Raw genomic sequence first — 60,948 nt, forward strand, 5'->3', positions numbered from 1 at the left:
GAATTTCGACTACTTACAGACAATATCCATGCGGCCCTCGCCCTGCACCGAGGAGAAGTTGGGCGCCTCCGCGGATACCTCGCAGCGGTAGAGGCCGGTGGAGTTGAGGGTGAGGCCTCGCAGCAGCACGCGACTGGCATCGGAGAGCTCCTCCTGTAATGGGCACAATCAGCCAGGACAAACATAATCTTTGGGTGTGATACTCACAATGACACGGACTCCATCCACGCGGTAGCTGGTTTTGGGGGGTCGTGCCTTGGGCACATAGCGATAGAATTCCTCGTTGTCCTTGTACCACTTGATGGCGTACAGGGCCTCGCCCTCCTCGGCCTGCTCCTCCTCATCCTCATCCTCCTCCTCGGCGCTGTCCCCGAAGCTATCCGCTCGGTCGAATTCTGGCATGTAGCCCATGGAGCCGCCGTTGGAACTGATGCTGCCGCCGCTGTGGGTGCTGGCACCGACATGAGCGCCCAGGTACCCGGAGGCGGCACTGCCGCGATAGACGCTGTGGCCATAGGGAGACTTCTCTGGGGGCGTCAGGGGCGGTGGGTTTCGGTACTGCCCCATGGCGATCGGCTCGCGGTCCCTTTGCCGCTGGCGCTGTCCATGCTGACGCTGGCCCTGGTGCATCCGACCACGATGCGGCGGCCGTTCATCGTCCACAGACTCCCCATCCGGGTAGTGAAAGTCTCCGGCGTGAGACGGGCGGTCGTGTTCGTGGTTGCGGCCGTAGTTGTGATCCGAGTGCGTCTGCAGTCCATGCCCGTCGAGGCTTAGGTGGTGGGTGCGGTTCAGCTCGTACTGGCACTCGAGGAAGGCGGACTCGCCCCGCAGCTTGTAGGCGGGAATGGAGACCTTGATCATGCGCAGGCCCACGGCCAGACCTGGGGACGGCAAGGATAAGCGGTGAATATTGAAATCAGTGCCCCGAAAATCAATAAGCTCCCAAGGCGCACAAGGATATGGGGACATACATATTTGCATAAGAAAAGGGCGCATCGGAGGCAAGCAAGCGAGTGCCAGCCGCCAGGGGGATTACGCTCGTCATAACAGAGGAGCAGAGGAAAATTAAAATATTTCCAACGTTGTTCGTGTCGTGTCGAGTTGAGTCTTTTTTCGTTGATGGCGCAGATTTTGCGCCTGTCTGCTGCATGAGATATTTGCATAATTGATTTGTCCTCTAGAAGAGGCCACAATATATAGTGGTCTGTCTCTATCTCTGGCCAGGACACACAATTATTGTTTTAATTAAAAAAGACCAACGGCTAGATCGTCAATTGCTTATTTATGAGAAGGAGCGAGGTGAAGGGGGCGCCACGACATGACACCACGCGACATGGCTATCTGTTATCCTGTGTCGAGCGGCTCGTAAATATTAATAAATGAGTGCGTAATCGGGCTTAATCCTTTGTAAAATTACAGCGCAACAGAGCAGCGGCGAGGCCACAAATTATGAGCTGCCATTCAGGGTAAGGACATCGGCCACCCACCACCGCCCACAGGATATTGGCTGTTGTCCGCATCCCTGCTGTCACTTGCCCTGCCACTGAATAAATACGTCGTTTTGTGGTCTATTTTGAGTAAACGCGGAGCTGTTCACTCAGCGTTAAATTAGAATTCTAGCTCCAGTCGTCATAAATATTTGAATATCTGGACAGAAATGGCTGACCATTAGGAGCAGAGCTGTCGGCTAATTGGCCATTGGCAGCTGTGGCTGAAACTGTAGCTGGGAGAGAAGTAGATTCAGAAGCCGCTTAAAGACATCAGCAATTGAATTGGATTAAACAGATTGACAGCCCCTGAGCTGGGTCTTTGCGAACAAAACTTTTCCATTGCAGCTGCACAACTTTTCCAAACTCCCTGGAGCCACTAGAAATGGATTGAAATGTCGAACGGATTGGCAGAATGATTGTGGTTCTGAGTGTCTGAGCGAGTCCTATAAACAATTTTGATTTATCCAACTTTCGGCAATCTGCAATCAATTTTGTGATTAAGAAACATTTAAATGCATTCCTGAATGCCAGCGTTTGCAGTCGAATTTCATCTCCTCTCAAAGTTCTATACATTCATTTGAAGTAATTACATTTGCCCATTAATTAGCAAAGAAATTTGGAACTCTGCGTGGGTCTTAATGGCGACACGCGTTATTTAATTGGCCAATTTTTATGACAGTCACAGCGCGACTTTGATGAACGAGTCAAGGTGCGTCGTCCAGGTGCGTGGGCGTGCCCTGACGGCCATCAGCGGTGATGTCAGTCAGCCCAAGGCACCAAATGGGACTCTTAATGAAATTAGGCAGCTTTCCTGCCTTGCGACTGCCTGGCTGCTACAACAAAGTCGAGCTCTGTCTCAGTCTGCAAATGCGATCGCCTTGATACGCGCCAAGACAAAGCTGGAGACGAGACAACAGAAGCTGCAGCAAACACATGTCATTTTGGCTACAGAACAAAGTATCTTAATGTTAATTAAAAAACAGCAAAGTCCCATCAGAGCAGCAGGAGCCAAATGGAGGCTGGCAGCAGCCCAGGAGGACAAAGCGAAACAAAGCGGTGCCAGGGCTCGGCCTGGTGGCAGTCGGCAGGCAGCAAGCAGCTCGTGGCATACACACACACACAATGGGTGAATGTTGCATGAGAGCTGATTAAAATTGCCTTTCGGGGCATGTGGGGGGGAATATTATCAAAGAATTTTAGCTTTACTCCCTCTCCCCTCAGCCAGCCATTCATTGCATTGATGGTAACTGGCTGACGAAGGCATACATTCAAATTCGAATTTAAATTACAGGGGAATGGGATCACAAATGGAATCCCAGTTGAAAGGATCTGTCAATGCTTTATGCCTTACCCAAATGCAGGTTTACTACAAGAAGCCTTAGATGGTATTCACTCAGATGGCTATGCAGAACGAAATGACTGACTAATTATCCTAAAAGTCACAGCAAATTTTAGGACTTACTCGAGAGCAAGTAAATAAAATATTCTGCCAAATTCCCCTCTCTCTTAGGAGTGCTGTGGGAAGTGAAAAGTTAAAAGCTCCTATTAAATTATTCCAGTAAAACAACTGCCTTTATCCACTGTGCACTGCCTGGAGCAGTGGAAACAAATGTTGGAGAACAAAAGTTCGAGCTATCTCCCTGTCTGCTTTTCTCCTGACTCCATTCCACTCCCGCCAGTGCCTTGAACTAAAATAAAGTTGCATGTTTAAATTATTATGTAAAGTATCCGCAAGGCAGCGCGGGGTACTTGATGTAAATTGAATATGCATAAGCCGGAGCTGAGGCGCGGGCAGGCCTTAGAATATCATTTCGTATGCATGATAATTTCGCTCATTAACGCATATTTGAACAGGCCTGGCCGTCGCTCCATCTATTTCCAATACTGCCACCCACTCGACCAGAGGTTACCTGGCAGCTTACCTTTAGGTTAAATAAGTTCTCGGCCACCGTTCGGGTTCTCGGTCGGACCCACCAACCATCAATATAGAGGGGGAGTGCTGCTTTGCATAATTCGATAAAATTGGCAAACAGAATGAAACGTAACGAAACGGAACCAAACGGAAGGGAAGGGAACGAAACGAAACGAAACGAAGGATGGGAAAGTGGACAGACAAACAAAGGCGGCGCTGGCAGCAGGGGGAGGGACATGGCTGAAGGAGTGCCCGTTGGGGATGGGGGCGATGGAAGAGCACTGACCCACAGCACGCTGCCAAATAGCGCATAATGAAGGCCGCCATTAGAAGATAAAGCAAGCAACAGAAATCGGTTGGGGCAGCTTAGTCGCTATCAATGATGGGAAATCTGAGCTGGCACAGGCACAGTGGGAGGGATCGGTTGAATGGCGCTTAACTTTACACCACTAATGAGTTTGCGCCTTCGCAGCAATTATGTGGCCCCACTTGAGGGCGTGGAAAGAGGCTGGCAAACTTTGCTATCTGGCAAATCATTCGACGTTCAAGTGTTGCCCAAAAACCTGTGTCCCCCCAGACACCAGACACTGCGAGATAGGATGCTAGGGCAAAGTTGCCGAAAAGTGTCAAAAAAGTAAGAGACACAACAAGGACGACGGTGCCTGGATAGTGAAATGCCAGCCACTCGGAGAGGCAGCTCATTAAGGTATACTTTTCTGTTCTTGTTCTTGTTTTTGTTTTTTGCTGTTGCCTCATTTGCATCGTCTAGACTTCATTAAAACTCTGACATTTGGTTATAGTCGCACCTTTTTCTTGCTCCTTGCTGGGGCCCGTGCCCGTATCCTTGATGAGTATTTATTGTTTCATTGACAGTTTAAATTCCGTTTAGCGTTGGCCTATTAATTGCGTTTAAAAAACACTCTTCGGGGCTCAACTCCTGCTGGGAGTCGGCAAAACTTCATAATGGCAGGCCATTTGGCCTTGCCCCAAATAAGTACGCAAACAATTATATTAAAAAATTCAGCAGTGGAAGTGAAAACAGAACAATCCCAGAGAGAAAAGCACCAGAAGGGGTTTGGGGAAAAATAGAACCAAGCGAAATTGTAATGAAAAAGCCTTTGGGATAGTTTTAGCTTAGTTTGTGCAGCAACCGAGCAACAACAAAGGGTATCCTTGCAACAGGCGCGCGGCATCATGGGCATGGGCAGCACAAGGCTGGGGCGGCAACAACAAGAACAATGCTTCAACAACAGAGGCTGTGGCAGCGGCAGCGGCTGCAGAGCAAAAAAACTATGCAACAGTTTTCAAAGGCAACACAGAGTCAGAGGGAGAAGGAGAAGGCGAAGGCGAAGGCGAAACACTCGTACGCCCCGTTGCCACTGCGCGATTGCGTGTGCATTTTTTGTTTGCAGCCACCACAACGCAACAACAAAAACAACAAAAGTTTGTGCAGCAGCACACCAACATGCAACAACGGGCAAATCTGTTCAAGCGCTTGTGATGTATTCAAGTTGACACAAATCTGGCACAAATCCTCACACAGAGGCAAAACGACAGCGCAACGCTAAGAGACCCTGACAGGCATGTGTAGGAGTGTCTGTGTACGTATCTGGGCTTAGAGTTGCCAGTGTGTTGGTGTTCCGAGATAGCGAACAAAACATTTATGAATAAAATAGGAACAACAAGAGCAACGGCAACGGCTACACCAAGAGCGACAAGCAACTGACGAGCGAGAAACGAGCAAATTAAAATCAAAATAACCGCAGGTGATGTGTCAGCCGGGACACGCATACGCAGACGGACAGAAAAAGGCAGAATGCAGACCAAGAGAGAGAGAGCAGCAGTGGCGTGTAATTGAAAATAGGGATAACAATAGCTGTGCCACAGACAAAGAGGAAGCCAAGCAGCATGTAAACTGTCGCCGCACACTCACGGCGTATGGATAATATTTGGACGGACGATTCATTTGCAGCCACTTAAAGTTGAATGAAAACACACAAGTACACGCGCAAGTTCCAGGGAGGTGCAAGTCGACGGCGAAGAGACTGAAGTGGAGTGCGGCACGTTCAACAAACAATTTACCAATGCAGCCAAAGTTTTCTTTTATTGTTTCTCCAACGTGGGAGTTGCATGGAGAATGGGTGGATGGTTGGTTTGCCCTTCGGAAATCGATGTGGCATTGTGTCTTGTGTGCTCCAGCCACTGCCAGTGCTACTGCACTTTGGGTGCGATTACATATTTGCAAAATGAAATGGAATTTATGCAGCCATCCCACGGCTACGCCTGCCTGCGCCATGCCCCCTCCCTCGCAGTGCTCGTGCGTCAATGGCATTTAATACGAGCGAGTGATTTCCTTGGAGAGGTTGCTGAATGGATGGATGGGAGGATGGGGTGGCTGCATAGATGGATGTGTGGAAGTGGCAGCTTCACTGCAGTGGAACTGTGTCTGTCAGGTCACGTTCCTTTGCCTGCACTTGACAAATGCGTAAGCAAATCGAAATGGAGCCAACTTTGGCACACACACACACACACCCAAATTGACAGATCTCTCAGTGGGTGAACAAAGAGGTGGATTGTTTGTATGTTGAATGCCGCACATAAAGCTCAGCTCAGGGAAACTCTATTAAAAAAATTACCATGTTTTATTTAAGGAAAGGCGAAAATGACCAACCCCAAGTGGCGTCATGGCAACCTCTGGCTATGCCCCACTCATTTGTATGCGCTCCGCATGCGGCACACACGAAAAAATAACTGATATAAGTGAAACGAGCAGACTGGCAGGATGGGTGGTTGAACGGTTGAGTGTTCATCTGAAGGGGATTAGTCTGGGGCATTCTCCTTCTTTTTTTTGTGAAGGTTTCCGACACGCACAGAAGGCTTCATTCATACATCCATACGTATATATGTGCGTTTGGGTGTTAAAACGCCACAAGTGACTTTGTCGAGCAGTTACAATTTGCTTTTTATTGACTGGCAAGGTGTCGACACGCGCGCATGGCACTGTGGCAGTGGCAGTGGCAGTGGCAGCCACTGAACTGGAAACTGTTCTGCTCGGATCCCCATTCATTCCTACTTATTGTACGAGTATGGGATGCTTTTGCACTCACCTTGCAGCAAACAGCAAATGAGCACAATGAGTCGTGTATCGTTTGGGTATTTCATGTTTACAGCATAATATGTACGAGTCTGGTAATCCTTTTGCGAAACAATCACCAGCCAGCCAGCCGATGATGAGGACTGGTTGGCAGCAGATGGAACTCCTTGTGGCGGGAAAACTTTTCCCACTGCCTGGCAGTGTTTTCTTTTGCTGATTTAAGCGTTTCTCGGCGGTTAGTTTCTTTTGGTCTTTTGATGGCTCTTCTTTATTGTCGGCCGGATTTCGCTTGGCTTGTGTTTTGTTTGCTTATTACTTTGCACAACTTTTCGCATAAACCTCCAGCCTGTTGCCATTTATAGTTGGCAGGGACAAGTGGTGGGCTCATGTGTTGCCTCTGCCACGAACTCATTAAAATCGGCTTTGTTCCACTTGTGCAACCTGCAAAGAAAATGAAAGAAACAAATGGGTTTTAATAAAGTTCAAGTACCAACAATAGCACCACAGGTAAAGTTTTCCTATTTATGGTTATCTTATGTGAGTATCTACTTTCGGAGTGCTTCTACACAAACCAAGTTTCCGTTTCAATTTGTTCGACATTTCCCCCTAATAAGGTCGAGTTTGTCATTTATATTTCTCATCAGGTCAAAGCACAAGTGAAACATTTGTCTATCGACCCGCCCGCTCCCTGTCCGTGTCAGTTCCAAGAATAATTCTCAATGAAGTGACATTGTTTCTTTATCTATTTTTTCCATTTTTGTGCTATTTTTTGCAGGCGTCTTTAATCTCGATTTCGTCATCAGCAAATGATTTCGGTGACCGAAAGGGAGAGACAATTTATTGATTGTGCCCATTGTTTCCTGGTTAGTAGACTGCCAATGCAATTGGAAATGGAAATGGAAATGGGAGCCCATTATGTAGCACTCCCATTACCATCAGCATTATGCTGTCATTTATTCCGGTCGGAACTCCACTCAGCGTCAGATGTTGTTCCATTGAACTGGTTGCCCTTTTCTGGAATTTTTTCCCTACCACCTATAAATAGACGGGGAATAAAGGTTGATATGTGGGCGAGTGTGGAAGTGTCAAGGACGACAGGAGCGTGGGCGTTGACAGCTGTTATCGCCACATGCCGCAACTGAGGTCACAGGTCAGGGCAGCCTATTCAATATCTATATGAATAGGCAAAAATTTGGCAAAAATCGAACCGAATTAACAAATTCTATGCAAACATTTGCCATGGAGGAAATCAGACCAGCAGCTAACGAATTTGGTCGCAAATCGGTAAAGAAAAAAACCAACACACAAAAATCATAAATAAACATTCAAAAGGAGAAGGAAAATGGCTTCAGACGAATGAGAAAATGACTTCCAAAGAACGAAAAATAATTCGCCAAAAAGAGAATCGAAGTGTTGATGCTCTGGCATCAAAAACTGTTACCAACTTGCGACTATTTTCCCATCTCCCATGCTCAGTCTTATACTCCCCCTAATGGTTATTTGTATACCAGAAAAAACAATGCTCAAGGACACGTATCATGACCCTCAAATGTCGAAGAGCTCATGAAATAGGCATAAATCAAACGAGCCGCGTTACGACTGGCTGCAGTTCGTCCTGGGACTACGGGTGGCCTGATACGGAAGTTTCGTCCTAATGAAAAATGAAGCCGAAGTAATCATCAGAAAAAACATAAGAGTAGGAGCAAATGGAAAACAACTTTTGGGCGGCAACGGAAATGTAAATGCCAAGTAAACTGTGACGCTCGTCCCGTCTTATTCTTTTCGCATTTGGCAACGGAAACTTTTTCCCGACTCCGGGACTCCATCCCTGGCTGTATTTCTGGGTTGGCTGGCATGGATCCCGCTCCCTTGACTGTAGCCTTTTTGTCCACATTCGGAGATGAATTTTTCTGTTGCGCTGCCGCTGCTGTTGCCGTTGCCGTTGCCGCTGCCGGTGCCGCTTCTGCCCTGTCGCTTCATTATGCGCAGTGCCAGCAAAGTTTGTTTGCTCTTCTGTTCCTTTTGGTCTCCTGCCCTCGTTCCACACTGCCACTCGCTCCCCGTTCTTCTAGAGTTTTGTGTTGCTTGCCCCAAAGTGCTGCGCCTGCGATTATGCAGCAAAAACTTTCGCAGCGCCGCCATTTTGCATTGCAAAGCGCGGGCAACTCAAATTGGGTTGCTCAAGAGTTTCGCCGGATTGATGTTGCCCCAAAAGAATAACAGTCTGACAGAGGAAGTGAGCAAGCAACGAAGGGCCTGGCTGGAGCTGGGGCTGGGGCTGCTACCAATGACAGTGCAACTGCCAGCATTTGTCCGCTGCATTTTCCAGCAAAGTTGGCTAATTCTTAAGTTGCTTAAATATGTGCAAACATTGTGCGACAAATGTAATTCGTCTCCTGGCATTGTGGGAGGCCCTCTATCGCCCCTAGCCTCACCCAAGACACACCACCCTCTGGAGGATGGTAACTTTTCTAGTTGCGGTCCCATCATATTAGAATGCAGCTCCATTCTCTGGTTGAACTTTTACTGCCACTGCCACTGCCACTCTACCGAGTCTGGCTGTTTGCTCTGGCATTTTCCTGCTTTTCTCATATATCTCTCTGCTCCCTCTCTCTCTCTGTCTCTCTGTTTCTGGGGTTTTTGTCTCTATCAGGGACTTGGTAGTTATTGTTGAACCTCTTGTTGACGGCAGAAGTTATTAAAGCTGCAGCCGCACTTTATTATTGTGAAACAAAACCCCAAACAAGAAGTTTGTCCCTCTGGTGTGCAGGGTGCTGAAATGTGTATATATCTGTGAGTATCTGTGTGTGCATGGTTGGGATGGATGTTTTGTGTATATTTCAGATTGTTGACACATCTTTCTGGGCTCTCTCTGCAGTATCTGTGATGTACAGAGCACACCAGCCAATAGCCAATAGACAAGGACTAGGCCCCAAATCGATTATTTTAGCAATTATTATAATTTTCCCCCAACTGTGATGGTATGGAAAATTTAATTTCCTCCCATCAACCATCAACCAGCAACAGCTTTCCATTTTCCAACCCAACAATACGAACACGCACACACACACACTTGCATGTGTGTGCTATAGAAACATAGAAATAAACATATAGCCGCAAGTGACCTAATAACATTAGGGGAGACATGTGAAGTCCCCTACCGACTGCCTGTCGTGTTGTCAGAATGTCAACCAGCTATTTACATGGCCCTACACAAGTGGATATCTCTGTGTATTTTGGATATAATAGTATTGATTTTTCATTTGACACATAAATCTGGGTCCGAGTCAAGCCACAGCACCACACCCAACCCAAGCTCCCTTTCCACAGGACGTTGTGTGCCCGGAAGCATGGAGCATAGTGGGTCACGGCGAGTGTAGTGTGGTGTGGTGTGGTGTGGTGTGGCCGTAGCAGGTGCAAAAGTTGCATTACCAAAAATCGCATTAAAATTCAACAGACTAAATTATTGTTGGCACAAAGTCAAAATGTTTGACACTTAATCCAATTAAAAATAAATTTTACATTAGCGCTCAAAGCCGTATTGTGGTCCATGACTAAGTTGGACCTGACATGCGATTAAAGATGTACAAATTGTTTGGCTACGAGTGTGGCTTGAACTGTTCGCATCCCAGCTCGAAAAATGTCACTAAATATCAATTACCGAGGACTTTTCCAGAGTTCAGTAAATCAAGGGAGGAGGCGCCCTTTGGACATTGCTTTATCTGGCAGATGGAACAGTATATTTAATGGGAATTTCGTGTGGATCTGGCTTTCTCAATAAATTCATGTGGCTTTTATGTGTCAAGCAGATAAGCACTCCATCAGACCCATGCGGCTTGACGGATTAGGACATCGCATAGCACATCGATGACAATTGATTGGGTGAGGGACGACCATATCCCTTTTTAAGTTTGTTGCGGTAACAATCGGATAAAGTGGGTCGTAAAAATGCAGCTGCCAACTCACCAAAAAAATATATATGCATATATACTGTAAAAAAACGGGAAATAAATACGAACAGTTTGATGGACAATGCAAATTCATTCTGGGGTGGTTGTACATTTTATTCCATCCGCACAGATGTGCTTCCATGTAGTTTCCATCAGCGCTTTGATGCCCTTTTCATAGAGTGCTCAACTAACAAAGATTCACACTCATGAGTTACAAAATATCACGTGTTGGGGATAAAATGCGTTTATGGGAGCACACAAAAAATAAATGGAATGAACCTACTAAACTACGAAGTGTTTATGACCTGCCTCTATTGTATGGCACACCCTTGGCTGGAGATCGGCCTAAGCCAACTGCAATTATTATAAATAAATTATAATTTGGTTAAGCCAACGCACAGCCTACCGCTCCATGTATTTTTGATGGGACCAATTACTTTTGGGCGTTGTTTGGCTATTTCGAATGCAGTATTCCCTGAAATTGTTGGGGCTTTAATTAAATCAACTTCAAAACGAGAACTTTATGAAAAAGAAAGAGGCAGGAAGTCAAAGCAGAAGACATTCATTGACATAAAACTTAAATTTTTAATGCCAGAACTCTGCCAACCATCCCCTGTCTTTTTTCAGGTGCAAGACACATAAAAAAGAATTGGGAACAGTGCTGGAGAACAGAAAGACGAGAAAGAGGAAAAACAAAACAAGAACAGGCAACGGGGAAAGTACAAAGCGGATCGGCATGCAAAGTAGCGTAAGGCAAGTGGAAAGCCACGGTATGCCGCAATTGTGCGGCACTGGTGGGGTGCTGGTTGAGGCATTCACCATCCACATTTTGTCACCCAGACGCGTAGCTCGCAAACATTTTTTATGGCTAACAAATTTTGTTGTTCCCTCCCTTTCGCGACGCGCCACAAAAAAACAAAAATCGAGGCCGGGTGTCTCTGCGGAAGAGGAAATGAAAAAGTACTTAATACGCCAGAAAGCGAAGTGAAAGGCAATTTACACAGCAAAATCAAAGCGAGAAAGTGAGTGGAATATGACGGAGTAATGGAATCTGCAACAAAAATATTTTAAATACCACTCACAAACAAAAGTGATGCAATGTGAAGCCCTTAGGGCATTCGGGCATCACGAATCGAGTTCTAAATTAACCAAAGTCCACGACTGCTGGGTCTATAAATAGTTATCCACAAATGGAGAACCCTCAAAGGTATTTTCCTTTCCCTTGGCCCTATACAATACCTCCTTAGCGCCACAGCATTCCCATGGAAACGTTGTGGCTGCTGCGGCATTCGCTCCTCAAGCCTCACAACCGCAGCTCAGCCTTCTCCGTGCGGCACCCACTCCAACGACCACTCCTTGACTTGCTTGGCTGGCCGCAAAAGTTGGCGCGTGAGTCGAAAAAAATAAATGTTATATGGAAGATTTGTTTGCTACGTTTGCGCCACGCAAGAGGGCTTTGGGGTCGGGGCAACGGTGCGTATGAGTGATACGAGTGCTCTCAAATATGCACACGGCGACAGTGTGGCGTGGAGGCGGTGGCAGCGGCAATATTTTACATGAGAAACGAATTCCCCTCAAATTGATTGGCTCCCGCCCCACGAGAAGCGGGTGGCATGTCGGAAGGATGGAAGGAGCATAAATATTTAAATTATTAAATTGCATTTTAATAAATTAAATTGCAGAGCATTAATAATTGATTACGCAGCAATGCGCCAGAGATGATGATGTAATTATAAGGAAACCGCTTCAGGTCCCTAATTGGACACAGGTTTGTGGTCTTTGCATGTGACCAAACAATTCTTTCGTATTACTGAACCTTTAATTCAATTGTGGAATCTGTAAATAATGCATAACAGATGGCTTTGGAATCTCAAAGTACTCCAATGTTGCCCATAATTATAGATCCACTCCTACCCCTCTCTCTCTCTCTCTCTCTCGTTTTCCGGTTCTATCTGACAATGTCTCTTAATGCACCGGAAGCAAACACAGAAATAAAGAGAGGGAAAAGAAAGACCAATCCTTAATCCCCAGTTGGCTTGCCCTCCCGCAAGCTCCCCCTGGGGATTCCTATTCGTATTGTTGACTGCGCCGGAAATTAAGCGCACCGGCGAGAGGAAGTCTGCCCTAATGTACTAAAGTGAAATAACGTGTATGCCATTTCTTGAAACATGCGGACGACAGTACCCACAGAAATGCACACATATACAGCTATAGATACGCATACACATTTACACACAAAGGTAGCGAGGGTAGTGCAAATGCAAATAAGACAAAAACAATATCAACAAGTCCGGAAAAACAAAACCTTGTTGCAGGGCAAAATGTACCTGACTTTCGGCTTACATTTGTCCCAAATCAAAATTGATTTTCATTTGATCTGGCAGCAACCAAAAAAAGACTTACTGAGTTCTGAAAAATTGTCTTTGCTGGGGGGGAACACGGCTCTCTGATAAGAATTTGCCGGAGGGGAAAAACTTTCGGGCAGCTGCTATGCCAATCATATACATATGAACGAAAGCAAATGCCAACATAATTTTTTCTGTGCGCCGATAAAAACTTTTCCCAGAAACTCAGAGTGTGGCAAAGAGAGTAGGGGCGAAAAGAAAAGAAAGCAAATATGAAAAGCGTTGGGGAAAAACAGTTTTGGACGCAAAAAGGCGACATATAATTGGAAAACTTTTGCCAAAAGATGTTGGCGACAACGCCAAAGTGTGAAGAAATATTTAAGTTCGCTCAAGTGGCGTGAACTAAATTGAGAGCAAAAGAGAGAAAATGGAAAACGCTTAATGGGAAATGGAGAAAAAGGAAGGTAAGGTTCGGGCCAGTTACTTAACTATTTATGGAATTATTGAAATGTCAATTGCCTCTCAATGGGTAATCAATATCGAAAAAAGGGCATAATGGATATTTTTTCGATTTTTTCTCATGTACACAACGAAGATATATGCGTGTATATTGTTTACCGGATAAATATCGCGGAATGCATAATTTAAGTGAGTTTTATGGCTGTGCATGTGGATGCCACAACCCCATAATTTGCGCCATTGTTTGCCTTTGCATATATTTTCAATTGAATTTTAATTGAAATTATGACGATTCGAAACGAACCTGAATTGGCTCGTTTTGTCTTTTGTTTTGCCAGCTCCCTCGCTTTGTTGGCCATTATGTCAGTTGTGGTTTGGCAGTGTGGGCAGGTCTGTGTGTCAGCCTGCCCATGTGGTTCTTACAATGGCCAACCATTTAGCATATTAGAATATGCATTGTTTGGCTACAATGCCCCCGCACGCCATGAGCCACCCAGGAGACCCAAGGGATGTAGGCTGCAGGTGGCTGGCAACCCTTCGACCCACCCGAAAGTGAAACACTATGTGGGGGTGGGTAGCTGCTGGGCTAATTGCCAGCACTTGTATTTTCCGGAGAGATGCCTCAAAAGTTCGGCATTTGACGGAAAATACTCGTAGCATTCCAGAATTGAAAGTGCCAACAAAACGCTGCTGGTTTTCATTCGAGTTTTCCCTCTGGCATGGTATTCTACGTACATTCAAGTATATTGTAGTTGTTGTCGTTTCTGCTGTGTAAGTAAAGCAAACAAATAAATAAAATTTCTGCCACAGCCATGGCCTGGTTCTCCATAAGAGAGCCCTACCCACACCATCACCGAAACATCAGTTTGCCTGAACGTGTGGAAGGGGGTTTTTCATAAATTTTGATATATATGCGAATTTCTCTTTACTTGGGTCTGGGGTTTGTTTTTGTCAGCCGAATGGTGTTTCCCTGGCTTCATATGTTGCTGCTTCTTTCACAGGGTTCCTCCCTGCCATTTGCATTCATTTTTTATTCAACATTTTCCCTTTCTCTCAGCTTTAATTCGATTTTTACTCTGTGCAACACATTTATTTATTTCACTTGCCTTTGATGGGGTTTACATATGTTTACTTTACTTGATAATTCCACTTAATAAAACCAACAGAATGGGATGGGGCAGCTATGCAACACTTTAAGCTTTTTATTCCTGCGGCACATTTATTTCGATGTCATGCCACCACGAGCCATGCACCCTCTGCTCTGACATGCAATTTGCGCGACCAGTCAGCAGTCAGTCACTCAGACGAGAATACACGATGGAGGTGCTGGTGCCGCTGGCACGAGGAACTTTAATTGCCCGCACACGTTCCGGGGTGGCGGGGAAAAAATTACACTCGCCACAAATGTGTTTTCACGCCTCCGCTTGCCTGCCTGCCCTCAAGCACATGCAGTTGCTCAGCTCAACTTTGCAACGAACTTTAGCCACAACTCGATTCGATTCGATTCGATTCGATTCGCTTTCAGTATGACACTTGCCGACCGCGTACACGTCCTTGCCACTTCTCGCACCGATTCTGACTGAATGGACACGGACACGGGCATGTTTGATTTGTTTGTAGCTCGTCTGGCAGTCGCCACGTCGTGGCAGGCTCGGGTGGCAGCCTCGGCTCAGCCCTCGACGGCCAGGACAAGGCCAGAGAGCGCCAAAAGCGCTTTTAGTACAAAGAGTAACTGGAGCTCGAATATCGTAAGTTATATCGTAGGCCAAAGAGAGACTCGAAACTGATGGCGCTCTTTGCCGACTGTGTGCTGCTTTGGGGTAATGCAATATTTGTTCAAGGAAGGAGCAACTCTAATGTGCATCAATGTGGCATTGCCTGTCCTGTCAATCTCTATAGATACGAGTGGCAGTATTATCGAATTTCAAAACATTTGAAATCCAAGTCGCAGTTCAGTAAATTTCCAAATTCCACTTTAGACCCGCACAACCCAGCAACAACCAAGCCCCCACACACACACACACACACACACACACACACACACACACACACAAACACACACTATCAAAGAGACACATACAGACCTACGCGTGTTCTCCCGTGCTCGGTGTGTGTACGTGTACTCGCTTGTGGCATCCAGCAAACGCTGTGGTTCCAATTGGCCAACCGCAAAATTCTTTTTGAACCAAATAAGAAACAGGAAAAACTAACTTGAGCCAGGAAAGGGCGAGCCGTGGTCGGAAGAGGCCAGCGGCAGGAAATTGTTAACCTTTGGGGATATCAAACATTTACGATTGCGTGGCAGAGGCAGCAACAGCAACACAGGCGCAGTAACAACAGGAGTAAGAGTAAGGGGCAGCAGCAACATTTAAGTTTTTATCAGCACAAAATAAAGTTTTGGTTTACGGATTGTGCACCACTTCCACTTCCACTTGCACTCCCAATCCCCCCCAATCCCCCCCAATCCGCCACTTCCTATCCAGATCCCGTACCGCCGCATCACATCACCCACTGGGAAAAGCAGCCACAAGTGCCCAAGACGAACCGAGGGGCTTTTCCTGCGCTGTGTACGCAAAAGTTTCCTCCTTTTCAATTTTGTTTTCTCGTCCGGAGTACTTTTGAGGGGCTTAAATTTCTGTTTGTTTGTGCTACCAAAACAATCGTAGTCCTGTGGCGGCGGCACCATTAAGTTTTCGGCCTTCAGGTAAGTGTTCTCTGGCTGTTCAGCTAATCGCGGATTAGTTTTTGGCCCTGGCCACACGATGCCATCCGATGAATGGAGCTTTGCGATCGTTTGCTCAATGCATACTCACACTCGTACAGCCACACCCTCGCAGACATTCACTGATGCACCCATACTCACAGCATAATGAACAAGACGAAGAGCAGCCGTAAGTCCGCTTATGGGACCACTTCGAACACCGCAGGCGCATCACACAGTACCAACGAGAAGAGTGCTGGCAGCAACAATGCCGGGAATCGGAATCCAACTGGGATAGAGGAGGGGGATCAAGACACCTTCGACGGCGTTCCGTTCATACTTGTGGACGCAATTCTTTTGACACAAAGTCCCCTCACTGATCCAGAGTTGACCCAGATAGAGGCCAAGCGAATGGCCGAGGTGACTGCGGAGTGTGACCGATTGCTGAATCGCTTGAAGAACACAAAGCCACCGCCTGAGCTAGACGTAACAAGCACCAGTAGCACCGCCTATGAGCATGACGATGAGAATAGTTTCCTCGAGGAGTTGCAACAACTTTGCATATTTCCGACGGACACAGAGGAGCAAGATGGAGTAGAAGAAATCAGCAACTTTAGTGCTCAAGCACCAGACAATCCTGGAATCAGCAGGCAGGACACCTTTCACATTGACAGAATTGAGCCTTCTTCACTGAGCGATCGAACAGTTGGCGGCGAGTCACCGTTCTCCTCCCAAGAGTCAGTAGAGATCATCAATCAGATTGGCGATCTGCTGGTGAAACTGCAGCAGCAGCAGAAGCTGCCGTTGGAGGAGGGTACCAGCTGCTTCTTCATAGCGAGCATTAAGCCAGACGCTCAGACATCCAATTGCTTTGTGAAACAAATCGGAAAGCCAGCGTCCCTGTCGCCACCAGAAATAGAGCCACTTGAGCGGCCAGTAGTAAAGTCGGAAATCCTCATACAGATTGATGAAGATGAGAATATCATACCTCCACGAAAGACCAGTAGGACATCGCTCTTAAATCTATGTAGCCGCAAATCAAGATTTGGCTATGACGAAAAGAACTAAGGGACTACCAACCCACTCAAAGTTTCACGGGATCCGAGCTGCATTCGCAGTTTGAAATCATTTTATCAACAATAAATTTACTTTGCTTCTGTATTCCAGGCACCCCATACAGAAATTGTCTCTGTGCCTAATCCTTCCAAGACACTGTAAGGGGGAAGTGGACTTATCCGGACTGAAGGGGTTGTGTAATTGCATGATGGTCTCCAACTTGGCCACGCACTTTCATTGCTCATTTGCGAGGTGCCCTCGAGTGCGTGGTTGCAGCTCATTTTGTTCGGTTTCTGCAATTGTGTGCAAAATTGCTCTCAACTTTTCTCTGTCATTCTGCCTGGAGGTCGAATCTGAAGTTCATCGCCGGTACCCGTACCCGGTCCGGTCCCAATTTCCCTTCCACAGTTGTGGTAGATTTCAGAAAATGCCGGCCAAGTGCTCGGCTTCTGGCAGTTGGCAGTAGAAACGGGATGTGGCAGTCCAAGGACCTGAAAACTCGTCTGTGCCTCTTGTCATTTGTCGTTGGGCACAAAATGCAAGATTGACTGCTGCTCGAGTGGCTGGTGGGTGGTGGGAAGGAGGGTTGCAGCTGGGGGCGAGAGTTTTCATTAGTTTTAATTAAATCCCAAAACAGAATTCCAATGCCCCTCTCTGTGGAGGCTTCGTGTGCTCTTTGAGGCTTTGTCAATGGGTTTGCTGTGGCCGTTGACGTTGCTTTTGCCTCCACAAAACCGAATTAAAAACACATCAACATTAATGACAATTTCTGCTCCTGGTGGAATGGGCTGGATGACTGCGGTGCAGTGGCGCAACTGCCACTCGAAGTGCGGACATTTGTGCAATTTATGTTGCCTGTTTTTTCCGACTCTCATGTTGTTAAATAAATTTCATGATTTACTGCCGTCTGAACGGGAAGCGCAAACAAGAAAAAAATGAACAGTTCCCAGTGGCTGCCACATTGTTTCCACAGAGCTGTCGAGTGGGAGTCCGTGGAGGCGGACTCCGCTGTCGCTACATAAAATTTGCAATTAGATTTGGCAAAAGGCAGCCACAACATCCGCGCCTCGTTTCCAATTCTATTCCCCGCGCACTCAAAATACCTAAATTCGTTCCCGAAAACCCCCCTCAAAACCTCAAAATATTTAATGCAGAAAGTTGAATCGCAGTGCCTGTGGCAGCTCCAGCACCAGAGACAGTCGCGGCGCATTTCCGGCATTTGTTGGTTTTTAGACTGCATTTCCCGGAGCTACTCGTTCGTATAGCAACAGCACAGGACGTGGCCGAACAGGGTTCGGTCGGAAGGTTTCGTGCATGACTGACATCATCAAATTTGATGCTTGTCTTTGTTCCCTGTTACAGGCTTCAGGGCCTTAATCGCTGCCCCAGTCCGGACAAGGCCTTGCAGGATGTGGACGCACTTTCACTGCGGCTACCAGCCACCAGCCGTTGAGCGGACAAGAAATTGAATTAATTTTTGATTAGCCAGCTCTGCCGGTTTCTATATAGTTTCCAACAGACCCACACAACCTCTTACACAGGACATGGGCGTGTATGTACATGTGCAAGTACTTTTGAGGCCGGAGCTTACTGGGTTAGGATTTTTTGTTGGTGACCGCTTTTGTGTAAACTATTTCGGCTTAAGATGGCCTTAACTTGGATGCATGTAGCCTGAAGAAAACCCTTCTAAGAGTGCTATTCAATGCATATAAAATATGTTTGAGTTCAAGAATCTGTAGGGAAATCAATCAATCAATCAGTTAGTTCTTACTCGCCTTGGCATGTTCTTTAAGAGACTTGCAACTAAGATACATCACTCCCGGCAGTGGGACACGAATATGTATAAGTAATATAAATATCCCACACAATTACACCGCACAACAATAATTATATAATAAATTGGCTCTGCCACAGCTGCCACGAAATGTAAATTGAAACAAGTTGCACTGCGCCAGTGAGCGAGCGGCACGGAATCCTCGGCCACGTTTACAAATGCATTCGCGACTAGTTGGGCACTTGATCAGCGAGAGTGTGGGTGGCTCCATCCATTTCACTCACTCTTTCGTCTCCCTCTCACTCTGCCCCGCTCGCTCACTGTGTGTGGGTGGGTGACAGCGAGATTAATACAATTTATTATCATTGCGATAGTGGCAAAACAAACTGAACGCCCCACACATCCCACAAGTATTTATGTGCCGGCACTAAAACCAGCAGGGAAAACATATCAAAATGAAGTAAAATTCATTTTACAACGTACGAAAGACAGAGAGGAAGTCAGAAAAGGAGATGGACACAGAGACGAGAGCGACGAGAGCTCAGGCTCAAATGCAAACTGAAATTGCAAATGCTTTTGGGCTGCCATCGAGTGCTCAGTGCTCGGAGATCCTCCTCCATGAGGAGACCCAGAGGTCCTTCCAGAGGTAAGGGCAGAAGGCGAAGGCAAAAGCAGCAGGGAAACGGAAGTTCGACGCCCAAGTGGCAGTCGCGATAATAGCGCCCTGCCATGTGCGCTAAAGTATTAGCATATAAACATACACAAACACACACAGGAAGAGAGAGAAAGATGTAGAGAGAGAGAGAGAGAGAGAAAGAGAGAAGAGTACAAACACAAATGCAAGTGTGAACGAAGTAAAACTTTTGACTGCAGCGGGCGTCGCTATCAGGAGACACATAAATATGAACACACAAGCGGGACTTGAGAACTACACTGCAAGAAAATACACCAAGTACTTGCCATCTGTTGGGAACTTCAGGATAGTGGCCGTGACATCCACTCAATCTTTTACTAAGAAAATTATCTAGTATCCCAATTACTGGTAGCTAAACAAACACACACAAAGGTTTATTTGTATATATTTGTTTGTTATCTTTGGCTGCATATTATTGTCATACAATATTCCCTGCTTTCTTTGAGTGTGCGTTTTGCGTGGCAACCAAGCGAGTGGCGACTTCCTAGGCAGATATATTGAGTGTTAAAGTGTCACTGCCATGCCCAGTGCCCGTTGTGCAGGGCGCTGCAACAAAGTAGAATTTGAATATTATTGTCACCCACAAACCTACAACCGACACACACACACACACACACGCAGACACGGGGACGCAGGCACCAACACACATTGACTTGGACACGGAACTGCAACCTGGAGAGCAGCCTCAGTAATAGCAGCAGCAGGAGAAACCATTGCCACTGCACTCACTATTTAATACTGTTTGTGAAAAATAATAGCTCGGCTCCCCCAGAGAGAGAGAGAGAAAGAGAGTGAGTGAGTGAGTGAGTGAGAGAGATGGCAATGGTTAGAAGAGTGTTGGTGGCAAAGAGTCGGAACGAGTACGCCCCTGGTGGTGCCGTAAATTCAAATTAAGTCGCCCAACTTGCTGACAGTTAAAATCTTGGTAACAAAAATGTGCAGAGCCTCGTCGAGAGGCGACCCCCCAAGGAGATCAGCTGTGCCACAGTATGTGTGTGTGTGTGTGTGTGTGTGTGTGTGTATGCATATTTGTATCTGCGTGTGTGTTTGGGTTAGTTAGTAGTTTGTTTGAGCATAGCACGCAGCTGGTTGTGAATTTATTGCCGCAAAATGCAGCACGAAAGGTATTCCCCATAAGTGCAGATGGATTAAGTTTGTTTTCCATGGATGTGCATTGTGTGCGTGTGTTTGTCTGAATCCATATGATTGCGTATCATTTTAATTAAATACTTTGCCAAGAAAGCAACCATGCTACGCCATCGGACAGATGTTCGTTTGCAACTTGACAGCCCGTCCCGCCTGTGCAGAGGCACCTCCTGCCACTGGCCTTCAAAGGGGCAAACCGTCACCCCACTGGCCAAGTCAACTTTCATTGGAGCAATTTGGGGTCGTCACTGCAATCAATAAACGCTCCGAAAGTAGTACAAATGTGATTTTTAAGAACCGGACAGAGAAGAATGTCGAGCAGGGTAACACTTTTTCTTGCCGGTCAACTTTAACTTTGTTGCGAAACTTTGTCTGCCCACGAAATCTGGAGAAGCTGTGAGCTAAATTATGAAAGACACTGTGGTGTTCATCCGTGATTTTTATGTACACAGTTTTGTTTGATGGTCCCGTGGCAATTACTCGAAATCAAATAGACTCCTGAACCGCCTTGCATTACATTACATTTCTGTCTTCGCTTCGTTTTGCTCAGCTTTACATTCAATTCCAAAGCTGATTGCTCGCTACAGCAGAGTGTTTAATAATAAAATTCAATTTCATTTTATTTTCTCTGTGTCTCGCCTTACTCGGCGCTGCCGGAAATTTGAAGCCAATTAAAAATGCATTCAACGGCAGCGACAGGAAATAAGTGGCAGCCATGAAGGCAGGAACCGAGCTGAGCTGAGCTGAGCAGAGCAGAGCAGAGCAGAAGAGAGAAATGAAAAGACAAATTGACAGGCGAGCGCCGGAGAAAAATGCGCCGGGGACAGTGACACAGCGGAGACACAAGACAGCCCAAGGACACAATTCCCAGCCCAACCCCACGCCATGGCCCCATGGCCCCATGGCCGTATCCGGTCAGCGGGGACCTTGGCACTCAGCAGAGATGTCAACGATGATGGGATGGCGTTTTTTTTATATAGAAATAAATATGATTGCCATGATCTGTGCAATCAGGCAAATGGCGAATGGAGGAATGGAATCGAATATTTTAATCAACTTTGGGGGCTAAACCTCAAATATTCCTCTGTGTCAAAGGCACAATCCAAGCGCTTGAGGGAAGCATTAAAAGGATTGCAGTGCAAACAACGGCGCGGCGGTGCTGAATGTGGAGGCTTTTAAATCCATCCAGCCCCATTCAGCGTGGAGTGCGAATTTGCCGGAAAAGTGCACAAGAAACGCCACTTTACATGCCAAATCGTAAATATTTTGCCATGAAACAGCGGCAAGCGGCAAGCGACTGCCAGCAATGACTGCGACTGGAGTGAAGTCGTTTCCTTTTTTTTCCATTTATATTTTTTTTTTGTGTTTTGTTCCATTCTGCACCTGTAACGGCAACTGTCGCCCCGGGCTGTGGCAGTGGCAGAACGCATCGAGTGTGAATGAAGTGCGCACTCGGTCGCTTTGCGGCGTTTTGCCGGAGTAGGAAATGAAAAACACTGAAATAATACACAGAACAGAAATCCCGCTCCAAATGCTTTTTTTTTTTTTGTAGCTCACTTCTCTATGACACTTGGTGGCCAGCCATGTGGGGATGGAGATGTTACAGCCCCCGTTACTGCTTGTCGAGCAGCGTTCCTAATGGCAGGCGTCGGGAAACGGCAAAGTAATGATGATGCTTTAGAGGTGTGGAATAGTTGATACCCACCAAAGGGTGAAGCATATGTGGAGGAAATATTTTTAAAATATATTTCAAAGATTTCAAAAACTTCTTGCTCGTTTTACTGGTTCTCCCTTTCAGTTTGTTGCTGCAGATATCGTTGAATTTTGCGCTGAAATGCGAACCAACGTAGCTGCTCATTTTTCTGTGGGTATCAAAAGCACAAACGGCAACTCTTAATTATGAGATGCCGTTTTTAGCAGCTAAAAGCTATGCTCCTGCTCCTGCCATAATGTTGCTGCTGTTTGCCGTCGAGTGCAGCAAGTTGCAACAAAATATTCAAGGTGGCGGCAACGGTTGAGTTGAGGCAGACTGTCAGTGTGGGTTACATGGGAGCTTTAATTGCTGCTCCCATAAAGGTCTGAAGGTGCTCTTAAGCGGCCTGCTAGTCGATTGGAAAGGCAGAAAGAGGAAAACCTTGCAAGAGACTGGCTTTTGCTCGTTCAGGAAAGTTTATGGAGAAAATAAACCCGAGTGCAGGCAGACTTCACTATTCCGTCTTGGCAGCTCAGTTTTCTGCCCTGCTAGCATTGGATTCTCTAAACACACACAAACACACACACATAGACATACATATACCTTGGCCCCAGCTGCCCCATAATCAATTTTGATGCTGCCCCAGCAACAGCAGCAGCAGCAGCACCGCCACCACAATTATGTAGTGTGGGTGCATGTTGAACATATCCCTTTCACAGTGGGCCAGAACATCTAACTGGGAGGCCGGGTGAAGGCAGCTCCTACTTGGAACAAAGGCCACAACCGACTGCCCTTCGCCTGGGGACAGGAACTGCATCTTGGCCTGGCCAGCTGGAGCTGGAGCTGGAGCAGGATGGCCGATCTCCTTGGCTTGGCTCTTTTCTGTTGTTGCTGTTCATTTTTGACATAAACATTATGATGCATTCGGTCCAGTAATTTTTATTGTATTTTTCTTTCTTTTTTCTTGGCCTGCCTGCTGCCTGCTGCCTTCGCCTTGTGTTCCATGGCTGGGCTTGCCGCGGGCTGGCTCTGTTTACTTGGCCGAGGCTGGCCCTTTGCTCGCTTTAATATAACCAACATTTCCCCAGAGCTTTTGTGATGATTTTGCTTTTATTAAAAATATGCGGGAACCACCCCTTGCATCGACTGCTCCGCCGCTTCTTCGACTGCTTTGAGTGTGGGCATGCTGCATTGCTTTCGCAGTTGTTTATTATGTGCAGGACTTTCCATTCACGAGAACAGAACTACACATTGCTTTGGCCATATATATTTATTTATTGTGGGTTTTTGTGTGTCGTATATGTGGCTGGGGGTGGAACACAGTCCTTAAAGCACAATAAATATTGCACAATGGGGCCTCGAGCACACACATTGTCCGCTTCAGTGGAGACCCAGTACAGAGATGGATGTTTGCTTATTTTCTAATCAAACAAATTTCAATCACTCAATTTTCGTAGCACAATCGTACTTGTAGTTTCCAGCAAAACGCAGATGGAGAGGAACATGAGTGATTCACAGTGCATTTGTTATTGACGTATTTAAAGACTTTGGGGATTTTACTTTTATTTTATTTTTTTTCTGGAATTTTCTGTGTTGTTTCTCATTTTTTGTTGGGTGTAGCATTTTCTTGTTGGCTTATTGCGTATGCAAATCCCATAAGCTTCGTCCAACTTGCTCAGCTTGCTCGTAGATAAGTGCATTTGTCAGTCATTCAATTTGTGTCCTGCCAGGCTATGCGGAGTGCGAGTAGCAGTGGAGTCGAGTCCTTGTCGTCGCATGGTTTACTCCTGGGTAAAGTACCAATTGTCTTCATTGATTTTATTTCTACATTGTTCCTTCCCTCTTTGTTCTCCATGTGCTGACTTGTTGACGGCCACCAATCTGATGTAATATTAAGCTTCTTTGTAGCTATCTTCGGGCTTACGTCTTCCTTTGTTAGGAGACTTCCGTGTGACATACTTGCAGTTTATAAATCTGCTCAAACTTCCTAAAAAGTTGCAGTAAATGAAACAGTAATAAATGCTGTGACAGTGCAAAGGGTCGAGTGGGGAATATGTTTCTGGTTACACTGACAGATGCTGACTCTGTCATAAGGACCAGCTAATGCCCAACTGCAAGGATGCCTCCTGCGTGTCTGGCTCTGTCTGTAGCTGGTTGCAGCACAACTCTAATTATATTTAATTAGGAGGGCAGGAACAAGCTCCAGTGTCAGTTCAGGCACGGTTTTCGCAATTTCCCAACGTTTTTCCTCTTTGTGGGTCTAAGCATCTGTGTGAGTTCTCCCTCTGTACGAGTGTGCGTGTTTACACATAATACTTTCATGCTTTTATTAGCGGATTAATGTGGCCTCTCCGCTGGCACATTTCCCTCGCTCACACTCGCCCTACTCGGGGTGAGCATCCAATTAGCAGAGCATAAATCAAATTAACTTGGTACGGGTCCCTAGTCAGCGGCTCGTCCGATAGTTGCTGACAGAGAGCATTGATTTGCCAGCTAATTGCCTGAAAGGATTATTTGGCTCTTACACTCTAAGCCCAGGCCGGCATGGAGGCCAGCACTGGACAAAGGCTAGCGAGAACTAAGCCATACAAAAGCGGCCATCCAGGCAGGCTGAATAAACAGACAAACAGGCAGATAAGAAGCCGACAGGCGAGATTCTTTGTTTCTTTGTCTCGCAAGGAGAACAAAGGGAATCCCTAATGACAGATACATTCCCTGGCCATAAATCTTGGATGGAGATACGGAGCGTTATCCTCGGGCTAGCGCCAAAGAAAGATCTCCTAATTGAGGAATTTCAATCCAATGAAAGCTTTCTCCTGACTAACACGATTCATCAATTTTCAATCTGTAAAATGTGCCCCTCGCCAAAAACCGGACACGGGTAATGCTCCAGCTCTAATTAAGCCAGCTGGTAGTTCATGTCAGTCGGTTGCGAGCCGCGTATGGAATGTTGCGTACACGCCCCACAGTCAGTGACAAGCCCTGCAATGCTTTAGGACGCTTTAGGAATTTGTAATGCAGACCGATTGGAAGTTATAACAGCGACACCTGCATAGCTCCAAGCCCTTTCTCTGCATATTCTCCATATGTGTCAAGCGGAGGTTGCGTTTCCGCGGCAGTTGCATTATTTGCACGTGTCAACGTGCGGCGAAATGTTTGTGATATCTGCCATTATGCGAGTGCAAAGCCTAGCCAAATATGCATTTAAAATGTCAGCATGACTGCAATCAGTCAGCGGCGTGCATAATGCGCTTAAGGGTGCCTGCCCTCTGGGCGTGTGTGTGTGTGTCCTACCACTGACATAATTAAAATGCAAACAAGAGAAACGTGTTTGCATAGCAAATGAAATACATAATTGAATATACATATTGCAATGTTCTACTGTTAGTTGTAAAACGGAATGATTAATGGCTGAACATGGTAATTGATATATCCATAAACCTTATAGAACAATTTCGCCCCGCCTGGCAACTGCAATTAATTGGTTTCCCTCCGCTTCTGTTACGACACAACTTTTCTGAGACGCTCGCCTTTTGCTCCATGGGAGCTGGCAAAAAGTTCTGCTAACAAAAATTGAATCAACTCCAAACTTGCCAAAATTGTTTTTATAATGTGCAACTTTTCAAAATGCTCCGCCACGACCCGCTCTGCCTTCCTGCTGCCACCGCCCGAGTCCCTGCAGGGGCTAGACTAATAGAGCGTGAACGGGAAACAAAAATGAGGAAAAGGCGAAAATTTAATTTTCGCCTGCGGCCGATGTTGTGTTGTGGCAGATTAAATTTATGCCCTGCGTTTAAGGCAGCGCATTTTTCAGCAACACAAATGGCAACAAACTGTCAACGGCAGTGCCCAAAAGGGAACAGCATAGCACTCACCTCGTACCAGTCGCTGCTGCACATGCATATATGCTGCTCATGTGAAGTGCCGGCGAGGGGGCGTGCAGCGGTGAAACCGCAAATAAATTCAACAGCAGGCAGTTAGCTCATATTTCCAGGGAACCGCAGACCAGAAACAAGAAGGAAATAGTTGCCACGACATTGAAGTGCCAGATACCCTCGCAGCTCCAATCATAATCCACTCAAGACGCTTTCGAGTTAATCAAAAAGAAAATGGCTAATTAAAATGGCTCTGGCAAAGATTAACCAATGTATAATTGAACATATGAATCTTTCCCGCAAAGCCAGTATACCCTTTCATTGGACATCAAAAGAAATGTTGGATGACTGTTTTTGTTGCGCTTTCAGATTTCATCCACAGCTTTGTCAGAATGAAATATTTGCAGCTGCAAAAGGAGTCCACAGAACGCTGTAGCATTATTATTTATTAGAAAATGGAAAATGGAGACTCTTTAACAGAGTTAATAACGCCAGAGAAATAATGGACCAAGAATAAAGCAGTTTGCTAGCCCACAAGGGGACAGCATTTAACCTCCATCAAATGCAGAAAATTAAATTGTATCTGAGTAAATTCGGTGAATTTTGATGAGCCAATAGATGGCAAATGGATAAGCACATAAATAATTTAGTATCTTCATGAGACATTAGAGAGACATAGAATAAGTTTCGATTGCAATTAGTTGCATGTGAACTGTCACATGTGCCGGCAGGACCCAGTCAAGTGTTTGCCCAGACAATGGCAGTGATTAAAATTGCCAGCTCTGGCCTAATTATTGCAATTAGTTTTGCAATAGAAGCCCAAAGGCAAATTGCTGACCCAAATTGTGTGTAGAGCAAAACAATTAAAAGATAAACGTTGAAGAGAGAATGAATGCCTCTCAGGGTCAAGGCATGGCTAATCAGCAGGAGGCAGGGTGTGTGGATACCACCCAAGTTTCAAGTAGATAAATTTATGTGTTGCGTTTTTTGGCCAAAAAATAAAAATATTTGCCATAAATCTCGATAAGAGGCTAGTAACTTGCATTTGCATCTGTTGGCTCTGGCAGTGGCAGTGGCAGTGGCAGGAGCTGAAGGAGCGCAGCTGCAAGAGGACCCGCCGCAGCATAGACTTCCGGTTGGACGGGCTGGCAACTGTGGCAGCCGCGTGCACTCAGCTAAATGAAAACGTGCACGATTTTTCCAAATAGTTTAGTGCCAGCCAACATGATGCGCGTTATTTTATCTCTGTGTGAAAGGAGAGTCTGCCGAGGAGTGAGTGCACGGGGGACGGGACGGGACTCTTCATGGGGCAGACCGCACACAAGCAGCCACATAAAGTAAGCAGCAAGATGCCGCAAAAGTAAAGCAGGTTGCAACAGCAGCAAAAGTAGAAGACATGCAGTGCATATCAAGCAGTGGAGGAGTGTGGTGCAGTCTCGAAGGCAGAAGACTGTCCGACGTCTGGCAGTATTATTTTTCTTTTGCTTTCCGTGCAGCGAAAGTGTTCTATGCCCCAAGACAATGCCGAGCAGAAGTTTAAAGCAGCTGCTGCAGTTTTTGCGTCCATGCTTAATTTGATCATTTATCAAGTGGAAAATACATGAGCTGGCTCTGCTTGCTGTGCTTGCCTTCTTCTTCATTTTCTGACAAATCTAAACAGGCATGTAATCATTTCAGCTGAGGTCTTAATGCCGCAACGCTGACACTGTCTGCAGTCCCAGTCAGTTAGTTAAAGTCCGCATATTCCTTTGGTTAGCCACTCTGCCTCTGCCTCTGCCTCTCTGTGATATGGGCCCGAGCCACGCGACGTATGCGCAGTATTTGGAATGCATACGGCTCCTATTTTGTGTCATCTTCTTCACTTGATGTGAAGTTTTCCGAGGGCTTTTGGTTTCTGTGGCTGCAGCTTGGAATTATACATGACAGCCTTGATTAAAATGCACAACAATGCGTGTGTCTAGACTGATGGAGGGAGTAAATGGGATAAATAATACAATAAAACATTGCAAGATGCAATACTCCAAGTAGAAACTCAAATGAACAGCTTTCAAGTCAATCGTTAAACTATTTTAAGTGGCAATAGCTTTAAGAAATACATTTCAATTCCATCAGCTGAATATACTCAAAGTAAAACCCATTTCATGGGTCGTATTCACACTGAGAGGGAGATCCAGTGCGAAATGGTTATGACTGCCGCTGTTTATGGCCACACGCTTAGTTGGGCGAAGGCCAAGTACAATTTTACTCTGCATTTCATCTAATTTTCAGCACTTAACTTGCACTGCATTTAGTCAGTTCTGCTCCAGCTCCAGCTCCTGCTCCTGCTCCATGGCCATGTCCCTGTACCTCCTTTTGAAATGGCCGCCAGCGCGTCAACATAACATTTTTCTCTTTATAAATATTTGAACGCTTAAAAGCCAGCAAGGACCCCAAAAGAGCGGGCCAAGAGTGCTGCAATTGCAGTTGAGAGCAACAACATTCACCCCCTTCCAAGCATCCTTTTGGCTCTTCGAGCTTATTTTAGGTGCTCTGGCCGCGCGGGAGGCAAAGGCGATAATCGCATGAGGTTGAGCGTTTTATTGGCTGTGCTTATGCTCATAAAAGTCAGCCAGTGGAGAATGGACTAGCTCACTGCTAGATACCAGAGCGGCGTTTGTCCCACTGGAGGTTTTCGGGCGGCTAATTGGGACTTGTGGGCCTGTCGGGCACCGAAACCGGGACAAAGAGCAGCACCACAGCTGACACTTTAAGCCCACTGAAGATCGCATTTGCAAGAGAGCACTGGCATTTGGATTTCCGTTTGTCTGCCCATGAAAATAATAACGAGAGCAGCAAAATGAGCCTCCGGGGGCAGCATTATCCTTGTAGCCTGGCATGTGGAGTTGGTGGACCTCGTGTGGGTGGTGCTGTGCAGCCGCCTGTGGGTTGGGGATAAAACTGTTATTGTTAGTATTATTGCGCTCAATGTGGCACAAAAGTTAGCTGCTTTCTGCCAGCTCCGGGCCTTAGACCGCAAAGTTGGTGCAAAAGTTTCTGCTCTGCTCGTGCCTGCTTGACATATAAATTTTAATTTCGCCTTTGCCTGCGTTGGGGGTGGAACTTTTGCGGCATGCCACACAACAGAACGCAACACAAACGTAACTAAAGTTGCATTGGCCACACTCGAGAGCATCTGGAGCGGGCAGCAGAGGCAGCCACGAGTGGCTTCTGCAGGCTGAAAGGAGCGCCCGGGCAGCGGTTCAAGGCCGTGGCCAGTCAGATGGCCAGCATCAATTTATGAAGCCGCAGTGGAGACCGGACAGACAGACAGGCAGGCCCACAACGAAATGTAATTTATCGAGTTTGACGCTTGTCAGCGGCGTGTGAAGCAACTTGAATTTATGTGGGTCGAGCAGGGCGCAGGACTCCTCTCTCTCGGCCAACTTTTTCTGTGAAGTCTGAGGAGGAGAGGCGGCACTCGAGTTGAAAGGAAACCGAACCGAACCGAACCCTTTGACAACTTTTAGGCGCAAACGGAAATGAAAAGTAAAAGCAAACAATTTGTGGCACGGGAAAGGAAAGACAGGTTCTAATAGGATTGCTGAATAGGTACACACACACATCCCACTGGCATCGCTCATATTATATTTATTAGAAAAGGAAAAAGGGCAACAGCAAGTTAAACATTACAGAACACAGAGCCAGCAGCAGCACCATTCCTGCCCCTGTCAACCGCTATCTTCATCTGGAGCAGACAGTCCCACCTGCTGCCTCCATTCGTGGCAGCCCGCAGCAAAAGTAAAAGACAACTGCGGCTTTTATTGTTTCCGCTGTTGACATTATCACGGCAGCGACACCTGCCGGGATGGGTTGGCAAGCGTTTTATTGTTTTGCGCTAGATGCAATGTGCCATATCTCCGCGATGTGCGTGTTACAGTGGGAGCTTTTGCCAGAAGGCTAAAAGTCAATATTGCGCCGCATTGGGCCATTAAGATAATTAAAAGCCCCAGCCCGGAGCAACAGTTGGCAAAGGGATCACTCAGCAGACATGCAAAATACGCACCGAGAGAGCAGCGAGCAGCGTCGACAAGTCAGAGACGGGCCACTCTATTAACCAACTGCCGCTGAATAATTAGACAGCTTCCGGCAGCGTTTCCGCTTCCGCTGGCGTTTGCGTGCATAAATTATTTCAGAGACTCCTCAATGGCGTAATGGATGCACAAAAAAAGAGGCAAGGAACACCCAACGAAGGTCCATCCCCAGACAGTAGACGTCCCAGTGCCCAGCTGTTGCTGAGGTTTTGTTTGCCAAGACGGCAGTTTTTTCCATGGCGAAGGAGTGGGGCTGTCATTTCAAGTCGCTTTTTGTCATCGCCAGCTGGCGGCAAATTGTGATTTAGTGCTCGGCACTTCTTTGCATCGGGCGGAGGTCCAAATCAAAAGTGCATAAATAATGTCAGCTTGAGTTACCGCATTGATATCATTTACATTTCCGCGCCTGAAGTGACTTCTTTTGTTTTACTGTTCTTGGTGATCAATTACTTGGGACCGTTCATGGGAATAATCCATCCTTCCAGCTGAAATCCATCTAAATTGCTTGGGGACGATGATTGGATGCCGATTAAAATGATGGCAAATTGTGCACTACAATTTAATTACCAAAATTGACGGCAGCAATTTCGGGGCAACCGAACCGAATTGCCCGCCAGTTACTATGTCAGGGAACAGGAAAAATAGCAACATGGAGAATCGAAAACAAAACAGCAGCCGTAACCCCCGCAGAGCATGTCCAACAAAGAGAAGAATCCATCAGCAGAGAGCTTCGAACCGACCTCTTGATATCGGGTATCATCGGGGAGAGTGCAACTGCAAATGAGAGGCTCCCGTAATCGATTTAATTTCGTTATACTCTTGTCAGAGTAAAGCCTCCTGTCATAGAGATTAGACACAATTTGAAATGTGTGTTGCTTCATCAGGTGCCTGCCGCCATTGGGATTGCTTAGCCTGATATTCCCGTGCGCCTGACAATGGGTGGTGCTGTTGCTGCCATCAACTCTGCAATGCAAACGCTTGCATTTTACGAGAGCTGTTTATTTGCAGTGCAACGATGCATTGTTGCCACAGAGCCGTCACCCCACTCCCCTCGACGGCAAACGTCAAAGGGACAACTACAACATGCCGAAAAAAGCGCCGAAAAAGAGGAGCAGCCATAACCATTTTTTATGCAACGCTTTTTGCGGTTGCTGTTAACGCTGATTTATGAGTGTTAAGTTAATTTGGGTCTGCCTACTACTATACCTCACTCCCATCCCCCGATGCAGAGTTGATTGGGCGCCACAGCAGTCATCCCCGTGGGTCCCGCTACTCCATCATTCTGCGCCCCGTCGCACCCCTGCTGCAGCTCATGCATGTTTAAGAGGCACCAACACCAGGCTCCCCCGCAGAATGCAAATAGCTACGCTGCCGAAATGCACTTTGAGTTATAGTCAAAGTACATATAAAACGCACAGTTGCATTTACGAGAGCTCGGCCTGTGCTCGCCCAAATGGAGAGCGATGCCATTTTGCACCTCCACCTTGCGGGGCAGTACAACTTGCTGAATGTTAAAGAGCTGAACACATTCTTGCAGGTCGATGCGTGCGATTGGGCTGACACTTTGTTTCAATGATTCTGCTCCATTTCCACGGAAGCGAAATATCACTTTTGTATATAGTGCGGGTTGGGTGCGTATTGTGAATTACGGGCAGTTCCTAAAGCAGAATTTCATCTCATGAAAGGGGTATTTGTTGGTATAAGAGTTACAGTTTTTTTTGCAGTAAGCAGCAAGCTAACAATGGGAGGCAATGGATGGCGCTACAAATTAGAGTCCCAAATAACAGCGCCATAAGCGGCAGCGATTTAAGTTGAGAGAATAAAATATTTTATGGCAAGGATGTGAAATGGTTCCATTGGGTACAAATGGATAACTAAAGGACGACGCCATAAAGTACCATTATGGCTCCATCCCCGTGAGCACTGGCGGCAGTTTGTGAATTTCATTTGGAGAAAATCTGCGCATGCGTTGATTGCGGAAAAGAGCTAGCTATATGACGATAAAGTGGATGTTGAAAGAGATAGCACATTATTCGAGAAAAGAGGCAAATCTAGCAACAAAAGTACTTTTTTGGGATATTTCGAATGCTTTTTGAAACAAACTTTAACGGTCTTTGAACTGCAAAGGTCTTTGAACTTAAACTAAGATTTCTCTTTATGCTGCAAGGCCAACAGCTGATGTTGTTTCGCTCTCTTAATTCATTAAAATGCTCTATCTTATTCTCTCTTTTGACAATTATCAGCAGATATCAGCTATCAATGTATTTATTGTTATGGCGTGTAATTCGATTGTGACTCTCTGTGCTGGCACAGAATTTTAGATTAGATTGCAACTCACTTCAGTGTAGAGCTCCGACATGCACGGACCAGAAGCCGACAAAGAAAAAACGTGAAAATGCGCCTCGGCAGTGCTTGGCTAGCGCTTTCGCTGCTCCTCTTCCTGGAGCTAGCACGGGCTGCCAATATATTAGCGGTTTTTCCTTACCGATTTTCTTCTCCATTCAAGCTTGTCAGTCCTCTGATGCGAGCCCTCACCCAGCGTGGCCACAAGGTGACAATGATAACGCCAGTGAGTATGCCGAGCGACATCGAGGGAGTCCGTCACATTCGAGTCCCGATGCTGGACATACAAACACAGGGTGAGCATTTCATATATAAAGAGAATTGCTGTGAATACCATTTGCCTTACTTTCCTGCAGAAATTATGAACTCAGATGTGTTCATGGAATTCATATCAAGCAAATGGTCCGAGGGGCGTTTAACTTCCATGTCTCTGTACAACATGTCTCACGCAATTCTGAGCGACAGTGCGGTCCAGCAGATGCTTCGAAACAGAAGCGAGAAATTCGATATAATTACTCTGGAGACCATTCACATGGATTCCCTTTTTGGGCTGGCTGAATTCTATGATGCACCCCTAATGGGCATGTCGGCTGTGAGCATCAATTGGGCAGTGGACTACTTCGCGGGCAATCCCTCGCCCAGTGTCTATGAGCCCATCTCGCCTGCAGGATACTTGTGGGACAACTCGCTGCTGAGCAGATGGTACAACTGGATCTACATAACCGAGGAACAGCTCATCGAGACCATGATCTACCGGCCAGCTCAGCTGCGTCTCTTGAAGCAGTTCTTCGGCTATCCCCCCGAGATGCTCGGTGACCTGCGGGCCAGGTTTTCAGTGATCCTGATGAATACTCACTTCAGCCTGGGCCGGGTTCGAGCCAACGTACCCAACATCATCGAGGTGGCCGGATTACACCTCAGCGAGCCCCCGGAGCCGTGCGATAAAGAGCTGCAACGCATCCTGGACGAGGCCGAGCACGGCGTCATCTACTTCTCGATGGGCATGGAGATCATGGTCCGGTTCCTGCCCGAGAAACTGCAGCAGCAGCTGCTGGATACCTTTGCCCAGCTAGAGCAGCGCATCGTCTGGAAAAGAGAGATGGAGCTGCCCAACAAGTCGGATAACATCTACACCATTCATCAGAGTCCACAGCGCCAGGTGCTGACCCATCCGAATGTCAAGCTCTTCATCACCAACGGTGGACTCCTCAGCATCATAGAGGCGGTTCACAGCGGAGTTCCCATGCTGGGACTGCCGGTCTTCTTTGACCAGTTTGGCAACATGAGACGCATGCAGAAGGTCGGCGTGGCCGAGAGCCTTGACATCAACACCATGACGGTGGACGCATTGACCACCACCATCCGATCGATGCTCGAGGATCCGCGGTACGCCCGCAAGGCCAAGGAGCTGTCGCAGTGCTTCAAGGATCGACCCATGAGTCCCCTGGAGACTGCAGTCTGGTGGACGGAGTACGCGCTCCGACACAAGAACGTCTCCCACATGCGCATGAACATCGAGGAGGTTCCTCTAATGCGCTACTACAGCCTGGACAACCTGCTGTTGCTGAGCCTCCACTTCGGCATCATGGCTGTCGTTGTGATCTTTTTGGGCTTTATGCTGTTCAAGATAATACAAGATAGACAGCAACTGTTACATTAGTTAGAGCTTATCATTGTTTTTAGATGTATTTCTGTGAGGGGCTGTGATACTGAGGGACTGTGCATTCTCCAAAAAAGTTCAATTAGAAATCGAAATAAAAAGAAATCAGTCTAAATGCCCATTAACACACCCGAAAAACATGCTTGATGAGTCTGTTAATATAAGTGGTGCATACTTTTAGGCTGTGATCTTCATGTAAAGTGTAAGTGTAAATGTATTTTATATGTAAAAACTAAACATTGCTACATAATCATACATACAATGTCATACACAATTTCCTATACAAATATTCATACAATTCCCACTAAACGATCGTCTTCAACCACCAAGATACTATCTACATCTTCGTGCCTCATGTACAAATTCTTAACTTCTTTTGAGTGCAAAGACGCAAGTGACGTCAGAGCTGTATAAACTTGTAGCTATCCTTGAGCTGTGGCTGCCACACGAGCCTCCCCAACTTCAGGTTCTGCCTTTCACCTGCGTCACATCAGCGATGCTTCGCTTGCGGTGAAATCTTCATCCCATTTGTATTCTTCCTGGTGCGATCTCTATGTAGATTACTCTTGAACCCGCTGACCGGGGACATGTCACATCCCGGTAATCAAATATTTGCGTAGAATAATTACAACCAAACGCGTTGACACACATTCGGGGCCAGAACAACAGACTGAGACAGACAGACAGACACGCTGCCAGAATGCACAAAATATGAATTCATGAACACAGGTGTAAATGAATATCTCTCGTGCTGCTGCTGCTGCTGCTGATATTTTCGGTTCGTTTTCCATTTTTCATTTGTATTTTCGAGGTTTATTTGCACAGTGCTACGGCATTCTTTTGTTTACGATCTGCGCTTGGCTAAGTTCGCCTGTAGAGCGGCGATGTGAGAACAGCCCAACGAGGTCACCAGCCCAGTCAGAGAGCCAAAGAGCTCTAAGAGCTGATAACTTAATGGCCCTTCGGAAGAATCCCCCGCTTAATTGTTTCGCTAATACTGCAGCTCAAGTGACTTGATCATTTGATTAGGCAATCGCTTCGTTAATTAGTTGCAACTCGTGAAAAGTTCATTTTCATCAGATGTCTGCCATTAATTGTCGAGCTTGAAGTACCCTTTACAGTTGTTATTCCATTACCCATTGCCAGTTTATTTTTCCACATCCACATCCACATTCTGTCTGTCGCCTGTCTGTGTGTCTATCTGTATCTGTATCTGCCTTGCCTTGACTGGTTGTGCCACAGATTATTAGTTGCATCCTTGATCTCAAACGGTGTGCCATCTCCACACATCTCAGTCCAGTGTCAACTGCTTTTCCGTGGTGACAATAAACGGTAGCGTCGCCACCTAATTGCACGTGTCTATAGATTCCGATAAACGAGAGCTCTCCGCCTGCGTGCCTTAAATGACCAAATAGGGCCAAACAACTCAATTTTGGTCAAGAATACGCGGCTGTCATTAGCCTGTTTGCTCTATGGTACCTAACCAATTGCCAAAATTGAAATGTAGATATAATTTTGCATAATATATGCGTGAGCCGGCGTGGACTCGAAATGAGTGCGGCCATAATTCAAGCTCATAGAAACTCTGCTTTTCACAAACTGCTGTTATTCAGCTGGGTCTGTCCATGTGGATAGGTATGTAGGCAGTTCCCCAAAGCATTGACTGACTCTTGAATACTCTTTAAAAATACGCTTGAGCCAGCTGGAGCTAGGGACTGAAATCTGAAATGTTTTCGACATTTAATTATCCATTGCAAATATAAACTCCCAATATTTATTCATTTTACTAAGAGTCCCAGTACCCAACTTTCTTGGAAGAGCAATTCTAATTAAAGCTAAGAATTGGTTAACCAAGTGAAAGTTATTCCAATCATGAACTCATCTCAGGTGATAAACGTTTGGGATATTTGCACAGCTTCTGTCCCTGATATGCATGCCCAAACGGAGAGCGGATCGGGTCGGGCGTACACCAGGGGTTAAGGTATAAGTAAGAGCAATTTGACGCTTAAGCGCACCGCTGCACAGTCCCAGCTTCACTTCGTCGGCGACAGTCAAACGAGAAGCACGAAATTTTGTACGGTACGCGAGAGCAAGACGAGTCTGAATCCGAGTCCGAAGCCGAGTCTGAATCCGAAGCCGAAACCAAAACTAAAACCGAATTCGAGTCCAAAGCAGCAATCAAAGTAGGCAAAAGACAGAAGCCACAAACTTGAACTTGCCCAACAGAAAACCAATTAGATAGTGCATCGAAAAGTGTTTAACCAGCAACTGTGCATGTGTCCCGAAATGGCAGAAGAATTCCCGAACAGATCCCATCAGAATGCCATTGAAATTGTGCAAATATTGAACAGAGTGTTCAAACTGTTTGTCCAAATCGAATCTTCGGAAAACTGAGCATTGCAGTGGGCTGCCGTTGAGGTTGTTGTTGAGTCACGTTGAGCCAAAACAAAATTATGTGTGTCAAATATTTATCTGTTTTGTCCTCTGCAATATTTGTACAGACAGCTTTTGTTAATGAATCTTCATGCCCCAACGTCAACACACTCGTACTCGTGCTCGCTGGTTGAGCGAGTGCCTCTCCATGGCACATGGCACATGGCACATGGCGCATGCCTTTCCAATACTTTGTGTGGCAGTTTGTCAGTACGAAAGCGAACATCAATTCATCTGTGCTGCCTGCCAAATTGTTCGGATTAGTTCCGTTTTTGGCTGCGCCGGCTTCTTATGCAATGGGTCAAGCGAAATTTACCGTTAATTGGTAGCTTGAACGCCTGCACAAGCTCAATACTGGGCACATTATCATCCGCTTAGCTCTCGCTTTCTCACACCTCTCTTCGGGATTGTGCCTCTCTCTCTCTCTCTCTCTCTCTGGCAATTTCTCTCTTCTTTGAATGCCTTTTCGCTGTATCAGCCATTCGACTTATTTATTTCATTATTTTTTTCAACCTTTTTCCCATCCAATATTTACCTTTTTTGTTTTGCTCGCCGCTTACGTAACGTGTCGTAAGCTCGTCTGGCCGGCTTCGTGCTTCGAGCCCCCGGTCTGGGCTCCCAAGTCTGGGCTGCAATCCCCATGCCATTTGCAGCTCCAGCTTTCAGTTCCAGCTCCTTCTCCCCGCATACAGCAGTCAGCTGGTGGTGGGTTCTCTCTCTCCCCCCACACACACAGTTAGGCTGCATTTTCCTACTCTTTCGAGGCGGCTACTGCTGATTTTCCTACTGCCGCTGCCAACTGCATTTGGCCTCTGTTAATGCTTCTGTTAATTTCCCGTTTCATTGCTGCTAATTTGTAGCTCTCACTGTCTCTTCGTGTACTCGTATCTCTTTCGCTGTTTGGGTCTTCAATTGGTCAGGGCATTACAAAACCGCCGCATTCTCTGTGATTGCTATTTTCTTTGGGCTACGGTTTCGATTTGCTTCAACATTTGTATGCAGACTTGCGCAAAGTTCGGGCAAACTCCGATTTGCATATGAGGCATGCATTGTGGTAATCATATCTCCATACCAATGAGCCGATAATCGTGATTTATGTCTAAAATATAAAGACAGAGAAGGAGAAAGAGTGTGCACAGCTGATCGCTGGGTTGTGCTCTCTTCCGCTTGATATTTCTCTCTCTCTCTCTCTCTCTCTCTCTGGGTTGGCCATCGCTGCAGCTGGCCAAACAGCTTTCAACGAAAGTGCAAGTGTTGCCATGGCATTGTCATAACAATAAATGGCCCAGACAGAGAGATAGAGAGATGAAGAGACAGAGAGGACTGGTCGCACTTCAGCAAGTAGGAAGTTGGAGTGGGTTACTGGCTTAACAGTCGCTCATGGATTGGTAGATTGGTGGGTGTGCCCTGACTCTTGTGAGCATTTCTTCGGCCGTTAAGGAAGAGGAAACATTGTTTAGCTCGAATTATCACCTATCTATATCGGCTTGATGTGGATAAAGGTTGCCCCGAAACCTAGTTCGTTCGCTTCTTGAGACCTTCTCGCTTCGGTTTCCGGTCTTGCCTTTCAATTAGCCCATTGTCATTGAGTCTGTCTGTTTATGTAAAACATCAAATGTATATATTAATAATGTGACATAAACTTAAAGTCATCAGCGTCCGACGATATCACACACCTAATGAATGCCTAATTAATCATACGCCCTCTGAGCATGCAAAATATTTAATGACCTCACCTAGGGAACCAGAAACTAAACCAAAATCACACTACACCAATTGAATAATATCTGTATTAGTCCAAGACAAACAGAGTGAACAAATTTGAAAATAATCGCAAGCAAATTTAAATTGCGACTAGCGGCAGAGCGCAGAGAGTGCCGGAAAACTGAGTCAACTCTCGTTGGAGTGGACCGGAGTGGAAGTGAAGTACTCATGCAAGATTTAGTCAGCTTGTGCTGGCTCTCGAGCGGTTGACATTCGCGTCTTTGTCTTGGCCATGACCAAGAAGTTGGCTCAGAAGCGCTGCGCACAACGCTCTTGCCCCGCTTCGATTCGGTATTCATTGTTGGCCATTCGTTATCGTTGTTCAGTATTCAGCATTCAGTGTTTGGTGTTCGGTATTCGGCTTTGACGCTATGCAAACACATTAGACCAGATTGTGGAACAAGCGACTAATGCATTATTCGAATCTGTTTACCCAGCCAAGATCCAAGCGCACCATGACATCCGCCAGACGGTCAGCGGGTCCGCGACCCCCGCCCTCGATGCTCTGCCTGCTGCTGCTCTTCCTGGTGACACTACTGCTGTGGGAGGAGAGCACCTCCATTGCCATTGCTCCGTCCACATTCGGCACTGCCATAGCACGTGCCGGGAAGATCTCCAACCAACTAAAGGTGAGTCCAAGCCACCAGGAATACCTGTCTGGTCCGTGTAGGTCTAAGAATCTCTTGAATAAATTAAGTTTCCCTGGCTTCAAGCTTAGACAAAAGAAGCTCGTGCCAGCGCTGTTCATTTTAGCTGACTCGACCATTTTGGGTTTATATTTAAATCAAAGCCACAAAGCGCTGGTCGCTGGGCGCGTGTCTGTGACTTTGACATCGTGTCGCAAATTTGTTGCCGCCCCAAAAGGTAACTCAACACCAGAGCTGGCGTCGCTGGGGTGTCTCTGAACGTCTCCCCATTGTCTCTAGTTATTGTCTTCTGTTTTGGCCAAGTGCTTCGCCAAGTTGTCTGCGGTAGCACTTTCTGATTGCTCTGTGCCCCCACCAACTGCATTTACATATGGCTGCTAATGGGTTTTATGAGCCAAGGAGTCAAAGTGCCAAAAAAGGTGGGGCTGATCAGTTTCAGTTCCAATTCCAGTGGCCACAGCCAGCGAATGTGTATTTCGCACATTTTTTCTGCCTCTGGAGTGCAGACACCTTTGAGTGTTTTGTTTGACACCTGCCAATGAATCAGGCAGAGTGGCACACATCACTGGGGAGGTCAAATAAAGAACAGAAGTTACGCTTTTACCCTTAAAAAACTTCACTATGCCGCAACCCATTCTGAGCAACGCCTACGCCTCTGTTTCAATCAAATCCCAAGCCAAACGCAACTGCCTAGGTATGTCATCAGAATTTCATATTCCAGCAATGCACTTGACGCCATAACGAATACGTTTGGGCAGTAGAAAAGCTCAGAGACGACTAGCCAATACGCTGGCACACCCTCTTATCGAGTGTAGATCCCACAATCAAAACACAGAGCAAATTCAATTAAAAAGTATAAAAACTATCTTCAATGATCAAGTTATGTCCCTGACTAACAACACTAACTCTGGGTAAATATTGTCATTAAAATGTAAAAACATTTCCGTTTGCCGGTCGGATAACATTGACTGATAAAACCGAGAAGAGAACAACCGCACAAAGCCACAATGTCTGCACCGAGCCATTGCGTGCCTTACATAACTCGGGCTATAAAATAAGCCATTAAAAAACAAACCAAAACCAAAAAAATGTGTTTACAACTGCAAACGGACAGCAGATAGACAATGCGAGTAACAAGTGCAACTCTAATAAGATAAAGTATACAGTGTAGAGGCAGCGAAAGAGTGGCCCAAGCGATACCCTGCAGCTGATGGAAGAATAATTATAGTCTTTTGCAACGTAGGACACTAAATCATACACACCTTGGGGCGAGTTGGTCTGCTTGGTTCTCACATCTCGTGACTCCGAATGTTTGTTAGCATCTAGTCACAAATACCCCAACACATTCGACACTGCCAGGGTGTGTGTAATGACTGGCGGGCCAAAACAAAAACGAGGAACAAGTGGAATCTAATTTGAAGCGCTGTTTGTGCCCCCAGCTCAACAGTTGGTCCCGAAACTAGCAGCGAGTGAAACGAACGCAAACACAAAGACAGCGCACACTTTTTGCAGTAACTGTCTCAGTGCCGCAGTGTTAAGTGTCACCATTGAGGAGGGGATTGCGCTTGAGTTCAATAAATCAAAGTTTATAGGTTTTGCATTGCAACGTGCAGCAGCAGCAGCAGCAGCAGCAAGCGGCAAACAACAAATTTTGTACAATTGTCGTCGGTTGCATAAAGCAAAATTCCCCGTTCCGCGACTCGAGTCCCTTGTCCCTTGTCCCGTGTCCCCCCTTGTGGCCCCGCGTGCGCCTCGTCATGCCCTGTCGCCGCCATTTGGCCTGTGGAGCTACCATCGCGGGCCTTCTGCTGGCCACTGCTCTAATTGTCTTTGCAATTTGTGTGCAGCGACCGAATGAATCCGGCAATCGAATGAAAACCGAGAGAAAGTCCCCAAATGAGCCTCCAGCCGCTGTTTGGGGCGTGCCGGGGTCGGAGTCGGAGTCGGAGTCGGTTATCGGTGATTCGCCAGATTTGCAAGCCAAAGCATTTTTTTTAATCGACACATCCACAACAACAGCCCGAACAATATCCGCAAATACAACGGCAACAACAGCGCCAACTGCCGCAACGGACAGCTCTTCCGGGTCACTGGACATGGTCCGTTCTACCACGGTTTGTTTGCCATACTTGTAGATAATTCTTATGCAACAGTCCATCCAGACAATAACTTTCTATTTCACCTGTTGCATTGCGATCTGCCGGCCTGCATTTCATTTATTTTTGGATTGCGAGCGTACCGTGAAAGCGCCCATTACATAATGGATGCATTGCAAGTGGCAACTAATATTATGCGAGTGCGAGTGCGAGTGCACGGGTGCACGATGATGATGATGATGATGATGTGATGTGTCTGCTGCTCTCACTAATTTACATATTAGCAAATGGTCTATGTATTGGCAGCTGCATCTGATAGCCCAGAGATTGACTGCCCCGAAGTCTTACTTCGGATTACATTCCAAAGTTGACAGACAACCAATCCAGAGTGCTTTTAATTGCTTTCTTAACACAGTTCATGCCACACTTCGAGCCAATTGAACAATGACCCACTTCTTAAAAGCCTTATCCGCTATCCGCCACATTCAATTTGTTTGGATATCGAACAAAAGCCAACAAGCGCATTAAACAGTTATAATTAAAGCCAAACAGCGATGCGAATAGAGCCAAATTGAAAACTGTTATAAACCTGCTACACCCACATTAGCATAAGCCCAAAACGAAAACATTTCGTATGCAAAACCAACACAAAACTTGACCGAATTCCGGATACCTCTCACGCACTAGAGCACACAGCCAGTGGTGTCTGCGCTCCATTCACATCAGCCGCGTGTTTGTTGACTCTGTGAGGGTATCCGGCAAATGTAATTAGCATAAAAACGAATAAAATGTGAACTTGAAACTGCCCGTTGGGTATTTGGTGCTTCACAACAAAAGCAACAGAGCCAACGATCATCGTCATCTAACTGTGTCATGATTCACTTCGAGACACACACTGGCTCTAACTTTATCCCAATGCGAGTCTGTGGTCTGTGGGGACTGGCTAATGCGATCGTTTCCTCAGGCAGCACGTGACTGTAGTTGCTGTTAATTGCCCACCTTGCCACCTCCCCGCCAGCTGTCCAGCTGTCCAGCAGTCCAGTTTTATGTTCGAGTGTAGCGCAGTGTAATGATGCAAATGGCATTTCAATTAAATGAAATTTCATTTGGCAGCAGTAGCAGCAGTCGGTGAAGGTTGTCCGTTAACAGTTAACATCATTACAAATTGGACAGCCCCAAAAAATTGTCAACGTCGGACACGGACCCAATGAACTTGGACTGGGCGATCTGCGTGTTTTATATTCCAGTTGTAGTTGTAAAAATTGCACCACTTTGATGACATTGTTTCAATCTCTATGTAATTGCAGGAGACGACGGCCTGGAAGACCCTGACCTCGCATCCGAATTCGCTTGTCCAGCTGCTGCCTTCGCGGGCGATGCGCGTGGTCCAGGAGGTGGTGCGATCTCTGCGGGTGAGTCTCAAGCCAGCCACTGGCTCGACCTTGCGCCGAGCATTGTCAAACATGTGTGTTGGTAAATCTGCTTGACCCAATCAAATCTCAACTTGAACGTGGAGTGCTAAGTGCCAGATGGCCAAACATGGCCAGGCTGCAGCTGCAGCTGCAACTGCAACAGAAACCGCCATAGCCAAATCAACTTCAACTTGGGGCTGAGGTCGAGTCAATAGCAAAGAAAGATCTGACATTTGAGAACCGCCCGAAGCAAATTCATTCTCGGCCTAAGTGGAGGCGAGAACTGGCTTTTCATTTTTGGCCATCGATCACTGAGCATTGACCGAGGCGATTGCGCAACACTTGCACCATGGCACACATTTCCCCCAGTGCCCGAGTGCCTGGTGCCTGCGGCCTGCTAGCTGTTGCCTGATGCCGGTTCTAATGCAAATTCGTTGCGCAATTCTGCATTCTTGGCATTCGCGCCATGTAACTGTATTAATAAGCAATTAAAAATTCACAAGCACTTGAGTTACCCCAGATTAAACGAAGATTTATTCCCCTGCAAGCAGAAGGAGCGTGAGATTGTGGCGACCACAACGCTGGGCAAGGTGAGGGGACGCTTCCAGAAGTACCGCTCTGGGGAGAGAGGAGGCTACTACAGCTTCAAGGGGATGCGCTACGGAGCGGCACCAATCGGAGCCAGAAGGTGCGTTGAACCGAGACACTGATGAAGCAGCATTTACCAAGATTATCTCCCACAGATTCCGCTCGGCAGAGCCGGAGAAGCCCTGGTCTGGCATCCGCGATGCCTCCAGGGAGGGCCAGAGCTGTCCGCACAAGAACATGATCCTGGACACCTTCAAGGGAGACGAGGATTGCCTGTTCGTCAACGTATTTACCACCCGCATGCCCAAGGAGGACGAGGATTCCAGCGAGTCGAGCAGACGGCCAGTGATGGTGTGGCTGCATGGCGGCGGCTTCTCCTTCGGCTCGGGCAATGCCTTCCTCTACGGACCGGACTACCTGGTGGCGGAGGACATTGTTCTCGTCACGCTCAACTACCGACTGGGTCCACTCGGCTTCCTCACGGCTGGACCCGATGCGCCTGGCAATCAGGGACTGAAGGACCAGGTGCTGGCCCTCAAGTGGGTGCGAGACAACATTGCCGCCTTTGGTGGTGATCCCGCTCAGGTGACCGTCTTCGGGGAGTCTGCAGGCGCTTCCTCGGTGCAACTACTTCTGCTGTCGCCCATGGCCAAGGGCTTGTTCCACCGGGCCATCTCGCAGAGTGGCTCCGCCCTGAATCCCTGGTCCATGTCCGCCAATTCCAGCAAGAGAGCCTCCCAGCTGGCCGCCAATCTGGGCTACGTGGGTGCCAACAGAACAGAGGAAATCCTGGACTTTCTGCGCCGGGTGCCAGCGATGAAGTTGGTGGAGGCAGCGCCGACCACCATCACGGTAGAGGATCAGCGCAACAACATCGGACTGCCCTTCGTGCCGAATGTCGAGGGCTACTGGAACCAGGACTCCGCGGAGGAGCAGTTCTACGAGCAGCCCTTCATCACCCAGCATCCCAGTGACATGTACCACGAGCAGAACTTCAACAGCGACGTGGCCTACATGACGGGCTACAACACCCACGAGGCAATGCTCTTCATAAGAAGTACGTGTGGGACATTCCCTCTCAGAGTACTATAAATACTAAACTATCTGCCATTTAGGATTGCGGAAGAATCCGCAGCTGCTGGGCATAATCGAGAACGACTTTGGACGCCTGGTGCCGCATGACTTGAATGCCACGCATGTCCATGACAGGGTCACCCGTGAGATTCGTTCCTTCTATCTGGGGAACAAGCGTGTGGGCATTGAGTCTGTCGATGAGATGATAGCAGTAAGTGCAATGCATGCAACGATCCATGAACTTCAATGATTCTTGTGAATTATCCCCATTGCAGCTCCTCACTGATCTCATGTTCCTGCAAGGAATTCGCCGTACAGCCCGTAATCATGCCAAATATGGGAGTGCTCCCGTGTACATGTACCGCTTCTCCTTCGATGGTTCTCTGGGGCTGTACAAGCGAATGCTCGGCATTCCCCGACCGGGGGTGTGTCATGGCGATGAGCTGGGATATCTCTTCAAGTTTGGCTTCTTCAACCTGAGCCTGGACCCCAAATCGCTGGAAGTGCAAGTGAAGAATCGCATGGTGCGCATGTGGACGAATTTCGCCAAATACGGGTGAGTTTTTGAGCAGAACTTCTCCAAGTTTTCTGGTAACCAATTAACTATGACAATGCAGCACCCCTACGCCCGATGTCGAGGATTCGCATTTGACCACCAAGTGGGCGCCCATCGATCCAACGAATGTGATGAACAGCCTCAACTATTTGGATATCTCGGGAACGCTTGCCATGAAGACGAATCCGGAGCCGGAACGACAGAGGTTCTGGGACGAGATGTATCAGCATTATAATGGTGCTGCCATGTAAAGTGAAACCACACCCAAAACACACACATATGCACCACAACACACACACACACACACACACATACAACACACATATATTTCGTATTGCCATTTTGTGAAAGAGAGCGCACGAAAGCCAGAATATTTAAATGCAAAACTTCATTGTACAATTTTCGTAGTTTGTAGGAATTTCTAGCTATATTCTTAGCTATATTAATTAGCATTTTAGCTTGTAAGTGTTGCAGCATTTATCCACCCATACACCCATCCTCACATGTACACATCCACCTACGCACTATTCTGATAACCAAATGTCTAAACTTCTTTCCTTACCACATGCCACAAATTATGTACGATTATCGGCAATAATCAGCTGTAAATAGTCAGTGTCTATCATATGTCGAATGCCAAGCAGAGAACCGTTTTACGATGTTTTTGTAGAAAGAAATAAATATTATTTTATTTTTAAACCGAATTTGATTGCCTTTGAAAATCTGCGACCAAATCGGCGTGTGTCGCCATCTAGTGTTGAAAAAACATACTAACTTATGTTGCATACTTTTGGTCTGGCTACGCCATCTATGTGTGGCCATGCATGTTGAGTGATTTCGTGGTGAAAAACTCCATTGAAGAAATACTTTTAGCAGAAAACATAGAAATCTCTCAGAAGTCAGCTAATTAAGAAAGTCAATCAAAACAAATTGCAAACTTGTACAGAAATAGCCACACAGCCGGAGGGAGGCCTTTCGATGGATTTGACAATAAATTAACACCCACAGCCCGGCCAAAGGGGAATCATATCATAAAGTGGCTGTTTGATTGACTACAAATTTTGCACTTGGCGTGAGTAGAGGTTGAGTCGCTCTCGAACGGGTTGGCTCGTTCGCTCGTTCGCTCGGGATGCCACATGCGAGTGTGTCTCGGGGGAGGGTCGCGCACTCGCCCGCTGGGCAACAAAGCTGATTATTCAATTATAGCAGCGGCTTTGGCGCTCTTCATCTGCGGCAACGGCTGCTGCCATTCACAATTTAGTGTCTCATAAATTATGCTGTTGCTGCCACACGGTTATCATTGTGACCGCGCACACAACCCACACCCCCTCCCCGGGACCACCGGGACACGGCCACGGGCATGGACACGATGGGCACATGACGGAAGAGCATTGAAAGCAACACTACCGCATGGAAACCAAAACGAAACCAAGCTGGCACAGACTTTGTGCTCGGGTTGCTGACATTTCGGAAATGTTTCAAGCTTCGGTTCATTCCACACCCACTTACACACGACACAATTTGTTTTATTTGTTAATTTTATATTTTACACGATTGATTCTGCGATGGCAGTGGCCAGGCCAACGGTTAGACCAATGAAGGCGGTTCGTGTTTGTTTCCTCCGGAATGGGGATCCACACTTCAGAGGCGTCACACTGTCCGTGTCCCGGTACCACTACAACGACTTCGACATACTCTTGGGGCACGTCACCACAGTTCTGCACTCACATGTGGTGCTCCCATCCACAATCGAATGTATTTGGCGCATCGATGGCACTCCGATTAGCTTTCTGGACTCCTTTCTGGACGGGGACGTTGTCGTCTGCTGCTGCCGGTACGAAAGCTTCAGCCAAATGGACTACTCCGTGAACAAACACTTCGGGCGGCTGCAGGCGGCGATCCGTCGCTGGAAGGTCTGTAACGAAGCACTGCCCGAGGACCTTTCCGACTCCATTTTGCTAGACGTGGACAAACGCCAAAGTTTGGTTAGCAATGAGAGAACCGCCATCTGCATGGCTGAGCCCAAGTCGAAGCAAATGGGCAGCTGCATTGTCAAGGTGGTGAACGAGGCGTTCATGCTGAGTCTCGATGCCGAGTACAAAGAGATGGACATCATGCGCAAGCTGCAGTCCCACCCGAATGTCGTGGATCTGCTCTTCACCGTGCACAGGCCGAAGGACTGCCACATCTTCCTTGTGATGCAGGCAGTGGCCTGTAGCGTGCAAGATTTGAGGAAGCTCCACGGCAGCATTCCCGAGCCCACAGCCAAGCGGATCATGCGGGATGTCGTCTCTGGCCTGATCCACATACACGGATGTCATGGTTCTGGCAAGTTCTGGCTTAAGGACAGTGTCAGCAAGGATGCCAAGGAACTGATTGATGAGCTGTTGATGAAGAACCCAAACAAGCATCCCTTTACGCCCAGGGATGGCACAACAGATTTTAAAGTAAATAATAATAAATATATAATATAAAATAATAATAAAATTCAAAAGTGATTTAACACTTAACACAATTGGCCGGTGCTCAATGGTCTGCAATGATTTATGTTCGGGGTGTCGAATTTTAATTGGTGAAACGCTTTCAAAATTAATTACGCATAACTTTTGTTCACACCGTGACATAATTATTTGTACTTGCACAATGCAGCCAACAGGCAGAGGAAGAGATTATCTTGTTTAAACAGAGATTCGTACAAAAATTACAACCACCAAGCGCCACCTTGTACTCGAAAGCTGCAGGCGAATGGAATTGTTGGAGCAGACTGTAAGCCAAATGAGTGAGTGATATACTTATCAGTATATTTACACGAGCTCTCATGCATTTATTTGCGATCGCAGCAATCACAGATATTTTATTTAATTAAACGGCGCAGCGCATACCAAATATTACGAACCCATGCGGCACCCCCTGCTGCACTTTGCGATTCAAGGTCGCCGGTGCCACCCCATTTCTTCTCTCCAATGACACACAGATAAGGAGAGCTTATCACGCTTATCTGCCGCTTCGTTTTCAATTTACAAATCATTTCAATTGAACTTTTTCCCTGGCAGAGCAACCGCCAGTTTTATCTCTGGGCTCTATCTGTATCTCTATCTGTATCTGAGAGCATCGCCAATCTGCAGCGTGGAGAGTGTCATTGTGTGTGTACTTGAGTACTTCTCTTTGCTGACATGTGTGAGTCTGTAAGCGAGCTCATTTACAGCCCCGCTTTCTGCTCACAACTTTTGTTTAGTTTGAACAATTTTCTTGCTGTCGTCGTCGTCGTCGGCGGTGGCGGCAGTCGGCCGTCATTTAATCCATTGGACTGACTTGCGGATCTCTCTCGGTGTCGCAGTAGCAGGCGCAGTCGCAGTCGCATTCGCAGTCACAGTTGTTTCTGTCATCGCTGTTTCTGTTTCTGGTGTCGGTCGCGGCTTCTGTTTGCTCTGCGCTCACAGTGTTGTGTGTGCTGTGTGCCCTGTGATCTCTGGGGCTCGTCTCATTCCCGGTCCGGCGAGCGGCACTGAAACAAAGCGAGTCCCAATCTGCAGAGATCGTAAAATTATATTTATTTCGGCCGTTTCGTCGGTCTTTAGCATAACAAAAGGCCATCCAACAAATGATCGGCCTAAAGGTGTCAATTAATTGAACATTTGTTTGCTCATAAAAAGGTGCTAAAACTGTTTAAGCTGAAACGTGCCCGGCCAGCAGCTAATTTCAATTCACATTTCTAGGGTGCTTTGTGTGTATTTGAAGGTATTCAATTAAGGTATTCTTAAGTGTTTGATCTCGTGAAGAGTGCGCAAAATCTCCAAGTGTTATGGTTACTCTTCCCATTACGTTCATCCCTTGTTGTTTACCTTTACAACATCCGCAAAAATCTGATAGGAATCAGCTGACATTTCTCGCACCTGCCTTGCACTTATCACAAGTTTCTGTTTACCCACTCGGCGGTTTACTGATACTCGTACTCGTACTTGTACAGACATAAATAAATTTAATTGAAAAAGTAACTCAAGCGGCTCCTTCAACCGACACATCCCACAGATGCGCTTCAATTTCTCGAGCCACTCGGCTGCCCCGGCAGCAGCAACAGCCACTCCAGCGACAACAGCAACAAATGGCAACGAGAAGGCCTCGGCCACCCAGCCCTTGAAGAGGGCCATTGAGAACGATCCCGATTCGTTGGACAGTGTGATTAGCAATCCGCAATCGTTTCCCATCACCATAGTGCCCAATCGCCCCGCGAGCTTCTATGGAGTGGCGCCCAATGGCAAGGCTTTTCAGCGCCAGACGAGCTGCAGGTGAGTCTGAGGGATGGAGGAGGGTGCCGACGGGTATTTGACTACTCTAAGTAGCTCAGTCAATAGTTGAACATTAGTTAGAGCGACTCTAATTGGATCGGCCAACTCTGCGGCTGTATTGGGAACCGATGTTGGCCTGGCTGGAAGCGTGTGGCGAGGAACTTCAGTCGAGTGTGGTTACGCGAAGTCAGAACGTCATAAGTCAGCAGCTAGTCACATCCTTCAACATGCAGGTGCCGCTCAGCGATGTCCAGGTCCTGCACGATCCTGCCGATGAGGAGACCATAGTCGGAAATGGTGGAGGCGACCAAGAGGAGACCTTCGCCCACATGAAAGAGTGGAAGCGGCAGTACATGAGGGGCATCTCGCACACGCCCTCCCAGGCTGGAGTCTATTACGAGGCCCTCAAAGGATCCAGCCACTCGTTGGCCAAGGGGTGCGCATATCTAATTGTGATAATTGTACACAGAATCGTTCTGTACAGCACAGTGTGTCTTTCCGGATTGTAATTAGCTCGTCAAGGGGTCTGACATTCAACTTGAACTTGCCGACAATCAATGGGACTGGGCCTCTCTCGTCTGTTATTATGACTGCGTGTCACGTTGTCGCATCTCATGGGCTGCTTTGTCTAGCTGATTAGCAGCGTGTTGCCCGTCGCTTGCGGTTGTAATTTATCTTGTTCCGCCCACAGTTTTTGTATTTTCGCAATACAAATCCACCTCACTGCAGATTGCATTCCGTCCGATTTAGGGGCACGGCCAGGCACCGGGGGTAAACAGAGGTATATGCTGTCTCTCCCAAATCACGGTGATTTGTTCTCACATTTGTCACTCGTTAAACGCTTTGGCTGAGGGTTTCCCACTGGAAAATCTCTCGGGCACTTTCTTCCCCATCAACTGTCGGCAGCTTCAGAGAATTTTCGGCTACTGCGTTGGCGGCTCAGCGCAGTGGAAACAATCAAGAATTAAGCGAGTGCCGACAAGCCACACAGCGAGATAATGAATCATCGCCAGAGAACTACTGGCACATATACCACTGACCGAGCGTTAAATTCGATTAGCGACTATTAATGCAACCGACACAATGCCAATTAATCGGCTCTGGCTCGGGCTCCGTCTTCGAGTGTCAATGGGGGGTTAAGGCAATTTGCAGCTGAGCGCTGCCATCCCATGTGGGTGTTGCATTCCAGTCCAGAGCAGAGCAGAGCAGAGCAGAGCAGAGCAGGCAGACAGCCCTATTAAATCGCATAGTGACAACTCGTGGCAATAAGTAGACACAATAAATCAGGCACTTTGTGGGTGAGCTGCAATTAAACCAGTAATCGAGGGAGGTAGGCTGCGATTGCTCTGTGGCCGGTTCTGCTCTGGTCGCCTTCCGACATTGGCATTGTTAATTAGATGCAATTCTCGCTGGCTCTGTCCAAATCCAGCGACTGCAAATGTGCACACTTAATTTACACGAACTAAACAGGCAATGTCTGGACATCTAATTCTAGATGTCACTGCCATAAATCATGGACAGCAAATGCCATTGAAATGCCAAGAGGAAGCTCTAGTCTAAGGAGAGATTTTGACTTGAAATTTTAATATTTACCCTGATGTAGAGCATCCCAAGTCTAGTGTCTAATTGATGCGTAACATTTGAAATAATTCAATTTCTTTCAATTATTTGTATGCCGTGCAGGAAACTGTAAGTTCAATGTAATTATTACGCGTATTCTACATTGAGGTGTAGCATTAAATGCTGCATACTTTCAAGCTGCGCAATAAAAAGAATATTTTTCGCGTGAGCTGAGGGTTGGTTTTCGGTTGGTCCTGAGTTCCCATTGCAATGCACTGGATTGAATCGATCCGTTAATTTTCCCCTCCACAGATCTCGCAATTTTCGTCCTGGAAGCATGCGGCGGGTGCGCAGAAGAGCCGTGTTCAAGAACGGCGACTGCAATGTGGTGCAAAAGCATCTGCAGAGAAGGCGACTGCGCTTCATGCAGGACATGTACACAACGATGGTGGACTGGCAGTGGCGGTGGACACTGCTGGCCTTTGCGCTGAGCTTCATACTCTCCTGGTTGTTCTTCGCGCTCATATGGTGGCTGATCATCTACACGCACGGCGATCTGGAGGAGCTGCACCTGCCGGACAATCAAGGTGAGTGGAGAGGCACTACAACTATCCAAAATAGAGATTATCACATGGGTTTTGGTTCTAACAGAGGAATCTGGATGGGCGCCTTGTGTGTCGGCCATTGATGGCTTCACCTCCTGTTTTCTGTTCTCCATTGAGACACAGCACACCATTGGCTACGGTGTGCGAACCACTTCCACGGAGTGCCCCGAGGCCATATTCATGATGTGCTTCCAGTCCATCTACGGCGTGATGTCCTCTGCCTTCATGGCAGGCATTGTCTTTGCCAAGATGACCCGAGCCAAGCAGCGGGCACAGACGCTGCTCTTCTCCAAGCAGGCGGTGATCTGCCAGCGGGACGGCAGTCTGTCGCTGATGTTCCGTGTGGGTGACATGCGGAAGTCCCACATCATTGGAGCCGGCGTCAGGGCCCAGCTGATTCGAACGAAGAGCACCAAGGAGGGCGAGGTGATGACACAGTTCTTCACGGAGCTGGAGATCGGCAGCGATGACTCGGGCTCCGATTTGTTCTTCATCTGGCCCATGATCATCGAGCACAAGATCGACGAGAACTCGCCGCTCTACAATCTGAATGCCACGGACATGCTGCACGATAGGTTCGAGATTGTGGTCATACTCGAGGGTACGGTGGAGTCCACGGGCCAGTCCACACAGGCCAGATCGAGCTACATCAACACCGAGATCCTGTGGGGCCACCGCTTCGATCCTGTGGTGCTGTACAACAAGGATCTGCAGGCGTACGAGATCGACTATGCCCGCTTCAACGAGACCACGCAGGTGGACACGCCTCTGTGCAGTGCTCGGGAGCTGAACGAGATATACAAGATCCAGGAGGGCTTCCGCACACCAGGTATACAATGGAGCCGTCCTGTAATTGCTCTTCCTAATGCATTGTCCCCGTTTTGTCCAGCAGAAACCACCTTCACCATGCGTCAGCTGTCCCACAACCATTCCGATCAGGCCTCCTAGAGCCCGTGCCCCGTGTGTCTCGTCTTTCCATGTTCCATGTTGCTATAGCTTGTAATCGTCTCTGTTCTATGTGAGTTCCATTCGTCTGTTATTACATACTTTACCCAAACGGTATGATTATTGTTCCATTTCAGCTTCACATACGATCCGTTCGCGGCACTCGAGTTCCAGTTCCGGCTACCAGTCGCCCCAGGACCGGCGACTGCGCTGGCAGCTCTCGGTGCCCTTGTAGAGGCTCCACTTCACTCCACTCCACTCCACTCTACTCTATCGACACTTAAGGCAAAGCTAAACTTCTCTTACCCATACGAAAATAAGTTAATAAACGCTCGAGTCCAAATTGCATGTCCCTGGAAGTCCATACAAATGACACATAATTGCCTCTCTCTCTCTCTGTCGGCGGGGCAGTGGCAGTGGCTGTTGCAGTTGCAGTTGCAGTTGCAGCTCTTTGCGGTCCAACCCACTCATTAGGCATCATTAATAATCCGGGCATATCAATGCAAAAAGGTGCCAAAAATGTTGCACACCTCAAAACAAGTTCGTTGCCCAAGTCTTTTGTTTGTGGGCGACACTCCACGACACACCACTGCGGTGGGTTACCGGTTGCTGCCACGTTACTGCTGCCAGAATGGGCACTCGGATTGGATCTGATCTGGCGCTAAGGCTCAACATTCATATCCTTTTAATTGAAATTGAATCAATAACTCTTATTTGCGCAAACTAATCAACACTAAATTATAACACTCACAGAAACAACTCGAATATTTATTATCACATTTATCACGGGACAGCGCTCCCCTTTGACTGACTTGGTTGGGGATAGGTGTAGGGGCTACGGCGGTAGGGGTAGTACTGGGCGGGAATCTAATGAAATGTGGGTGTGGGTCAGATGTATGGTATGCCCCATGCCTTGGCCATAAATACAATGCCAAATTTCAGCAACTCTATTACAACTCACCCGAAAACAAAAATTACACAAGAAAAAAAAACAAAAAGCTCAAGAAAAATGGCTTAAACGAAATCGAAATGAATGTTGGCTGCCAAAGCCTTGCGGCGGGGGATGGGCGGGGAGTGTTTGCAGTTTTGCGGTGTGGTGTGGTGTGGTGCAGAGTGGGGTGCTGCCTGCTGCAGTGTTGAGTGCTGCACTGCGTCCTTAACCCACTTATATCGCGGTGGCAGCACTAGAACATGCCAGCAGCTGAGCGGCGGTGGCGGGGCGTGGGGCGAGCTTTATGTTTAATTACTTGTTAAATGTTTTGTCGCTTTTATCTGCACACATGCTTAAGAGCTCCATTAGCCCCTGCTTGAGCACCCACTACTCCAAGCCTGCCCAGGCTCAGGCCTCCAACTCCAAGCCTCCATTGGAGTGACATGCGTCTCCATATGCCGGTGGAAGCCATGTCCCCATACCGTTTGGCTTTTGTGATTGGCTTCGACGAAACGTGCCCGCCTGATCGAAAGAATTAAAATATTATTCGCGCATGAAACGTTGCAGGCACCGAGCGCCGCATGTGGCACTCTGACTCTGGCTGCGACTCTTGCTGTGGCTACGGCTGCGGCTGTGGCTATGGTTGTGGCACGTTTCGAAGACAAAAGGCGCCACCCAAATGGCTCCATCCACTCCAACCCGCAGGTCATAGCTGTCCCCCCCTCCCAAAATATAAATATATCTGCCAGTTGGGCAAAACAATTTTTCGTGTAATTTTTAATGTGCGCCAGAGACACGTGAACAAATCATGGGCCACAAACGTGGTCGCTTTGTCAGGCTAAGTATGTCGAATACTCCTCGAATTTGACACAGAAAGAGGCAGACGCCCCATGAGCTCCGAAATTGGAGCACATGGAGTGGCAGTTGAAGTGGAACTGGCAGCTTCCCATGGCCCATGAACACGCCTGATATTCCAGTCATAGGCAACATTTTATTGGCAAGAGCGAAACCCTGGGACTGGGACTGGGACTGGGACCATAGCCTAATAAAGACATCAATTTGGGCGATGACTCAAGTGGCTTTCTGGCAGGGATTCGGGCCCGGGAGGAGCTGGTGATAAACGAGGTTGCAAAACAAGCTCTAAATTAACTGCGGCGGGACGGGGACGGGCAGTGCGAACAAAACAAAAGGTAGAACATGCCACATAACTCATCCATAATCAACACTGTTTACATAAATTTCAAAAATTATTACACGGCAACAGTGGCCAAGGGCCTGCAAAACCAGGGAACTCCATCAGTCTGAGGATCGGTTCGGGACAGAGGAACTTCGACTGGGACTGGCTTTGGGTCTGAAACCTGGAACTGGAACTTCAACTGTGACTGGGTATGCGTAGTGGAGTGTGGAGTGGATACTGGTGGAGAGCGCGTGATGAATGCTTAAATAATGCGCTTAACCCTGTGCGAACATAATTTATGGTGTGCGGATATGCATGAGTGCCAGTGCGAGTGTGAGTACGGGTATGGGGCTGTACGAATACTTGTAAGTACGAGTGTACGAGTGTACGAGTGTATGGACAGTCGGTCAGCAACACACGCTGTTTTCATTGTTATTACACGGACGTTGCCGTTGCTGTTGCCGTTGACCAATCTGTTGTACCTCGGCCCCTCAGCCTCTGGGCTTGTGTTTGCTGCCATTTTTACCAAATTGATTAATTACGGTCATTCTGGGCAGGCAACGGAGGGACTTACTCTTCCATATGCACGGATGGCCCAGCAGCCGCTGCATAAGTAGCATAAAAACGCTGGCCATAAAACGCTGGCCAGGAAGCCGGCAGGCAACATTGGCCACTGTGGCTGGGGGCTTCAAGTCATTTGCCACTAAGGACAAAAGCCGCCAAAAAATGAAATTACTCAAGCATAACGGACGAGCCAGGGATCTGCTTTGCAGTCCCATAGTCTTGCAGCCACATGCCGCAATTGATTTAAGTTACTTCCAAAACGCCAGAGAGGGCAGAGAGGACTACGACATACTGTATTATGTACCTAGTTATATGCATATACCACGATTATGTACCTATAATTATGAATAGCCGCTGGGCGTGCTGCATGTTCTGCTGCAAATAATAAGCATTTTTAATGTCGCAATAACAATAACTGCTGGCCGGACTGGGGGCAAAATAATGCTTAACACGCCGTTGCTGCTGACATGTTCGAGTTGATGATGCTGCTGCAGCCCCCTAGGGCCTGGACTGGGACTCGGGATTCGGGTTACTCTCCATACTGGAATAAATTGATACTAATTATTTCTGATGGGAATTATTAAGTAATTTTCATACTAGCCGACACGCAAGCCTGCCGATCATTGGCTCTCTGTTTTATTTTGTTTTATTTTTCTTAATTAATTATATTTATTAAATAACATAATACATTAGCGCTTGCACTTGTTGTTATGCTTGCTCCAATTAAGGAAGTGCCACTCCAAGAAAACGCTCAGGCCTGAAACGAGATCGAAACTGGAGTCCCGACCAAATTGGCTATCGGCTCGACCGGTTTCCTTTTAGCTCATTTTTTCCGTCTCTTGGCATTGTTGATAACGCGCTTTAATTAAAAATCTGCATACATTTTTGGGCACTGCCAAGTCGCGATGTTTTTTGCCCCCATCCCATCTGTATTTTTTCAGTTCGTTTTCTTTCTGCGAAGACACGCCGAAATAAAAAAGGAGAATATCAAAATCAAAAGCGGTGCAGGCTCTTTTATGACAGATCTCACTTTAAAGTTGACGTCCGAACTGTCAGAAAATAACACTTGAAGTCTGTGGAGAAGCAGCAGTCCCCCACGAACCCTTCCCCTGCCCATCCACTGCCCTGCTCCTTCCTGTGGCTGAATTCGTATTATTTCTGAATTCGTATTATTTTGGTGGCTTTTGATGTGAAGTGAAGTTAATTTAGCGAACTTCAACTGACACAAAAGAAATTGCTCAATGATATATATACTTGGACATTTAGAGCGCTACATACATAAAGGTTGCATATTTGTACATCTGTATAAAAGGGCAAGGGCCTCTCTCAACCTTAAGCTGTAATGGCCTTTTGATGAGAACTTGGTTAAATAACAAGTATACATATATGTACATCATCTTATTCGTTGTTCTATAACAGTGAGATAAATTGATTGATGATTTGCTCTTGCATCTTTATTTCAGTGGGAATAATTAACGAAAAGACAGTTCATTTTTGCACGCTTATCCTTCATGGTTGGTTTAACTGTCTGTTTCTTGAATTACAACATTTAAATCTGACTGTTTCCTCATTGGAGTTGGAGCAACAACCTGCTCAGAAGCTCAGGGTTCATGTCATTAGTAAATTCAGAAACTATTTGTATGAGAATTTGCTCACATGTGCTAATCATTCGATCTAGAGGCCCTACAAAAGCGAAAAAAAAAAGAGAATTTAATGGCCACAACACAGAAGAGTTCACTTCTTAAGTTCCCAAAGAGGGAGGGCCACGAACCTTTCACATTTACACATAATAATATTTTGTGCTTTGGTTTTTTGGAAAGTTATTCGAAACGAGATGAGATCGGATGATCTGAACTGAGCTCAGCTGAGCTGATGTGGGGATGGGAGTTTGTGTGTGATTCTCGCAAAGGAACGTAAACAATTTGCAAATGGGCAAAGAGATGCGCGTCGTGGCTGTATCTTAATGATGCGCAATAAAATTATGGCAGAAATCAATAACAGTCGTTGCTGTTGCTGTTGCCGTTGCCCACTTGCAGCAGAGAAAGTAATTATTGGCTGGTCAAGTGGCTCCGACACCCATCAAAATCAACGGACGTCTCTTATCCGATAAGAGGGGCAGTCCAGGGATGGCTGAGAGCTGCCGGATAAGGCGCGGCGCAGATGAAAGTCGCTTGGGGCGTGCGTTAGGATGGGCAGCGTTGGAATCCGTCTCCAGCCTCCTGGGGATGCTGGTGCGGCGGCTCGTTTGCGCCCATCGTCACTTGATTGAAGGCCCAGAATGCAGAAGCAGGCAACAAATCAACGCCAGGCCCCATCGTCAGCACCACACCGCAGAAAGATGAACTGCTTTTGCTGCAGATTGAGGCAGGAAACCATGCAAACTGACCTACAGCAGCAAAATATGCAGGGGCAAGAGCAGGAGTAGAGGAGGCATACGAGGGATACCAACCAGTCCCTCAGAGTTTTATTGATGCAAATTGCACGCCCAGGGCCCTGTAATCAGCTCTGTGGCCGAGGGCTGAGAGCTGTGTGCGTGTAATTTGAGCGACAAGTCGATCCCTTGGCAAAAATCCGCATCTCGATTGTGGAATTGGGTCACATTTCGTAGCGTCGAGCTCGGTTCACTTAACTGCGATGATGGGGCACATACATGGCTAGAACAGGGACGCCACCTAGTGCTCGTTGGAGTCGTTTTGATTGACAGAACCAGTGTTGCTTCGATTCGCCCTTCGGTTCGGGCTGAGCCTTGTCCTTGCCATGTAAGCGGCTTTAAATAGCTTCAATTACAGCTGAAGATTGCATAATGCTGGGGTTCGTTTCCCGCATCTTTTGCATCGGTGGTGGTGGCCGTTGCTCCTGTTTTTCCCCTTTGGGGCTTTGAATTTAATATATCTAGACATTGGGCCGACTGGCTGACTGGCAGGCTGGCAGGCTGGCAGGCTGCCAGAGAGCTTGACGAACGGCAACGGCAACGGCACGCCAGGAGGTCATGTCACAAAAATATCCATTAACACATCATAAAAATTAAAAATTAAGAAACCATACGAGTCGGCAATAAAACCGCAAAGCCTGTAAAATAAAATATCTGTACAGTAAAATAAAAACGCCAAGGCATGCCAAGATAATCGCAGAGCCGACAGACAGTGAGAAAGAGAGACCGAAAGACCGAAAGACAGAGAGACAGACGGGGAGAGAAAAGTGAAACCGGTAATTATGCATTATGTATGCACGCCACCAACGCTGTGGATTAAAGTGGGGAGACGTTGCTGGATGCGAAGAGAAGGAGCCGGAGAGCTGGGTAGCCGGGTAGCTGGATAGCAGGATGGTCAGCCCCGCAGCAACACAAAAGTCAAAGGGGAAGGTGGCGGCAGAGGGCAGCCGCAGGGTACTGGCACTGGCACTGGCACTGGGTACTGGGTACTGAGAGAGCCAGCTTACTGTCTGCCCACGCTAAGTAGGAAATACATTTCTGCGCTTTTCGGCAATTTACGTGCCATGGCGCGCGACCCGCAAACAAAAGACTTAAGCGTCGAGCCTGCAGTACCATAAATTTCACTTAATTGCATCAGGCAAAACCAGAATGCATCCAATCGATAAACAAAAAAATGCAGCCACAAATAAATGAGTCCAGCACGCAGGCAAAATGCTTAATGCCATCAGAGACAAAAACCAGACCAGCGAATAATATGCAAAGCACATAAAATTAAGTAAAAACAAAAGCCCAGGCCAGAACGTTTACCTCCGCTTCGATAGTGTTTCCATTGAAATGAAATGCATGTGGAGCAGGGCTTGGTCTCTCTTCTTCCGGCTGCTACGAGTACACGTATTTATCTTCTTCGTCAGCTGAACATTTGTCTCCAACAGTAGCAGCAACAGCGTCATCATCATCGTCATCACAGAAGCAGTAGCTCATTTTCATTGTGTTGCATGCGGAGGCTCAAGCAGGGGGGCTTCAGTTTTTTGGAAGGCAATGACAGTGAATATGCCGCTCGCAATTTAGTTTTTGTCTTTTTTGTTTGCAGAACCGTTGTAAGTGTTAAAGTCAACAATCGTGAGAAAAGAATTTTATTGTTGTTTCACCTGGGCCTCTGTGTGTGGAGGTGCACTTTTTTCGTTTCGTTTTCATTTTTGTGAATACTGAAGGTCACTTGTGCCTTGATTGCAGCGGCCGCTGTTGACTTGAGCCGCCGAGTGGCTGCGATTTTGTGAAGTTGAATTCTGTTTTCGTATCTTTTTGGCCTTTTTCGACTCTGCTCTCGCCTTTGCCGCATACGAGTATGAGTATGAGTATGAGTATGAGTATGATGCCTGCCAGCGAGACGGCCGGAAAGCCAGAAGACAGCCATCCAGCGGGCCAGCCAACAGGCCAACCAACAGGCCAGGGCAGGCAGCTCAGCTATTGTGGAGCTCACTTTTGTGGCCGTATTTCTCTGGGTTATGTCTCCGTTTTATTTTTTCTCGGGTTTTGTTTTCTTATTCCTCGCTCTCATGTTAAATTGTCCGTTTCATGTTTCTGTTTAAATGTCAGTTGTAATTTGTTGTATTAACCCATACCACATGAATTATGTTTAGTTCGAATGTAATTGATTTGAATGCAATTTGAATGGCAACAGCAACAGCAACAGCAACCACAATGGCAATATTAACAATAACGTCTACAGCTACAGCCAGAGCCACAAATTGAAAATTGCCCTCAACTTTGGCCAAGATTAAATGGAATTATGCAAAAGAGCTGCCTGGGAACAAGGCCTGATCGAAGCTAAAGCCACCACGAGTCGAATGAGAACTTCATCAAGAACTAGGTGCAGCGGGATGAGGTTGCCTTTTCCTCCATGCTGCCATCACAGCAGAATGCGAAACAGCAAAGATCAAATACTCACTTAATACCACTGTCTGTCCGACTGTCAAACTCAACAAGTAATGGGTTAATATTTAGCTCATTCCCGAAAATAGAAAATCTACATTTACGTTGACAACCCTGGCAACAATAGGCCCTGACAGCCGCTGTCATAATTGAAATGTATGATTCTGTATTCATACATTCATTCTGGATTTGTACGCATTAAATCAACAGTCTCAGTTGACGATTCGATCGCCTTACACAATTTTCTTATATTTTGTAAGTTCAAGACGAAAAAAATTCCAAAATAAAAATAAATTATCACGCGAGCTTCGGGCAATGTTTCTAACTGAGACCATGACAGATAGTGTGTGCATATTTTGCTTAGACGAACAGCGACGGCCTCGCCGGATACGCTGCGGACACTCTTTCTGCACGGAATGCTTCGAGCGCTACTTGCAGGTGGGACTTGACACTCGCTGCCCCTTGTGCCGGCAGGACTTTCGAACCCATGCAGGAGGAGAGCCTCCCGCTAATGCGCCCAACACTGGGCAGTACCCATTGGACGAGGACGACTTGGCCATGGACCTGACTGAAGACTTTGGATCCCTTTCCAGCATTGACACTCTGCAGACAGACACTCTGTGGCTGACCCTCACGGAGCAGGAGTGCCGCTTCTTCGATGAGCTCTACAGGGAGGTGCAACTGGAGGACGAACAACGACTATAATAGATCTCTGAAAATTACTCTGTTACCGAACACTGTGGTGCTCGAATGGAGCTTCTTCAGGGACCTATTTAGGTAGATGCACTGGAAGGTGTGCTGCTGGTAGAACTGTGATTTCTGTTTTTGTTTTTCGTTAGTATTTAAGTAATTTATTTATTGCCATTAAATAGCGTTTTAGACATTCTATGAAACCTTATAATCAGCTGTGGTAAAACTTTGATTGACTGAGTGTCAGGCAACCTGTTCCAAGAATATGCTCAAATGTGCCACACCCTACAGTTACCATTTACAAGAGTAAAATCCATAAAATGTATGAGCTCCCATCAGACACTACAACTAGTCTCGGGTTGCCATGTTTGCAGCTCTATCTGGAATCTCTGCTACCCAGTCACGGCTCCTCCATCTGTAGCTGCTAAAGCTGAGCCATCGATCAGCATTTGTATCTCCAGCTATGGTCCAACCGATTCTGGCAGCGGCAG

At 47.0% G+C, this 60,948-nt stretch overlaps 7 protein-coding genes across 18 annotated transcripts in view; 6 read left to right on the forward strand and 1 right to left on the reverse strand.

The window, feature by feature from the left end:
* The window catches only part of LOC117583401, a 20,356-nt gene extending 5,546 nt beyond the window's left edge, over positions 1-14,810 (reverse strand). The window contains exons 1-4 of the mRNA XM_034271684.1: positions 14,386-14,810; positions 6,513-6,940; positions 208-884; positions 18-153 (exon numbers count right to left, since the gene is read on the reverse strand). Of these exons, the coding sequence (XP_034127575.1) occupies positions 18-153; positions 208-884; positions 6,513-6,567 (868 nt within the window). The 5' untranslated portion in view covers positions 6,568-6,940; positions 14,386-14,810. The remainder of the gene's footprint in view (positions 1-17; positions 154-207; positions 885-6,512; positions 6,941-14,385) is intronic.
* A 334-nt stretch (positions 14,811-15,144) lies between these two features.
* On the forward strand, positions 15,145-17,131 carry LOC117582906. The gene is made up of 3 exons (XM_034271000.1): positions 15,145-15,601; positions 15,737-15,957; positions 16,119-17,131. The coding sequence occupies exon 3, from the start codon at positions 16,123-16,125 to the stop codon at positions 17,020-17,022; it is 900 nt and encodes a 299-aa protein (XP_034126891.1). The 5' UTR covers positions 15,145-15,601; positions 15,737-15,957; positions 16,119-16,122; the 3' UTR covers positions 17,023-17,131.
* Positions 17,132-32,602: 15,471 nt separating this feature from the next.
* On the forward strand, positions 32,603-34,268 carry LOC117582797 (2-hydroxyacylsphingosine 1-beta-galactosyltransferase-like). The gene is made up of 2 exons (XM_034270823.1): positions 32,603-32,901; positions 32,962-34,268. The coding sequence occupies exons 1-2, from the start codon at positions 32,658-32,660 to the stop codon at positions 34,263-34,265; spliced, it is 1,548 nt and encodes a 515-aa protein (XP_034126714.1). The 5' UTR covers positions 32,603-32,657; the 3' UTR covers positions 34,266-34,268.
* Positions 34,269-36,292: 2,024 nt separating this feature from the next.
* LOC117583278 (esterase B1) lies at positions 36,293-45,539 on the forward strand. 6 transcript variants are annotated; one of them, XM_034271511.1, is made up of 8 exons: positions 36,293-36,344; positions 38,900-39,091; positions 42,513-42,617; positions 43,166-43,305; positions 43,361-44,262; positions 44,321-44,490; positions 44,555-44,835; positions 44,897-45,539. In XM_034271511.1, exons 2-8 carry the CDS (start codon positions 38,918-38,920, stop codon positions 45,084-45,086), a joined length of 1,962 nt encoding a protein of 653 aa, XP_034127402.1. In that variant the 5' UTR covers positions 36,293-36,344; positions 38,900-38,917; the 3' UTR covers positions 45,087-45,539. The 6 variants fall into 6 exon arrangements, with proteins under 6 accessions (XP_034127402.1, XP_034127401.1, XP_034127400.1 ...); XM_034271510.1 differs by having other exon boundaries at positions 36,294-36,448; XM_034271509.1 differs by lacking the exon at positions 36,293-36,344 and adding an exon at positions 36,468-36,537.
* Positions 45,540-45,963: 424 nt separating this feature from the next.
* On the forward strand, positions 45,964-47,297 carry LOC117582984 (the record flags this gene model as incomplete). Its single annotated transcript, XM_034271109.1, has 1 exon — positions 45,964-47,297. A coding segment is annotated over exon 1 (897 nt), but the record flags the coding sequence as incomplete, so codon positions are not given.
* An 801-nt stretch (positions 47,298-48,098) lies between these two features.
* On the forward strand, positions 48,099-52,611 carry LOC117582983 (G protein-activated inward rectifier potassium channel 3). Of its 7 annotated transcripts, none has more exons than XR_004573761.1 (6): positions 48,099-48,573; positions 48,865-49,121; positions 50,994-51,268; positions 51,333-52,115; positions 52,176-52,304; positions 52,369-52,611. XR_004573761.1 is itself a non-coding variant. In XM_034271108.1 (5 exons), exons 2-5 carry the CDS (start codon positions 48,865-48,867, stop codon positions 52,464-52,466), a joined length of 1,413 nt encoding a protein of 470 aa, XP_034126999.1. In that variant the 5' UTR covers positions 48,099-48,586; the 3' UTR covers positions 52,467-52,611. The 7 variants fall into 7 exon arrangements, 3 of the variants coding, with proteins under 3 accessions (XP_034126999.1, XP_034126998.1, XP_034126996.1); XR_004573762.1 differs by having other exon boundaries at positions 48,103-48,573; positions 52,179-52,304; XM_034271108.1 differs by lacking the exon at positions 52,176-52,304 and having other exon boundaries at positions 48,099-48,586.
* A 7,411-nt stretch (positions 52,612-60,022) lies between these two features.
* Positions 60,023-60,668, forward strand: LOC117583104. Its single transcript, XM_034271286.1, has one exon. It carries the CDS (start codon positions 60,083-60,085, stop codon positions 60,470-60,472), a length of 390 nt encoding a protein of 129 aa, XP_034127177.1. The 5' UTR covers positions 60,023-60,082; the 3' UTR covers positions 60,473-60,668.
* The last annotated feature ends 280 nt before the right edge of the window (positions 60,669-60,948 follow it).

Source organism: Drosophila guanche, unplaced genomic scaffold (genome assembly GCF_900245975.1).
Source record: "Drosophila guanche unplaced genomic scaffold, DGUA_6, whole genome shotgun sequence".
Lineage (NCBI taxonomy): Eukaryota > Metazoa > Arthropoda > Insecta > Diptera > Drosophilidae > Drosophila > Drosophila guanche.

Bases quoted from the DNA above. Each gene is read 5' to 3' on its own strand.
- LOC117583104 (XM_034271286.1), top strand. From the start codon at position 60,083: ATGTTTCTAACTGAGACCATGACAGATAGTGTGTGCATATTTTGCTTA.
- LOC117582906 (XM_034271000.1), top strand. From the start codon at position 16,123: ATGAACAAGACGAAGAGCAGCCGTAAGTCCGCTTATGGGACCACTTCG.
- LOC117582983 (XM_034271108.1), top strand. From the start codon at position 48,865: ATGCGCTTCAATTTCTCGAGCCACTCGGCTGCCCCGGCAGCAGCAACA. The intron at 49,122-50,993 runs GTGAGTCTGAGG...TCCCCTCCACAG, and splicing joins CAGCGCCAGACGAGCTGCAG to ATCTCGCAATTTTCGTCCTG. The intron at 51,269-51,332 runs GTGAGTGGAGAG...TGGTTCTAACAG, and splicing joins GCACCTGCCGGACAATCAAG to AGGAATCTGGATGGGCGCCT.
- LOC117582797 (XM_034270823.1), top strand. From the start codon at position 32,658: ATGCGCCTCGGCAGTGCTTGGCTAGCGCTTTCGCTGCTCCTCTTCCTG. The intron at 32,902-32,961 runs GTGAGCATTTCA...ACTTTCCTGCAG, and splicing joins GCTGGACATACAAACACAGG to AAATTATGAACTCAGATGTG.
- LOC117583278 (XM_034271506.1), top strand. From the start codon at position 40,867: ATGCCCTGTCGCCGCCATTTGGCCTGTGGAGCTACCATCGCGGGCCTT. The intron at 41,224-42,512 runs GTTTGTTTGCCA...ATGTAATTGCAG, and splicing joins ACATGGTCCGTTCTACCACG to GAGACGACGGCCTGGAAGAC. The intron at 44,491-44,554 runs GTAAGTGCAATG...TCCCCATTGCAG, and splicing joins CTGTCGATGAGATGATAGCA to CTCCTCACTGATCTCATGTT.